This window comes from Papio anubis, chromosome 6 (assembly GCF_008728515.1).
Source record: "Papio anubis isolate 15944 chromosome 6, Panubis1.0, whole genome shotgun sequence".
In the NCBI taxonomy this organism is placed as follows: domain Eukaryota; kingdom Metazoa; phylum Chordata; class Mammalia; order Primates; family Cercopithecidae; genus Papio; species Papio anubis.
In genome coordinates, this window is record NC_044981.1 from 156,417,739 (window position 1) to 156,478,114 (window position 60,376).

The 60,376-nt window shown below is 45.8% G+C and overlaps 4 protein-coding genes and 2 non-coding genes across 13 annotated transcripts; 3 read left to right on the forward strand and 3 right to left on the reverse strand.

The window, feature by feature from the left end:
• The first annotated feature begins 952 nt into the window (after positions 1 to 952).
• On the forward strand, positions 953 to 15,500 carry ACAT2 (acetyl-CoA acetyltransferase 2). Of its 2 annotated transcripts, none has more exons than XM_003898356.3 (9): positions 953 to 1,147; positions 1,924 to 2,058; positions 5,520 to 5,701; positions 7,027 to 7,144; positions 11,275 to 11,418; positions 12,567 to 12,689; positions 13,755 to 13,909; positions 14,632 to 14,742; positions 15,110 to 15,500. In XM_003898356.3, exons 1-9 carry the CDS (start codon positions 1,093 to 1,095, stop codon positions 15,278 to 15,280), a joined length of 1,194 nt encoding a protein of 397 aa, XP_003898405.1. In that variant the 5' UTR covers positions 953 to 1,092; the 3' UTR covers positions 15,281 to 15,500. The 2 variants fall into 2 exon arrangements, with proteins under 2 accessions (XP_003898405.1, XP_021793734.1); XM_021938042.2 differs by lacking the exon at positions 953 to 1,147 and adding an exon at positions 1,628 to 1,784.
• On the reverse strand, positions 14,950 to 26,234 carry TCP1 (t-complex 1). The gene is made up of 12 exons (XM_009206345.3): positions 25,897 to 26,234; positions 24,562 to 24,647; positions 24,246 to 24,374; positions 22,425 to 22,522; positions 21,913 to 22,023; positions 21,206 to 21,387; positions 20,494 to 20,620; positions 17,411 to 17,586; positions 16,909 to 17,032; positions 16,364 to 16,556; positions 16,101 to 16,264; positions 14,950 to 15,710 (listed from the first exon to the last, which is right to left on the reverse strand). Exons 1-12 carry the CDS (start codon positions 25,958 to 25,960, stop codon positions 15,494 to 15,496), a joined length of 1,671 nt encoding a protein of 556 aa, XP_009204609.2. The 5' UTR covers positions 25,961 to 26,234; the 3' UTR covers positions 14,950 to 15,493.
• Positions 16,716 to 16,847, reverse strand: LOC116275572. The gene has a single exon (XR_004184689.1). It is a non-coding gene; the product is annotated as a small nucleolar RNA SNORA20 (small nucleolar RNA).
• Positions 22,118 to 22,257, reverse strand: LOC116275576. Its single transcript, XR_004184693.1, has one exon. It is a non-coding gene; the product is annotated as a small nucleolar RNA SNORA29 (small nucleolar RNA).
• Positions 26,235 to 26,447: 213 nt separating the features above from the next.
• Positions 26,448 to 32,144, forward strand: MRPL18 (mitochondrial ribosomal protein L18). Of its 4 annotated transcripts, none has more exons than XM_009206344.4 (5): positions 26,448 to 26,697; positions 27,018 to 27,127; positions 27,427 to 27,613; positions 30,990 to 31,221; positions 31,759 to 32,144. In XM_009206344.4, the coding sequence occupies exons 2-5, from the start codon at positions 27,079 to 27,081 to the stop codon at positions 31,828 to 31,830; spliced, it is 540 nt and encodes a 179-aa protein (XP_009204608.1). In that variant the 5' UTR covers positions 26,448 to 26,697; positions 27,018 to 27,078; the 3' UTR covers positions 31,831 to 32,144. The 4 variants fall into 4 exon arrangements, 3 of the variants coding, with proteins under 3 accessions (XP_009204608.1, XP_009204607.1, XP_017813929.1); XM_009206343.4 differs by lacking the exon at positions 26,448 to 26,697 and adding an exon at positions 26,709 to 26,825; XM_017958440.3 differs by lacking the exon at positions 26,448 to 26,697 and having other exon boundaries at positions 26,855 to 27,127; positions 30,990 to 31,252.
• Positions 32,145 to 33,101: 957 nt separating this feature from the next.
• PNLDC1 (PARN like, ribonuclease domain containing 1) lies at positions 33,102 to 57,432 on the forward strand. 4 transcript variants are annotated; one of them, XM_009206346.4, is made up of 19 exons: positions 33,104 to 34,083; positions 34,488 to 34,545; positions 34,825 to 34,898; positions 37,380 to 37,419; positions 38,076 to 38,199; positions 38,649 to 38,737; positions 40,393 to 40,463; positions 43,113 to 43,189; positions 43,387 to 43,530; positions 44,407 to 44,476; positions 46,448 to 46,533; positions 48,358 to 48,413; positions 50,708 to 50,772; positions 51,262 to 51,315; positions 51,786 to 51,828; positions 55,304 to 55,403; positions 55,695 to 55,870; positions 56,003 to 56,101; positions 57,181 to 57,432. In XM_009206346.4, exons 1-19 carry the CDS (start codon positions 34,008 to 34,010, stop codon positions 57,242 to 57,244), a joined length of 1,566 nt encoding a protein of 521 aa, XP_009204610.1. In that variant the 5' UTR covers positions 33,104 to 34,007; the 3' UTR covers positions 57,245 to 57,432. The 4 variants fall into 4 exon arrangements, with proteins under 4 accessions (XP_009204612.1, XP_009204610.1, XP_009204611.1 ...); XM_003898355.5 differs by having other exon boundaries at positions 33,105 to 34,083; positions 40,393 to 40,493; XM_009206348.4 differs by lacking the exon at positions 55,695 to 55,870 and having other exon boundaries at positions 33,102 to 34,083; positions 40,393 to 40,493.
• The last annotated feature ends 2,944 nt before the right edge of the window (positions 57,433 to 60,376 follow it).

The window sequence follows — 60,376 nt, forward strand, 5'->3', positions numbered from 1 at the left end:
TGAAAAGAAGAGACTTAAGTATGCTGCTGAGTTCTTAGCAGGGGAGGCAGCTGATTTCACCACTATTCCAGACCCTAAAGATTTCTCCTGAAATTGCACTGTTATGCAACTTTTTTCCTTCTCTATTGCCCCACCTCTGGGGCGTACACTCTAGTTTATCTTCTCTGATTTATCTGACTCATCCACATATCTCTGCAAAGTCTTAATGTAGGTTTCCAGGATTTAATGATTCTTTCAATCTACTTTAAAGTTCTTCAGGAAGATTCTCCAGGTCCGTCAACCGTTTTCCCCTTCATGACTTTGTGACCAAGTTTTCTTGTTCCACTATCCAGGTGTTCCCAACAAGTTGCTGTAACGGTGGCCCTGATAAGCTTGCCTAGAACCCTAGAAAGCTCAGAAAAATTATGAACTTTGCCCAGTAAGAGGCTGGGAAGTCAGCAAGGGTTTTAAACAAAACTGACCCCACTTGTTATATGCTCCTTTCACTGTCCAAACGTCAACCAAGGTAACTTTTCACTGTGGGACGTTAAGACGCTGCCGGCGTCCTCACCCCTTCACCGCCAGAGCTGATCTTCGAAGGCCAGAGGGCGCCAGACCCACGGGGGCTCGCACCGAGACGCTCCCAGCAAGCCCCGCACGGGCCGGGCTCTCACTCGAGATTCTCGCCCGTGGGATTCCAGTCCTGGGCTGAACGAGAGTGAGTCTTTTGTCACACCCCACTCTTTACTGTTTCGAAAAACTCTAAGGTTAAAACAAAAAAGCCCAAAACGTCAAGACGGGGGACTCCAACACTGGGGTGTCTAGAAACACTGGGGTCTTCAGAAGCTCTGCACATGCGTCCGAGGTCCCCGGTTCTGCCCGCAGCCCCAGACCCCAACCTCACTTCCGCCGCCCTGTACCCGTCGAGCCCCGGCCCGCCCCGGCTCTGGCCTTGCGCCTGCGCACAGTGGGATGCGCGAGGAGGAGGGGGGCAGGGGGCGGGGCTACCTCAGGTCCCGCCCGTGGCGCGGCCTGTGGGCTGCGAGGAGGAGCCTTGCCTAACTTGCAGGCAGCGCAGGGCAGACGGCGGCAGGAGAAGCGGTCGTGGGCAGGATGAATGCAGGCTCAGATCCCGTGGTCATCGTCTCGGCGGCGCGGACCATCATAGGTGAGCGGCCGGCGGGCCTCGCGCAGAGTCCAAGGCGCCTGCTGCTTCGGCAGGAGCGCCGAGGGCCGGACTTGTGTAGGAGAGGAGCGTATGTGGAGGAAGCCGCTCAGGCCAAGCCTGGAGGACCTGCGGGATCCTTGGAACCCCGGGCCTCCCGCGTTCCCTAACCTGGCGCGACAGCCCCACCTTCTCCTCTCCCGATGTGCGCACTCCGTCCCTCGTGCTCTGATTGGCTCCCAGGGTAGAGCCATCGCGTGGCCTGCGTCTCCCATTGGTTGGTGTAGGAAGGCGTTCTTCTGCGGGTCCCCTGATTGGCCGACTCCGGGAGGCGCCATCGGTAATGCCTGTGGCAGGGGCGGAACTGCTAGGTGGTCTGAGCCGGGCTTTGGGCTGGGGTCGGGCTGTCACACAATGGCTGGAAGTCGCGACTTCGTCTCCTTCGTGCCACATGGTTTTCAAAGCCCTTGATCCGCCGGTTCCTTTTGTTTGGGAACCATGGGGCCGCATCCAGTGCTTCGGATTTGGGGAAATAGAAGGGGTACAGCGGCGTCCCTAGGCCGTTCCGAAGGTCGCTTGTCTGGCCCTCGGCCACTGCGAGTCCTGGCACCCACCTTGACCTTTGCTCAGACCAGCAGGTGTGGGAACGTGTGGGAGGAGGGGCACTGCCTCCTCGCGGTGGCCTTGCCAAACAGCGTCATGAGGCCCTGCTGCTCCTGGGTGGTTTCTACATTACCCACAGGTTTGTGATGTCCGCGCTCTCCGCCTTTCTACTGCAGGTTCCTTCAATGGTGCCTTAGCTACTGTTCCTGTCCAGGACCTGGGCTCCACTGTCATCAAAGAAGTCTTGAAGAGGGCCACTGTGGTTCCAGAAGATGTGTCTGAGGTCATCTTTGGACACGTTTTGGCAGCAGGTAACTCTCAGTGATTCCAGGAGAAGTCAAGCTTATTAGAAACAGCCCATAAACACGCGCACACGCACACACACACACACAAACACACACACACACTCTCACTCAAGTTCTTGCCTCCATGCTTTTGCTCAGAGTTCCCTCTGTTAAGATTCCTCTTGTGGCCCCTTCTTCCAGCCCTGTCAGTAGCTTCTATCCAGTTTGAGACTCAGCTTCTTGGCCAGGCAGGGTGGCTCCCATCTGTATTCCCAGCACTTTGGGAGGCCGAGGAGGAAGGATCACTTGAGGCCAGAAGTTTGAGATCAGCCTGGGCAACAAAGCAAGACCCTGTCTCTACAAAAAATAAAATAATTAGCCAGGCATGATGGCCTGTGCCTCCCAGCTACTGGAGAGGTTGCGGTGGGAGGATCACTTGAGCCCAGGAGTTTGAAGCTGCAGTGATTGTGTCACTCACTGCATTCCATCCTGTGTGACAGACTGAGACCCTTTCTCTAAACAAACAAAAAGCTTCATTAATATGCTTTTTGTGAATGAACTTCATTAATATGCTTTTTGTGAATGAACTTAGACCACTGACCTATACTGCCTTTTCATTCTTAAGACGCAGGGCCAGCCAGGCATGGTGGCTCATGCCTGTAATCCCAGCCAAGGCGGGTGGACCATGAGGTCAGGAGATCAAGACCATCCTGGCTAACACGGTGAAACCCTGTGTCTACTAAAAATACAAAAAATTGGCCGGGCGTGGTGGCGGGTGCCTGTAGTCCCAGCTACTCGGGAGGCTGAGACAGGAGAATGGCATGAACCCGGGAGGCAGAGCTTGCACTGAGCTGAGATTGTGCCCCTGCACTCCAGTCTGGGTGACACAGTGAGACTCCGTCTCAAAAAAAAAAAGAAGCAGGGCCAGCCTGATGCATTGGAAAGTATGCCTGCTCCTCCTTATTACCTCAGAGTGTCAGTCATTCACCAAAAACTTATTCAGTTCCTCCTGTGTGCCCCCTATTGTGCTTAGTGCTGGGAGTATGGCTCCAACAATACAGGTAAGTTCCCTGCCCCTCTTAAGACTCAGTTCTGAGCTTGGAAAATAGGTGCCACATCATGCCCCTTGCAAATGGGTCATAATACTCCCTAGAGGAATATAACTGAGTCCTGAGAGTGCCCCCATCTTCTGATTCTTTGGGTTTCAACACTCCTAATTAATTAATTATTATTATTATTTAAAGAGACAGGGTCTTACTCTGTCATTCAGGCTGGAATGCAGTGGTGTAATAAATCAGAGCCCACTATAACCTCAAACTCCTGGACTCAAGGTATCCTCCCACCTGAGCCTCTGGAATAGCTGGGATTACAAGAGCAGGCCACCACACCTGGTTAATTTTTAAAATTATTTTGTAGAAGTGGAGTCTCTGTCTGTTGCCAAGGCACGCGTGCAGTGGCTATTCACAGGCACAATCATGGTGCACCATGGCCTTGAACTTCTGAGCTAACTGGGACTACCGGTGCATGTCTACTAAGTTTAAGGCTTTTAAAGCACTGTGCTAAGTGCTTTCCTTTCATTACCTCATTTCATCTTCCCCACAAGTCTGTTATATCCTATTATCTTCATTTTACAAATGAATAAATGAGAGTTTGAGAGGTTAAATGACTTACCAGGGTCACAGTTTGAAGTGGAGCTAGCACTTGAACTTAGATCAGTCTTATTCCTTAAGCCAGATACCTTCTACAATCATGTAACAAATGTTTATTGAGCACCTACTTTGTGCCAGGCATTATTTTAGCAGCTGGAGATAAGCAATGCTCATATCAGACAGAAATTCTCATTCTCATGAAGCTCATAGTATGCTAAATGCTAGCATTATTAATTATGTTAGCACCTCATTTTTTTTTTTTTTTGAGATGGAGTCACGCTCTGTCGCCTGAGCTGGTGGAGTGTAGCCGTATGATCTTAGCTCACTGCAACCTCCGTCTCTCAGGTTCAAACAATTCTCCTGCCTCAGCCTCCTGAGTAGCTGGGATTACAGGCACTTACCACCATGCCCAGCTAATTTTTGTATTTGTAGTAGAGACGGGTTTCACCATGTTGGCCAGGCTGGTCTTGAACTCCTGACCTCAAGTAATCTGCCCCGGTTGGCCTCCCAGCGTGCCGGGATTACAGGCGTGAGCCACTGCTCCCAGCCTGAGGCGCTGCGCCCGGCCTGTCTTTTTAATATGTATGTGATCCCGCATATATTTTCAGTCTCAAGTAACCTTACCTGTTTTTAGTTTCCAGCCTAATCCCAGATTGATAACATTGTGATGAATATAATCTCTAAGTTTTTGTCAGTAACTTATTTGCTAGTTCTTCCCCACAAACTCACCAAGGAAGGGTGGTAGGTATGAATATATCTGAAACTTGGAATAGAGTAATCACTGTATAGACATTTACCATTGACTCTGATAACAGACAGTGGTGATTGAGAATATTTGAAACTTTTAACTCCATTCTATTCTGTGCTACTTTAAGTAAATTATGTATTTTTTCCCAACTCAATGAAGTCCCGTAGTTGAATTATAAAAAGGTATTTGTGTTTCAGTACTCAGAATAAGAAAAAAAAGGTATTTGTGAATTCTGAGTTTGTATATATCTTGTTATATAACCATTTAAGCATAGTGTGATGGATATGAAGCAAGAACAGAACTGCTTATTGTCAAAGGTTTTCCTTTTTAAGTAACCTCTTTTCTTCTGAAGTGTCTTAAGCCATGATCTTGGGAGCAAATGGCGCTAGTTAGAAACACTGATAATGCCTAGGTTATATCCTGTGTTTATTAGACATAGGTTTGATAATGCTTATTTAAGCCCTGTCTTTCTTTTTTTTTTTTTTTCCTTTTTTAAGACGGAGTTTCACTCTTGTTGCCCAGGTTGGAGTGCAGTTGGCACAGTCTCGGCTCACCACAACCTCCGCCTACTGGGTTCAAGCAATTCTCCTGCCTCAGCCTCCCAAGTAACTGAGATTACAGGCATGCGACACCACGCCTGGCTAATTTTGTATTTTTAGTAGAAACAGAGTTTCTCCATGTTGGTCAGGCTGGTCTCGAACTCCCGACCTCAGGTGATCTGCCCTCCTTGGCCTCCCAAAGTGCTGGGATTACAGGCGTGAGCCACCGTGCCTGGCTATTTAAACCCTATCAAAAGATGAGGATGACACTTCTTTCTTAAGGTATTAATGACTTCTTTATGGAGGAGAAAGCTTATATCTATGAAATACCTACAGAGCAGCACAAGACAGTATATATTCAAGGGCTAGAGTATGACAGCTGGAGATTGTAGACAGGCCTTTTTGCCTCCAGTGGGCACTTACCTGACCTGTAGGCTTTCAGAAGTGGCAGGTAACCCAACTGATAATTTTACACACACTTTCACTATGACATTTTGTTTTTCTCCCTGATTGCTAAGAGTTCTCTGTGTTCCTCTGTGTTCCTCTTTCTAGGCTGTGGGCAGAATCCTGTTAGACAAGCCAGTGTGGGTGCAGGAATTCCCTACTCTGTGCCAGCATGGAGCTGCCAGATGATCTGTGGGTCAGGCCTAAAAGCTGTGTGCCTTGCAGCCCAGTCAATAGGGATAGGAGACTCCAGCATTGTGGTTGCCGGAGGCATGGAAAATATGAGCAAGGTAAGGCCTCTCTGATGAGATGGCTTTCACTGACCTCACACCAGGAAACTCATGTCTGTGCCAGAACAGAGTAAACTGATGCATATCAAAGCTGGAACCAGTGAACAAATGCACGGAAATGACAACCTTGATCCCTACTTGATGTGAATTATTCTTCAGTTTGGGTGGGAAATCCAGGTTGATGAAAAAGTTTATCAACCAGTGTGATTGGAATCCAATATACTTTTTCTAAACTATTAATGAAGCATATAATATTTTCTGAATTAAATTCATAATATTAGTTGCTTGAGGTCCTTGGTTTTAAATTTCTTTCCCATTGTGAGTAAAAGGCAAAAAACAAATGTTGCCACTTACCTTCCTGCACGTGACAAGGAGATCCTGGGGACCAGACTGTTTTGACCTTTTCAGGGTATAGAACATGGAAAAGAGGACCACCAAGTGGTGCCCTTCTCCAGTAGGTTTGCCAGGCACGAGTTATTTCACCAAGTTCTATACCTCAAACTGGCATAGCAGTTGAAAGAAAAAGTATATTCCCTCCGTCCTACTGAGGCAGCTCAGGGGCTGAGCAGCACATTCCCTAGATAGAAGCTGATTCAGCCCAGCCATTGCTGAGGTTCAGGAGGAGGCAGGCTAATGGTAGCAAAAATAATCGGAATGATTTTAATAGGATGACACTGACATCTGTGTAGCACTTTACCAGGTGCTCTTGTAGATGTATTCACAACATCCCCATATAGGGTAGATGATATCATTCCCAGTTTACAGGTTAGGAAACTGAGGCCCAGAGCCAGCATTCAAATACAACTCTTCCAACTGTGAGTCCCATCAATAACTCTTTCCATTCTAATATACCTGCAATTGAGTTGGTGAGAGTTAAGACTGGCCGCTACTCAGAAATCCCTCCCCATCATTTAGTTAGGCAGCCTGATTATTCTCACTGTAGATATCATATCCATTAAAACGGGTAACACATTGCCGGCTTTACTTAAGCCCTTAGAAGGTTTCTTCATTTAACAGATAATTAATTGCCTCGATGGAAAGAATAAATGGGACTTTTAAGGAAACAGGACACAGAATGGGTAGTTTTGAGGGAGAATTGGAAATGGGTAGGTAGGAGACTAATGGTTCCCAACAACAGGAAAGATGAAGTCTGCTAATTCCAGGGGTCTTTAGACCCTGGCCTGGCTGAGAACCTGGAACTGGGGAGAAGGGCTGCAAAGGGACCTAGATGAAGACTTAGGAAATATTAGATAGTTTTGAGTTGTGTTCTGGGGAAAAGACTAATTACAACTAAGCCTAAATCCATTTTTATTTCTGACTTCTAGGCTCCTCACTTGGCTCACTTGAGAACAGGAGTAAAGATAGGTGAGATGCCGCTGACTGACAGTATACTCTGTGATGGTCTTACAGATGCATTTCACAACTATCATATGGGTATTACAGGTAAGGCAGACATAGCTGAAACTATATTCACTTTAAAAAGGTTAAAAAGACCATATAATAATCTGCTTCTTAGGTGCTTTCGTCCTTATCGCCAGAGACTGTCTTAAGGATTTTTGTATCTCTTCTTTGATTAACTGAAGTGAAGTGAGTATTCTCTTCTTTGTGAACCCTTGATTATCAGAGAATGTTAGAAGTGGGAAGTACCTCAGAGTTCTTCTGGATCACCCCGTCATTTTACCAAATGAAGGAACAGGGCCCACAAATAGTGAGAGGTAGTAACAGAGATAAACCAGTTTTTGTTTTTGTTTTGTTTTGTTTTGTTTTTGATACCTAACTGTATTTTTTGTACTATACAGTTGGGTTATTGGTCATTCATGTTGAAGGGTCCTGTGGTCTAGGTTTAATGGCAAAGCAACTGGGAAATCAAAGGAACTCATTTCTTTAGTATACATGTAAAAGTTAGGAAACAGAATGGACATTTTAGAGTTAAAGAATCAAACCCTGAGGACTTAAGCACCTTGCTCCAATGCTTGCAGCGGTGGTTCTGGTTCTATGTAACATATAAATACGTGAAAAAGGTAATGGGGAAAAGTACAAGATTCCAAGAAGAGGGAACTGTGTGCATGAATGCAAGGAAGGAAGGAAGGGCTTAGAGATATGGGAAGCAGTGAGAAGCTCAAGGCATCTTGGCCACTTCTCAATTTAGAGCCACAATAGAGAAGGCTATGAGAACACAAGCAGACCGTGGAAGATACTGTGTGACCAACTGCCTCAACCATAACTAGAGGTGGTCATTAAAAATGCTGATCCCGAGCCCTTTCCAAGGTGTACTGTGGATTGAATTGTACTCTTCCAGCCTCCAGAACTGTGAGAAAATAAATTGCTCGTTTAGAGGAAAAAAAAAAAAAAAACAGCTCAGGTCATGATGGAGTAATTGACAAAGATTAGACTTCCTACTATAAACAAGCATAGAATTTGTGAAAATATATGAAGCCACTGCTTTCAGGTTTTGACTAATACTCATGTAAGACTGAGATCTTGAGAGAAAGGAAAACCCCACTGTCACTGTCTCTACCTGGGACACTTCCCAAACTTATGGAGAGGCAGAGCCTAAGCTGGGAACAGTGGTCTCAGTGATCTGAAGAGGCAGAGAATTTGAGGCTTCTGAGATGGCTGGAGTTTGTGGGGCAGAATAAGGGGGAGAAGAAAAAAAGAACCCCAGAAATCTGCAGAAGGGTCCCCTTAAGTCTTTGATCAAATACTAAACTTGTAGATAACAGCTTATAAGGCCTAGTAGAAAAGAGCTGCAAGGGAGAGGTGAACTGGAGATTTTATAGATGATAGCTTTTATAGGGTGCAGTGGCAGGTGCCTATAGTCCCAGCTACTAGGGAGGCTGTGGTGGGAAGATCACTTGAGGCCAGCAGTTTGAGGTTGTGTAGTATACTATGATTTTGCCTGTTAGTAGCTGCTACACTCCAGCCTGGTCAACATAGTGAGTCCTCATCCAAAAAAAAAAAAAAGAGGAAGAATAGCTTGGTAAGTAAAGACAAGACATGGAACGCAAAGCAATAACTTTTTTATTTTTTGGTGGAGACAGGGGTCTCGCTCTGTCACCCAGATTGAAGTGCAGTTGCTCAATGTTGGCTCACTGCAACCCCCTGAGCCACCTCAGCCTCCTGAGTAGCTGGGACCACAGGTGCACACCACCATGCCTGGCTAATTTTTTGTACTTTTTGTAGAAATAGGGTTTCACCATGTTGCCCAGGCTGGCCTCAAACTCCTGAGCTCAAGGGATCCTCCTGCCTCAGGCTCCCAAAGTGCTAGGATTACAGGTGTGACCCACCACACCTGACCAATTCTCACATTTGTAAAAGAGAGTTACAAATATGGAAAGAGAGAAGAATGTAGCTTATGGTGTGAGGTTGCATTTTGGAGAACTCAAAATGCAGTATGAACTCAAGGTGAGTGTGTGTGCATATGTAAAATTATAAATTACACATATGGAAGTTTTTACTGAAGAGACCTAGAAACAATGACAAACCATTCACAACAAGCGGTCCTGACACCCAGATCTTCTAAAAACATTTCTCCACTAAAAGGAACTAAGGTTGTTTGGAGAAATGACCAAATTTTCCAAGGCTGGGGAAAAATGCTAAAAAATTAAGGACATGCTCAGGGACATGTCGAAAGTACACAGGAGGCGGCCTACAGGGCTTCCACTTTCCTGTAGTGGAATTTTGAACAATGTGAGCATCAAAGTCAGTAATGATACTAACGGGTTATAACTGCCCAAATTTTGAACAATTTGAGCATGCAAGTAAGTAATGATACTAATGGGTTATAACTGCCCAAGTTTTGAACAATTTCAGCATCAAAGTAAGTAATGATAGTAATGAGTTATAACTTGTTCAATAAAATGAAAATGTATGAGTCCATCCTGATATAAATAACTGAATAAATGGGAGAAAAGGAACAGCTTTTTTTTATGGTAAAATGCAATTAATACCTTACCAATAGAAGGAATGTTGGAGTTAGAAAATCATGAATGAATGCTAAAACTAGTGGGTGAAAATATGATGGGGAAGAATATATTTTGATAATCTAAAAAGAGCCTCCCATAAATTATTGATTACTTATAAATGAAAAAATGGTACCTTTAAAAGCTAGAAACCTGGTGAATACCAAACTGTTTTAACCAAGTGATCAAAGATGACATCACCTGGGATAAACTGATTGTCATTTATGTCCTAATAAGATTCACTGAGAAGGCCAGGCGCGGTGGCTTAAGCCTGTAATCCCAGCACTTTGGGAGGCCGAGACGGGCAGATCTCGAGGTCAGGAGATCAAGACCATCCTGGCTAACACGGTGAAACCCTGTCTCTACTAAAAATAAAAAAATTAGCCAGGCCTGGTGGCGGGCGCCTGTAGTCCCAGCTACTCAGGAGGCTGAGGCAGGAGAATGGCGTGAACCCGGGAGGTGGAGCTTGCAGTGAGTGGAGATCGCGCCACTGCACTCCAGCCTGGGTGACAGAGCCAGACTCTGTCTCAAAAAAAAAAAAAAAAAAGATTCACTGAGAAAAAGCATACTATCATTCAGTGGTATACCTCCCTTTTGGCAGAATCTTAATCTAATCCTGAGGAAACATCAGACAAATCAAAATTGATATCCTTAACAAAAGAACTGGTCCGTGTTCTTCAAAAATATCAAGCTTAGGAAGCATAGTCTGAAGAACTGTTACAGATAAAAGCAAACTAGAGAGATTGGTAGTTGAGTACAATGCATGCTTCTTTATTGGCTCCTGGACTGAACAAATAAAGGAGCTAGAAGGACATTACTGGGATAATAGGTGAAATTTGAATGTGGACCAAAGATTAGATAATAGCGTTTGATTCATGTTAAATTTCCTGATTTTTGTTTTGTTTTGTGAGACGGGGTCACCCAGGCTGGAGTACAGAGGCGCGATCATGGCTTGCTGCAGCTTTGAACTCCTAGGCCCAAGTCATCCTCCTGCCTTAGCCTCCCAAGCAGCTAGGACTGCTAGCTACATGGCACACACACCGTGCCCAGATAAGTTTATTTTTAATGGAGACGGAGTCTCACCATGCCCAGGCTGGTCTCAAACTCCTGGGCTCAAGTGATCCTACTGCCTCAGCCTCCCAAAGTGCTGGGATTACAGGTGTGACCCACCACACTTCACCCAATTTCCTGAGTTTTATAACTGTGCTTATGTAAAAAAGTGGCCTTGTTTTGGGGAAGTATACACTAAAATTAAAATTTAAGAGTAAAAAGGCATTGTATCTCCAGCTTTCTCTCAAATGGTTCAGAAAGAAAATGTTAAAGGAAACGGAGGGGAAGTATACTTGGTGACTCTAGGTGAAGGAAATGTCTGTTAAGTTTACAATTATATAGAAAGGGAAGGAGAGAAGTATGACTCCTGAGAGTCTCTGCAACACTTCTAGACCCACTGTCGGTGGCAGGCAGGGCCACCCCACACAGAGCATTGCACAGGCCACCATGAGCCTGCTAGCATGTGTGGTCAGTCAGCGCTTGGTCAAATATGGGCAACTTGATCTATCAAATGCCAGTTCATGAAAATGTTGGTTTTTTGCTCTTTTTCTCCTTTCCCAGCTGAAAATGTAGCCAAAAAATGGCAAGTGAGTAGAGAAGATCAGGACAAGGTTGCAGTTCTGTCTCAGAATAGGACAGAGAATGCACAGAAAGCTGGCCATTTTGACAAAGAGATTGTACCAGTTTTGGTGTCATCTAGAAAAGGTGAGTATATCATAATGGTTTAATTAAACATCAACCTATTTATAGGTAAGAGTAACATCTAACAGAGTAATACGTAGGAATCTTTAGAAATGATATCTTAGTTACATTTTTCAGGTTGCAAAGATATGTCCTGGATACATGAAGGTAGGGAGGGGCTATGCTGGGCGTACAGGACACGGTAACATGGGAACTGTGTCAGCACTCAGGCACCCTTGGTTCCAGAGTGTCCATGACTGCTGTGCACATACAGCAGGTTTCATGAGACACTGGAGCACTGGCTCATGGTTGTTAGGAGGCACCAGCTGACCTGTTTCCTGCATAGGCTCAACCTCCTCAGAAGTGGACACCCATTACTTGTCGCTGCTTCTGTGTGATCTCCCTTTCCCATTTCTAAAGGGTGGATCTTGGGGTCACTTGCTATTTTCTAATACAGAGTGCTTCCATCAAGCTCCCTTATTGATAACTGACATCTCTTATGTCCAGCCAGCAGTGCAGGATTGACTTTGAGACTCCCTGATCCACTCACTTGTAACCAGTCAAGTACTATGACCCAAACCATAGCAGAATTCGGCACAAACAGGTCCCTGGTAGCTACTTTCCTCAGGAAGGCCTATGGATTTGGAAAACACAGATGTCTTATAAGGACATACTCATACATTGTTTTCATGTACAATAATTCTTGTGTGTATTTCTCTCCTGTTTTTTTTTTTTTTTTTTTTTTTTTTGAGACGGAGTCTCAGCTTCTGTCACCCAGGCTGGGAGTGCAGTGGCCGATCTCTGCTCACTGCAGTCTGGCCCTGGGCTTCGATGCCATCTCCTGGCCTTAGCTCTCCCGCAGCTGGGATCACAGGCGCCACCCTCACTTCAGCTAGTTTTTTGTACTTTTAGTAGAGACGGGGTTTCACTCCTGTTAGCCAGGGATGGTCTCTCATCTCCTGACCTTGTGATCCACCCGCCTTGGCCTCCCAAAGTGCTAGGGATTACAGGCTTGAGCCACCACGCCCGCCTCCTGTTGTAATCAAAGTGGTTATATATTAAAACTTTTCTGCTAAATATGAATCCTCATGTTTCATGTCAGAGAAACCCACCATTCCCAGCACACTTCTGTCCCTGGACTAATCTTGAGTAATTGGTTTTCCTTTGTTTAGGTCTTATTGAAGTTAAAACAGATGAGTTTCCTCGCCATGGGAGCAACATAGAAGACATGTCCAAGCTAAAGCCTTACTTTCTTACCGATGGAACGGGAACCGTCACCCCAGCCAATGCTTCAGGTTAGATTTTCTGAAGGAAATACTTCATCTGGGAGAATACTACGTTCTATAAGGTCTACCAAGTGAATATTTTTCTCTTTATTTATATACAAAAGTACTGTTTTTTTGAGACAGGGACTCACTCTGCCAGCCAGGCTGGAGTGCAGCAATATGATCTTTGCTCACTCGCAGTCTCAAACTCCTGGCTGGGCTCAAGTGAGCCCCTGCCTTAACCTCCCAAGTAGCTGGGGGACTACAGGCATGAGCCACCACACCCAACTCATATTTAAATACAAAATTATTCTTAAAACAGTTTAAGGAAACATATCATTTCTCTGTATTTGATCATTGACTTAACCTATACTGAAAGAATTAATTTGGTTTCTTGACATCCCAACTAGACTTGCAAATGAAGAAGTAAATTAGGGAACTTAAGTTTATCTACCTTTGTATTTTTCCAGTACCAGAAACTCCCAATACTTCCTTGTGAGGCCCAGGCTTATTCTTCCATTTCCTGTCAGAGATCTCTCCTCCCCAACTGCTGTAATTTTTTTTTTTATATATATATAATTTTTTTTTTCTTTTTTTTTTTGGAGAGAGTCTTGCTCTGTCGCCCAGGCTGGAGTGCAGTTGCGCAATCTTGGCTCACTGCAACATCGGCCTCCCAGGATCAAGCAATTCTCCTGTCTCAGCCTCCTGAGTGGCTGGGACTACAGGCGCACGCCACCATGCTGGCTAATTTTTCTATTTTCAGTAGAGACAGATTTCACCATATTGGCCAGGCTGGTCTCAAACTCCTGACCTCGGGTGATCCATTCTCCTCCACCTCCCAAAGTGCTGGGATAACAGGCGTGAGCCACCACGCCCAGCCCTGACTACTATAATCCTATCACTTTGTCTAGTTGGAAAGTTTTGTGGTCACTCTAATTGCCAAACATGATTTCTATGTATAAAGTCTGTTCAGTTACAGTAAATGCCTTAGCCAACAGGTAAAACCATTTAGCTCATGTCTTCAGGTGGTAAAGACACAGATATGTAACTGCAGTTAATGAGCACTGTAGAAATCAAGTCACTCATATTTTACAGGAATAAATGATGGTGCTGCAGCTGTGGTTCTTATGAAGAAGTCAGAAGCTGATAAACGTGGGCTTACACCTTTAGCACAAATAGTTTCCTGGTCCCAAGTGGGTGTGGAGCCTTCCATTATGGGAATAGGACCAATTCCAGCCATAAAGCAAGCTGTGAGTATAACCCTGTTCCCCTTTATGAAATTTGTCTTCCTGTTAGCCTTAAATGAGCTTATTCATGTAGTTACCTTTCCCTACCAGAAGAGTAACCAAGAGCATTTATTTCTATTTTTGACACAAGGTCTTGCTCTGTTGTCCAGGCTGGAGTGCAGTGGCATCATCACAGCTCACTGCAGACTCAAAACTCCTGGGCTCAAATATTCCTCCTGCCTCAGCTTCCCAAGTTACCTTGAACTATAGGTGCACCCCCATGCCTAACTTCTTAATTTTGTAGAGACAAGGTCTCACTATGTTGCCCAGGCTAGTTTTGAACTTCTCAGTTCAGGTGATCCTCTGGCCTTAGGCTCCCCAAGTGTTGAGATTTCAGGTGTGAGCCAATACCCCCAGCCACTGAAAGCATTTAGATCATATGCTTTTTAGGGGAACTGATTCTGTTACATTACCCTTAGATACATGTAACAGATGCTACTGGTTCAAAATTTAAGACAATTTAGAATTTCTAAGGGATCTTTTAGATCACATCCTTAACCTTCTGGATGGAATGGGTATCACTAAGGCAAAAATGTGTGAGAATGTCACTGTATTAACCTAAGAACAAACGAAAGTAGCAATTAAGAGATCAGTATCATGCAGCATATTTCATATTTATGTTGACAAAGGATGTTTTGGCCTTTCCACCCAAGTTTAGACATCTTTTCTATGAATCTGTCTTCTAGGTTACAAAAGCAGGTTGGTCACTGGAGGATGTTGATGTATTTGAAATCAATGAAGCCTTTGCAGCCCTCTCTGTTGCAATAGTTAAAGAACTTGGATTAAACCCACAGAAGGTAAAGATGCACAAGTAACCCTGAGTGCTTACCAGTGAATTTCACAATGCTATTTTAAGATACTATCTTCCAGGTGTTGACCATGTGGGTAATAAAGAAATACTAGTTACTAGGACTGAGTTCACGTGTTTTGTTACTTCCCATGGTTTAAAAAAAAAAAAAAAAAGCTTACTTGGCATAAAAAGAATAAGGTTACATAGGCAGGGATGAATTTTCACAAAGGTGTAAATTTATTCCTAAACAGTTAAAATGAAAATTTGAGTTTGAAAGGGTAGCATGCTGATACATTAAGAGGAAAAAGACAAGTTTAGGATTTTAAACTGTGCCCACAGAAGAATAAACAATCTAAATCTTTTCTCCCCCTTAGGTCAACATTGAAGGAGGGGCTATAGCCTTGGGCCACCCTCTTGGAGCATCTGGCTGTCGAATTCTTGTGACCCTGTTACACACACTGGAGAGAACGGGCGGAATTCGTGGTGTTGCGGCCCTGTGCATTGGGGGTGGGATGGGAATAGCAATGTGTGTTCAGAGAGGATGAATTGCTTAAACGTTTAACAACCTCAATTTCTTTTTAAACTAATAAAGCACTAGGTTGTTATATGTGAAATCAGAGGACCAAAACACAGATGGAAACCATTTCCTATATCACAAAAACCCAAGTTTACAGCTTGTTGTACTTTAATGTGTAATACTTAGGTCAAGGTACAAGACAATTGCATTTAACATTGTTATAAATAAAAGAGACATCAGATCAATCATTAAGGGCTCCAGAGTGAACAGCATCTTCATAACTTCCATGTTTATCATCTTTACTTTCTGGATGTAATTTAATAAGATCATCAATTCGAAGAATGGTAATTGCAGCTTCTGTTGCAAATTTCAAACTCTTAACTTTAACTATGGTTGGTTCAAACACCCCTGCTTGTTTGTTGTCTCGAGGTTTACCATTGCTCAAATCAAGACCAATCCTGCAATTAAGAAAGAACTATTAAAATGGCCGCTTACAACTTAATTAGGTGACCCATTAACTCCAGCATTTCATTCAAGTATTAAGCTTGATTTTTAAGTCAGACTAGAGATCTTGTAGGTTGTCTTTCTACCCAAAGCAGCAGGGAGAGATTAGCAATCAGAGTTGTTAACTAAGGCACACCAGTGCTAATAATTAGTCATTATCCCTTGAATTACAGTGACTAACAACAAATGCTTGCTGTGAAGTTTTTCATGTTAAGTAGTTGACAAGTCTGTTATTTATGTTTGCTGACATGTAACTGACTACTATCCTTTTTAATGGAAACTGTTTTGCAGAGGTTAACAAAGGGCTAAAAAGATGTCTAAAAAGAGGGAAATTGTATGCTTACCATTTTAGATTTTTACGTTCTGGGTTAACCTGAGCCTCATTATGAAAAGCTCTTAATTTTGCAACCAGATCTGTGGAGTCCTGGGCAGCATTAACTGCTAGTGTATTGGGAATAACAAGAAGTGATCTTGCAAACTCTGCAATAGCAAGCTGTTCCCGAGACCCCTAGGAAAAAAGGACAGTTAGGTGACTTCACAAAAGGGAAAAAAAAATTAAAGCCCACAGCTACTGCTCTAGGGCCTCTTAAGGAATAACTGTTCTTACCATGCTGGTTGCATAGTTTTCAAGGTATATGGAAAGGGCTGCTTCTACAGCACCTCCACCGGGAACCACGGATTTTGACTCCAAAACTCTCTTCACTACACAAAGTGCATCATGTAAAGAGCGCTCCATCTCATCACACATGAAATCATTTGCCCCACGTAAGATAATCGATGCAGATGTACGAGCCTTAGTGCTGTTCAAAAAAAAAAGTGAAATTCTTGTAACAGCATTTTTTAAATGTTTTTTTTTTTTCCAATACCATCAATTTCTCCAAAAAATGGCATTTTAATAAGTCTACATAAGTGCCCTTAAGTCCTGCCTACAGAGGATATTTAGATACACTATACAGAAACAATGTCTAGTCTATGCAGAAGAGATGAAAATGGTTACTTCATCTCAATTCACAGTGACCCAATGTTATTTTATCCCACGCGTATAACTGCTCATATCACTGTGAGACTACAAGCAGCAAATAAATGGGAAGAAAACCTACTTTTACTTAACAAAATCTGTATAACTTTACAATTTTAGAAAGTAGCTCTTACTTTTTGATTAAGATCAGCTCATCATCACAAATTCTCTCCTGTACCACTTCTTCTGCCTGTCCCAACATTGCAGCTTCAAAAGTTTCTTCACCTTCCAAATTGGCCAGGGTTGACAGAATAGTTGCTATTAAGAGTTACAAGGGATCTGTAAGTATCGCTCTTTCGTGATTTTAATATCCTTTAGACTCAGTAGCATTTGTGATAAAAGTGCTATATTACAAGTTTAGAATTTAGTTAGGCAGCACACACTAACTCCTTTTATCCTAAGATAGAACTATGTCATTTTTGAAGTGAACAAATTCAGTTCATGAATTTCCAACAACCTTAATGAATTTCTCCAGTTACATGAAAAATGGCTCTATAAATGTGTTGGCAGCACAAAGCATTAAGAGGATATAAACGTTTTTGAAGCTGTTTCTTATCAATATTCCAATGTAAAAAGACCTTTGATGGGGTCAGGTATAATGAAAGTCTTTTACGTGACAGCCAGCACAAGACATACCTCCAGAAGCTTTTGCAATGCGTTTAAGGTCCCTTTTTAAAACTCTTCTAACTGCCATAGCACCAGCCTCCACAAAATACTTCAGACACATATCATCAATTCCACCAGTGGTTAGAATAACATTGGCACCAGTCGCCAGGATCTTCTGAATTCTCTCCTTGGTGATATCTGATTCTCTGCAAAGTATTTTTGTAACCCAGAGTTACCTTCTGTGATTTTTAGAAATAATTTAGCTTTAACTTCCATTAAGTATTTATCACAAGATAATCATAGACTAAATTGTATTAACCTTTGTTATCTCTGACCAGAATTTACATTAGTCCAATTCATGGAATATTAGAAGGAATTAAAAATTACCACTTAGCTCTCCCCAACCTGAATTTGAATTACTAATCGAGAACTATGGTAAAACAGGGAACACAGGTCCTGCCTGCCTTCAAGGATCCAGTGGGGAGAGGGATTACCAATCACACTCCAGGGCAAGCGTCACTGAAGTGGTATGCAGAGACTACAAGCACATAAAAGACATAAATTTAGCCTAGGAGGCAGATAATGAAGTCAAGAGGAGTCCAGGCCGAGTGCAGTGGCTCACACCTGTAATCCCAGCACTTTGGGAGGCTGAAGTGGGCAGATCACCTGAGGTCAGGAGTTCGAGACTAGCCTGGCCAACACGATTAAACACTCTCTACTAAAAATACAAAAAATTAGTCGGGCCTGGTGGTGGGCGCCTGTAATCCCAGATACTCAGGAGACTGAGGCAGGATAATCACTTAAACCCAGGAGGCGGAGGTCGCAGTGAGCTGAGATCGTGCCACTGTACTCCAGCCTGGGCAACAAGCGCAAAACTCCTTCTCAAAAAAAAAAAAAAAAAAAAAAAAAAAAAAACACCAGGAGTCCAGAGTTGGAAGCGCAAAAGAAGATAGAACCAGAAAAGTGAAAAACCTTGTAGGTTACACCAAACAGTCTAGATACTAAGAAGCTTAACATTTTTAAGCAAGACTAGTATAATGTTATCTGCGTTTTCAAAAGGATTCCCTGGTATCAATGTGGAAATTGCACTGAATGGCTTAAGACAAGGAGATAGTAACGTGAGATATAAGCTGACAGACAACCTAAACAGAAGTCAAACTTAATGGCTTGGGTGACTCCTGGAGTAAAATAAATAGCAACAGTTTGGGGGGCAGGATGGGAAATCAGAGTTCAGTTTGGGACAATATTAAGTTTGAAGTCTCTGTTGTTACTCAGATGAAGCTCCCAGGAGGTAGTCACTTAACATCATGGAAACCACAAACTATGGGAGATACAGATTTGAAGGGACAATATGAGTGAAGCCATGTGAATAGATCATTCGAATAATTTTTAAAGTAAAATGAATTACAGATCAACCTCAAAGGCAGCTCATCTACTAAACAAGTACTGTGTGCTATACACTGTACTAAGGATGGGGCTACGATGCCTATGGAATCATTCTGTCTCTACCATTAGAGCTTACAATTCATGAGTTGGATAAACTCACAGTGAAAACTGTAGTAAGCCCCAGGAAGATAAAATACAGGAAGTTACAAAAGAATATAATTTAGATTGAAGAAGAAAAGTTTCTCTAAGAGACTAGCTTGGGTGTGTTTCTACAACAGTCTAGGCAAGAAAATGAAATGTAGGTAAATTTAATTTGGAGGTAGAAATCAAATGATGTTGGTGACAGATTTGGAGAAAAGGTGTTGGTAAAAAGGAGGAGTTAAGGACATTTCCTAGTCTTCTGCCTGTGTGGAGGAGTCCCATCACTAAAATGGTCAAGAGCAGATTTGCGGTATTATCACAAGTTCAGAGACATGTTTACTTTGAGATGCTTGAAAAGCATTCTGTTAGATAGAGGTGTGTGACTTTGGAGCTCAGAGAAACAGCTTAAACAGTCTCTGGCATAGAGAGATAATACATGAAGTCATGGGAACAAGGGGCTATTCTGGAGAATATTGTGAGATGGTGCCCCAGACAAAGCAGTATCACAAAGCATTTCAAGAAGGACGTAATCAAAGGGTTGCCAAAGGTCAAGTAAGAGGAAGGCTGAAAATGTCTTCCGAATTTCACACTAGAGACCTTAACATGCAGTCCCTCAAATGGAGAATAGGGCTGAAAAGGGATGAGAAGAAAAGCACCAGAAAAGTTTTGTGTAGTAAATCACTCATGACATCTGGCTGTAAGGATGTAGGATAGGGAGTACCTACAGCAGGAGGATGTACGAAGAAGCCTGAAGGGACAAAAGAGCCACATGAAGATTCCAGGAAAGAGCATAATTAGTAGGTACGAAAGAAGAATCAAAGACAAGGCTCTAGAGCAGAAGGAAACAGATTCTGGAACATTTACTGTAGAGCGACTGGCTTTGATGGAAGAAAGGACACTTTGTTGTATCAGGAAGGAAGGAAAAAAGAATACGCATGCAGATTGATTTAAAAGATGAGAGCACATTTCTTACCCTCGGCAAAGCTTTCCTGTAGGTTTGGTTTAACTACCGTTTAAACTATTCATTGTGGTTTTTTTGTTTGTTTTTTTAGACAAGTTCTCGCTGTTACCCAGGTTGGAGTGCAGTGGTCCAATCACAGCTCACTGCAGCCTCGACCTCCTGGGCTTCAGATTCTTACCACCTCAGCCTCTCAAAGTGTTGCGATTACAGGCATGAGCCACTGTGCCCAGCCTAAACCATTTATTGTTTTAAGTGACTATTAGGCAGTCAAATCTATAGCAGCGGTCACACTACCTCCACCATGAGCTCTTCAACCACTAATATCACCTGTACCTCCAGTATCTAGCAAACAGTAGGCTACAGTCAATACCACACTGCTGAGTTCTGTACTGCTTTGAGGAAATTAGATTCCTGTCTTTTATATCTTTAATATTAACAGACTCATACAATCAAAATTTCACAAAAAGACAATTTTCATATAGGTTGTATAACCCCAAATCCCTCTAAAAACACCACCAGGCTAATTTTTCTGGAAGTTTAAGTAAAATAGTTTGACTTGGCTAAAAATGTTAAAGTCCTCCAAGACACTCACACTTAAAAGCCCAAAAATAATCTCTCAACATACCTCTGTCTAATTTGGTCCAGTTTTTCAGGGTCTGTAATGACCACCTGTACACCAAGCTTCATTTTTGTTTTTTGCAGGCTAAAGTCAAGGCAAGCAATTTTTGCATTTACGATTCTCTTGGGCATGCCTACAATAGAACATAAGATTAATACGTCTATCCTTAAAAGCATAATAAAGAGTACCCATAATTGATTGTATGTAAATACACAAATTTAGACTGTAATTCATTACATTTTCTCTTAGAAAAACTTTATGGCATTACATGCACGTAATTTCTTTTAATTCACATTCCTTCTAACGTGTTGTATGTGCTTTAAATTACAAAAAGATGTACTGCACATAATCCACAAGTTAGTTTTTTTTTGAGACGGAGTCTCACTCTGTGGCCCAGGCTAGAGTGCAGTGGTGTGATCTTGGCTCACTGCAATCTCTGCCTCCCAGGTTCAAGTGATTTTCCTGCCTCAGTCTCTGGAGTAGCTGGGACTACAGACACGTGCCACTATGCCTAGCTGATTTTTGTATTTTTTACTAGAGATGGGGTTTCACCGCATCAGACAGGCTGGTCTCAAACTCCCAACCTCATGATCCACCTGCCTCGGCCTCCCAAAGTGCTGGGATTACAGGCACGAAGCACTGCGTCCCGCCAAAGGAAAAAAAAAGCTAGTTTTAATCTGTAGCAATCTCATCGTATAAACCAAATCCCAAACCTTACCCTGGGATCCCACCACACAGTTGAGTGCATAGCCACTGATGAGCATACTCTCCGTTTGACTTCTCCCATGGGCTTTCAAAATATTAACAGAATTGACTGGATAGCGTGGCTGGCCTCTTGTGTCTGTGTATTTAATAGCAAGTACAGCATCTACTACCATGTTAGCAAAGAAATCACCATTTCTAAGCCAAAAGTTAAGGACAGTAACAGGCTTGGAATGGACAAAGGGTACACAAGTGAAAAATCAAGGATAATTTGAAAGGACTTCCTTTTAGTAACCTAACCTATTAAAGAAGCAAGCATTACGTCACCAAAATATTACAACATTATCACTATCTGCAATTCTTATCACTTTTAGACATGCTTTTTATTACCTTTTCACCCTAAAAAAGCAGGGAAAGCAACAGACAATTTCAATACAGCATTACTCCTCCCTATTGATATCAATTTGCATAAAATTGGTATTTAAAATTTTACTGCACAAAATTGATTGCTGCTGCTACTACAGGCGCGCGCTTATGCACACACCCCCACTCCCGAGACAGGGTCTTGCTATGTTGCCCACATTAGACTGAAACTCCTGGGTTCAATTAATCCTCCTGCCTCAGCCTCCATAGTAGCTGGGACTACAGGCACACACCACCATGCCCATCTCAAAGTCTTATGTTTTAAAAAGCCTAAATTTTATCTGACAACCACAAGGATACATTCCAATGATTTTGGAAGACATGGATGTCTTAGCAGCATTAATCAGGCAATCTCTTCCCAGTTCATCTGTGTTAACAATTAGGTTTTCATTGATATAACGCACTGCTTCCCTGTTTAAAAGTGTGGGGGAGAAAAACGTTTACAAAGTCACTACTCAAACTCTTTGCAATCATCATGCTTAACACAGAGCCAAAATGTCGTAAGTAATATCTGTTCAGCCATTTCATATAGGAGGAGGACATAAAAAAACCCTCCCTCTTCAGATCATGGCAAGTTTAATCTATCCCATAAGCATAGCCACTAAAATCTATGATTAGGAGAAAATGTGGTAGTCAAATGGGAAAAAAGATACCGGTACAAATTTTTAACTTCAAATATTACTACTTAAATGCTAAAACATTTAAATGGAATGTTTTCAAATTAAAATTTAGTTATTAATCAAAACATTAAGACAACACACTTTACAACTATTACATCAAAAAAAATTTTCTCTCTATGCAAACAATCTTACTTGCAAGCAAGTCGATAGCCACTAATAACTGATGTGGGATGAATTTTCTGTTTGACTAATTCATCTGCATTTTTTAGGAGTTCTGCGGCAATAATAACCTGTTGAGAAAACATTCACTGATCTCAGTATGCCAGATATTCAACATGCGCAATACACATGAAATGACACTAAAATGGCCATCTATTAGCCAAAATGGTGGTGGTGAAATGAATTAACTGGTTATTAGAAACCTGGGGGGTGAAGGGAGAAGAACGCTACAAAACACTTCGTCCTCAATGTTACTCATAAATTCTTGGAAACTGCCACTTTAAGCAAAACAACGGACAGCAATCTCTCAAATACAGTTGTTTATTGTTAACGCTGATGGGGGGAGGAAAATTTATTTTTTTATACATCGTTTTTCCTCTTAAAGTCAGTTTCCACAAATCCATTGTGGAGTGAGGTCTTACTGTATTATAAATGCAAATGGCCAAAACTGGGTAGGAGCCAGAAAAACATTCTAAGAAACTAGTACACCCAATACAATCGTGAAAGACAACACACCTATTACCTTTAGAGGGAGTGCTCAATAGAAGCTAAACCATGTGTGACTATTCATATGACCTATATTAGGCTATTATATTATTAAAAACAGTTTTTATAAGTTGATATGAAACAGTAACAAATACTTTTAAACTAAGAAGACTTAAAATCTTGTCAGCTTCTTATGGGAAGAAAACTACACTTGTTAAGTCACATTATCATAAGTTAGACAAAGATCATATTCATATTTTAGGAGTACATTCCATTCTTTCATGGCTGAAGTTTAATCTAGAAATACATGTTCCCCACAAACTATCTCGTTTCTCCAGAATTAACATCTTTCTCACCAAACAAGTGTTTCTACAGCATGCTGGATGATCTATGAAGTTTATACTGTATATCACGTTTACTGACTCGAAAAGATCACACTGTCCTATCATGATGTATTTATTAATTTCTCACACTCCCATTTTGAATTCCTGGGATTACCTGTCAGGATTTAAAAAATAAAACAGGCTTAGTGCAGCAGCTCATGCTTGTAATCCCAGCACTACAGAGGCTGAGAAGGGAGGATCACTTGAGGCCAGGAGCTCAAGACCAGCCTGGGCAACATAGTGAGACCCTGTCTCTACCGAAAAAAAAGAAAAGAAAAAAAAAATTTTTAATTATTTGGTTGTGTGGCATATGCCGGCAATCCCAAGCACTCTGGGAGGCTAAGGCGGGAGGATTACTTGAGCCCAAGTGTTCCAGGCTGCAGTGAGATATGACAGCACTGCAGCACTTCAGCCTGTGCTACACATGGTCTCTTAAAAAAATAACACAAAAACATTGTTTCTCCCCCAAATTGGTAACATTTTGTTCTCTAAATAATTACACTTTAGAGCTTTCCAAGTCTCAAGGGGTGATGCGGGAGGAAACAAGATTTTTGAGAGACCATAAAAAAATCTGTGTGATGTCTGAACACTGCCATAAAGAGAAAAATAAGCCCTCAAAACTTGTGAATACCAACATTTAAAACAATGGGGCTATGTTAAATGAACTCAAATTCTTTCCTACTTAAACTGTACAAACAAGCTATAACTACCAACTTACAAATTGTGTTTCTGAATCTGTACCTAAGAAGCTTATTTTCCCTCTTAAATGCGTAACTTCTTTTGTTTTTTCTTTTTGCTCAATCATCCGGGCATTCAGAATATGTAACTTATTTCTGACCCAGCACAAATGACCCACTTATGGCTTCAACTTTCTCAAAGTCGGTTGTTTTTAGAAAAATGATCATTCTTTAGGCAGTCTACCTACCACTGATGTAGTTCCATCTCCAACTTCTTTGTCTTGCAGATCAGCCAGCTCACAAAGAACTTTAGCTGCAGGATGTTCAACTTCCAGTAACTTGAGGATGGTTGCACCATCGTTAGTAATGGTCACATCCTAAGAAATTAGCAGGAAAAAATATGAACCACTCATAGAAATCAACACAGCCCCATTATAATACACATTGACCTTTAATATCACCTTCCAGTACCTGGATTCTGATAAAATCAAAGAATGAACACAGCAAAACACTGAAAATAGTTTTACTTTAAGGCAACTAACACAACAGTTAACGTGTACTTACACCGATATCATCCACCAGCATTTTATCCAAGCCAACAGGACCAAGAGAACTTTTTACAATATTGGCAATCGAAGCTGCAGCCATAACTGTAGACAATTAAAAACACAAATAAAAAATAAGAATCCACAACTCTGAAAGACAGTAATTTCAACCTAAAGGTAAATGACATCCAACAGCCCCTGTATTTCCCAAGTCTACAAATCTGCGTTAATTATTTAAAAACCACTTACTAGGAACCTAAATGGGGCGGACACTGTGGCTCACATCTGTAATCCCAACACTGAGATGCTAAGGCAGGATAGCTTGATGCCAGGAGTTCGAGACCCCCTTGGGCAACATAGCGAAACCCATTTCTACAAAAAATAAAAACAAAGCCAGATGTGGTGGCGCGGGCTTGTGCTTGGAGACTGCAGTGAGCTATGCTGGCACTCCCGTCTGGGCGACAAGTGGGACCCTGTCCCTAAATAAAGCGAGCCTATTTGGCACAGCTTTGATGAGGGGGTGGAATCTGATGGCGGGAGAAAAAAAGTAATAACCACAATTTCATGCTCTGCCACTTCGTACAGCTATGCCAGCCTTTTCCTTCAGATCCTGCAAGTTTTTTGCTCATTAAAACTCTTTTTATCTGTGAGGAGAGAAATCGGTAGCCAACGGGGAAGGTACTTTCAGATTTGTTTACGAAAAAAAATTACGAATCTATCAAAAAAGAGTGCGCTCTGTAGGTATACAAACGCCCGACAGCAAACGCTCTGCTAAGTTGGCGCTGCCGTCTCCTGGGGTCAACTGCACTCCAGTGGCGTTTCCCGTGCTAACTCTACTTTAAGATGCTATCAACCGAGAGAGAGCCGGACGCCGGGCGCCCGACCCCCACTGCCGCTACGGGCGGACAGAGCACCGGGCTCATCCGCAGGGGCGCGGATGAACCTACTTTTTCCGGTAAATGGTCCTGAAACGAAACCTGGCGTTTAACATGGACGCTCAGGGAGCCGCCCTGAAACAAAAGAGGATGCGAGGCGTGGCCCGCACGTGCAAGTCCGGGAGGCCCGCTTTCCCGCGGAGGGGCGCGTTTCCAGCGCCGCCCCGGACACCACATCCACGCGGTGCCGGTCTCAAAACCCGGCTGCGCGCTCCGGGGCTCCTCCCCGTTGTGGGGAGAGGGGTCGACAGCGCCCTGCCCCAAAGAACGGCGGGTAGGCCGGGTCCGGCTGCGGGGCCTCCAGGCCCTTTCTGCAGAGGTAAAGGAGGAGAGGCACGAAGCGGTCAGCCGGGGTCCGGTCGCGATGGGACTCGGCCCTCCCAGCCCGCGAGCCCGACCCGGGCCCGGCCCTCCCTTACCGTTCTGGGAGCGGATCGCTTCCCCAGTGCTGCGGTCACCGAACACGGACAAAGGCCCCTCCATCTTCGCGGCAGCGATACACGTTGAATTCTGCTCACAACGCGGGAAACCAGTATCGCGGTCCCTCGGGTGACCGGCGACCACAGCAGTGGCTGCGACGGCGTGGAGGGTACCCGAGCGATGCCCCAGGAGCTGTTGGGTAACACCGCCCTACCCGCTTCCCGGCTGCCCCGGCCGGGCCGCGGGGCACGGCGGGAAGGAAAAAGAGGCGGGGGCAACAGGAAGAGAAACGGGAGTGTGCCGGAAGTGAGGCTCTCGGGAAGGGGCGGGATCGGCTTTTTTATCCAATTAGATAGCCGATGGGAAGGGCGCGAAAGCGGAGAACGGAAGTCGGATCTTGGACCGCTGGAAAGAGGCGGAACCTTCGCTGCAAACAACCTTGCGCAGACGCAGTGGGCCATTCTAGTGCCTTCTAGAAAGGTTGTAGGCGGGTGGAGCTTGGAGCTGGGGTGTAACTGGAGGGGCGGGCCATTCTCCAAGGTAGAGTTGAGGTTCTGAGCGGGTCTTGCGTTTTAGCTTTAATGTCTTTTCCTCGTCCCTGCTCGGGGAGCGTAAGACAAATCGGCCGGCTTTGCTCCAGGCCTCAGGAGTATAAGTTTAGGGGCGCGAACCTGGGTGGGACGGGGCAGTTTTTCCAGCGGGCCATACGGAAAAATTTTTGGTTCGAGGAAGACAACTACCCTTTTTAAGGAGAAAACTGCACCGTGCCCTGCCTCATTTCTGCGCGGTGCCCAGTAGGGGTGTGTATGGACCAGTCAATGACCGCCCAAGATCTCTTAGTAGACAACTCAAATATGGTTAGGTGAAGTTGTGGGTGCCTTTGACCCTGGACTTCAGCAAAAAGCGTGGTCGTGGGCGTAGCTACGAGGTGATTGGTGGGTTCCAGGGCCTGCGTGCCCCTCCACGTGAGCGGTGATTGGCGTTGCCGGATAACAGATCCTCCTCCTGGCCACTCAGTGGCTGAGGACTTGCTACTTCCGGGTCGGGGGCGTCTGGTGTGGGGAGTTTGGGGGTCTACAGCAACCAAAGGCTTTTCCCTGACTTCGTATAATTGCGGCAGGCGAGCGAGTGAGTCGTGCGTGAGGAAAGAGAGGCAAGGCTTTTCCGAGATCGTCTCAGCGATGGCGCTTCGGTCGCGGTTCTGGGGGTTCTCCGTTTGCAGGAACCCTGGTAATTAGTCTTGGCCCCCTTCACCCAGCTGATTGGCCAGGGTCTGCACAGTACTTTGGAACGTGCGGATTCTATTGTGTATTCGACGTGCCGGATCTAAATAGAGTTCGCGGCACTGCGAACACCTCAGTAGGAAGTTAAGGACGGGGTCAGTGCTGATTCCACCCCGTGGGCACACGTATTTTTCGTCCGCTGGGCCTGAAGACTGGGGGTGTGAAAGGGGATAGACGTTAGAGCGAGTTCGTGTGCTGTCCGTATCCGTCATTTTTAAGCCCCGTGCGGTTGTTTCCGTTGCCCAGGGTGCAGGTTCGCAGCCTTCTCAACCAGCTCCAAGCCGGCGGCGAAGCCTGAAGTGCACCCTGTGGAAAATGAAGCTGTCGCCCCAGAGTTCACCAATCGGAACCCCCGGAACCTGGAGCTTCTATCTGTAGCCAGGAAAGAGCGGGGCTGGCGGACGGTGTGGCCCTCCCGTGAGTTCTGGCACAGGTAATTAAATCTGCTTGTGATTGACAGAGAAGGACACTGCACCCTACGGACTATTTTAATTCGTTCAACGCCAGGCTCTCTCCCAGGTAGCTGCCATGCGGCGGGTAGAGGCAGGGTTCGCGGAGGGGCTGGAACAAACAGCAAATAGGTGTGATGGCGGATATTTAAAGAGGATGTTAGAGTAGCGGACAGGATACCTACTAAGGCCTGTCTGAGGAGGTGACATTTAAGAAGCTGAGATCTGAAAGGAGGAAGCCGAGTCATCTGCCAGAAAGAGCATTCCTAGTAGAGGAAACTGCTGGGGTGTTTGAGGAACTGAAGGGCTTGTGGATGTGAAGCTCAATGGGCAGAGGGTGAATGGCCTAAGATGAACATGGAGGGGTAAGGAGGCGACAGATCATTAACTTTGTAAGTCAGGATGAGCACTTTAGACTTTTTTTTCATTGTAATGGGAAACGACGAGAGGATTTAAAGCTTGACCCCGAACTAGTTTTGCAAGATCTTTCTGACTGGGCGCGGTGTCTCATGCTTGTAATCCCAGCACTTTAGGAAGCCAGCCAGGGAAGGCGAATCATCTGAGGTCAGGAGTTTGAGACCAGCCTGGCCAACATGGTGAAACCCTGTCTCTACTAAAAATACAAAAATTAGACGGGCATAGTGGTGCACGCTGTAATCCCAGCTACTCTAGTGGCTGAGGCACGAGAATCACTTGAACCCAGGAGGTGGAGGTTGCAGAGATCTGAGATTGCACCAGTGCACTCCAGCCTGGGCGACAGGGCAAGATTCTGTCTTTAAAAAATAAATAAATAAATAAAAATCATTCTGGCTGGTTTTTGGAAGACTAAATTTTTAAGGGAACGGGAATAGAAGAAAGACCAGCTAGGAATCTAGCATGACATGAGATACTTTGTTATAAAGGTGGTTGTTTAATGAACACTTATATTTGCCAGGAATTATGCTACTTGCTTTATATTTTCTCATTTAATCCTTAAAATTACATCATGAAGCAGTTATTTCCCCCATTTTACAGGAGCAAAGAAATTGAGGTTTAGGGAGACATGATTAGTAAGTGCCAGAGCTAAGATTCATGTATGTTCTGACTGACCTCAGAGCCAGGACGTTAAGTTATTACGACTATACTACAGCATGTAGGTGTTTATCAGGTTTCTCTGCTGCTGATCTCCTTGGTGAGGATTTGTTAGAATTTCTTAAGGACTTTAAGGGCTATATAAAGTTATATGAGTAAGTTGGAAATCATAACTATGTGATGTATTATTTATTTATTGACCAAACATTGTACCTATATCACTTGCTGGGCATTGTGTTAGATTCAGGAGGTACAAAGATAAAGTAGAAGTTATCCCTGTCACCAAAAGTCTTAAGTTTCATAGTGGAAAGTGGAATGGGGATAATGATGTGTTACAGTTGCTGTGATACATTTTTACTCATAGAGGAGGGAGTCTTTCAAGAAAGAGATAGGCAGTTCAATTTTTAAATAATCTGGATCTTAAGGCTAAAGATCTTTTGAAACACCCAACCTATTACTTTCTTTTTTGTTTGTTTTTGAGACAGGGTCTGGGTCTGTTGCCCAGGCTAGAATGCAGTGATATGATAACCTGCTTACTGCATCCTTGACTTCCCTGGGCTCAAGCAATCCTCCCACCTCAGCCTCCTGAGTGACTGGGACTACAGGCGCATGCCACTACTCCCAGCTAATTTGTTTTATTTTGTTTGAGACAAGGCCTGGCTGTGTCACCCAGGCTGGAGTGCAGTGGTGCAGGTATCAGCTCACTGTGACCTCCGCCTCCCAGGCTCAAGCGATTTTCCCATCTCAGCCTCCTGAGCATCTGGGACTGCAGGCACGCACCACCATGGCCGGCTAATTCATTTATTTATTTATTATTATTATTATTTTGCTATTTTTTTGTAGAGATGGGGTTTCACCACTGCCCAGGCTGGTCTCGAACTTGTGAGCTCAAGAGATCTTCGTGGCTTAGCCTCCCAAAGTGCTGTGATTACAGGCATGAACCACTGCGCCCAGGCCCAACGTATTACTTTCACTTAATATTTGGATCATTTAAATAACTAGAGATGTGTTTTCTCATTTTTTCTCTGTCTGCCCTACTCGCAATATTAAAAGCAGAGAATTTCAGAATGTTATAGTAGGAAATGACCTTTGACATAATGAATCAGGTCCTTCATTGAACAAATGGTTTAAGGTGGCTCAGCAAACTGTGGCCCATGGGCCAAAGATAGCTTGTGAGCTAAAAATAGCTTTTACTTTTTTAAGTTAAAAAAAATCAAAATAACATTTTTTAACTTGTGAAAATTAAATGAAAATCAAATTTCATTGCCCACAAGTTCTTAGAACACAGTTTCTTAGGACATAGCTGTACCCATTCTCATTTGTTTACACATCACTTGGCTGTTCTAGCACTACAGTGGCTGAGTTGAACAGTTTCAACAGAAGCTGTGTGACCTAGAAAGCCTAGAATATTTACTATTTGGCACTTTGTGGCAAAAGATCGTTGACTCCTGGTTTAAGAGATTGTGATTTTTCTCTAGCCTGAGAGACAGACCCTGTCTCAAAAAAAAGCCATATGAAACTGGACAGGACACAGTGGCTCATGCCTGTAATCTCGGTGCTTTGGGAGGTTGAGAAGGGTGGGTCGCTTGAGGCCAGGAGTTTGATACCAGCCTGGGTAACATAGTGAGACCTTGTCTCTTCAAAATAAAATAAAAATTAGCTTGGTGCAGTGGCATGCACCTGTAATCCCAACTACTTGGGAGACTAAGGCAGGAGAGTTGCTTGAGCCTAGGAGTTTGAGGCTACAGTGAGCTGTGCTCCAAACTGGGTGACAGTGAGACCCTGTCTCTGAAAAATAAAGCCATATGACATGGTTTGATGTCATATTTAAATATGCATACCTTGAGATTATAAAAAAAAATTTAACATTTTCTGTTAGTACTGTTATGATTTCAGTTTTTACATTTAAATTTTTGCTCCATCTTATATTTATTTTGGTACTAGCTGTAAAATAAAAGCAAAGAGTAAGTATATCCACATCATGCGTATGTTTAGTAACTTAGGTCTGCCTCTTCAAATCTCTTTTTGAAGTAGATCTGTAAATGAAACTCAGCTCTTCAGAAACAAATTTCTTCATGATAATTGAACTATTTAGTTTGTTATTATTGAGTATATTCTCATAAAGGCGGAGGAAAAACACTTCCCAAGCAAAATCCAAGTTAAATATGTTGAAGTAAATTAACCAAACACTGGATTGTTGAAAAATATTTAGTCATTTATTCACCTGAATTAACGTAACTTTAGGATACAGATTTTTCTGTGATTTTATTATCTTCTCACCCCATTTAGGTTGCGAGTTATAAGGACTCAGCATCATGTAGAAGCACTTGTGGAGCATCAAAATGGCAAGGTTGTGGTTTCGGCATCCACTCGCGAATGGGCTATTAAAAAGCACCTTTATAGTACCAGAAATGTGGTGGCTTGTGAGAATATAGGACGAGTACTGGCACAGAGATGCTTAGAGGCGGGAATCAACTTCATGGTCTACCAACCAACCCCATGGGAGGCAGCCTCAGACTCGGTATTTTTGTTTTCATGTACTTATTGAAAAGGTATTGTGTTAATTCTTGGCATTAGATAACTTACATAATAATAACAGTTTTTACTTAACAAATACTTTCCATATGTCAGATCCTTTGGTGAGTACTCAACAGTGTTACTTAATTTAATCCTCACATCAGTCCATCGGGTAGGGACTAGTATTCTCATTCTATACAGAAATAAACTGAGGCTTACTTGCCCAGAGTCAATGTATGGTGGATTTCAAACCCAGGGTGACTGAATCTGTAGTCCATGATGTCAGCCACTATATTTCCTGTTCATATGTTGACATCTTGTCCATATAATATTTTGAAATGCTACTGAACCTTGACATCTCTACATTTCCTTTTTACTTAATTATGTCATTATTAAGATTACTTTCTGAAAAACCATTGTAGGCTGGGAAGTTAGCAAGAATAAATCAATTTATTTCTGTCTTTTGGAAAGTGAAAGTATTTTCAGCCTACTGGTGCTGCTGACTTAATCTTTTCCTTTGTTTTCTGATCTTCAAAACCAGATGAAACGACTACAAAGTGCCATGAGAGAAGGTGGTGTGGTTCTACGGGAACCTCAGAGAATCTATGAATAAATGAATAAATGGAAGCATTAATTGTTTTGAACATGTAAATATAAAACTGTCAGCCACTACAGCCATCAAAAGAGAGCATCTGGAAGAATAGCCAGCTTGGAAGTTTTACAGCAATAATGTTGCAGTGGAATATTATTTGTAGTTAAGGTCATCCTCCTCCCCTTTCTGTTTTTTTAAATCAAGAACTACATTCTGCCCCTGTCTTGGGCTTCAGAAGCATCTAAAAAAAGCAGTCGTCAATTATAATTAACTTTCAAAGGGCAAGTCAGAAGTTGTTTATAAATTACAAAATAAAGGCATGTTATGAACTCTTATTTTCTGGTTATATAACATTTTGTGTCTGAGCTCACTGTGGCAGTGGAGCACATACGAGGTTTATGTAAAGCACTTATTACCGTGTCTAGCTCATGGCGAGTGATCTCAGTGAATGATAGTTGTTTGCTGCTCTGAGTGTGGGGTGTTTTTTAAAATAAGAAATGTCAACATCAATCTAAGCTTATTATAGAACAGTCAGTATGTGAAGATGAAAGGACCAAATGCCAACCTCACTTGGACTCTTGGTTCCCAACAGTAAGAGAGAGAAATTTGAAAGAGGAAGGAGGTGGCATGAGGAACTGAAAGCAGAGGTAGAAATGGATGGGGTTAGTGGGCACTCAATTTGCCATGAAGTGAACATTTTATTAGATAGGAGATGAAACTTGAAATGCATGCAAGTTAATCTAAACTTTGAGCTTGGGTAGATGGGAATCATGGCAGTTCTCTGAAAGGAGCTGATGAAGGTGTTAATTTTTGGCTATTTAATAAATGTGAGGAAAAAACCTGTAGGCAGTTAAGGTGGCTTCTAGAGCATTGTTTTCCGATTTTTTTAAATGTATACCCCAATTACACATTTGTTTAGAAGTGAAATATGTTACTTCTGCCAATTTGAGTATTCGTTGTGTTATTTTAAATAGAATACAAATCTCTATGAAGTAGGATTGGTTCTGAGAGGCCTTCAGAATCATGTGGCTTAATACTCCCCTTTTGCTTACTTAATGTCCTAGGGAGACATTTAAAAGTATAACTGAAGAGCAGTGCCTCACACCTGTAAACTCAGCACTTTAAGAGGCTGAGGCAGTTGAATCACTTGAGGCCAGGAGTTCGAGACCAGCCTGGCCAATATGGTTTAACCGTATCTCTACTAAAAACGAGTTGGGCGTGGTGGTGCATGCCTGTAATCCCAGATGTTCCGGAAGCTTACCTGGGAGAATCGCTTGAACTCAGGAGGTGGAGGTTGCAGTGAGCCAAGATGGCACCACTGCACTCCAGCCTGGGTGACAGAGGGAGACTGTCTCAAAAGGAAAAAATAAAGTATAATGGTAATGTTTTCTCCCCTAACCTTAAAGATTGATTTGAGTACCTCAGTTTGAGGACCATAGTTCCAAAATAATAGAAGCCTAGAATTCAAGGGAGGACACTGTAAGGAAGACCATAGACTAGTTGCACTGGAAACAGTAACAAAAGTAAAAATTAAGTTCACATGTAAGTGAAGGTGTAGGTAGGGATTTCTGCAAGGAGTGAGTGCACGAGATAATCCCTGGGGGCCAAGGATTCCTTAAATTTAATGGGCAGTTCTTGAGGCTTTGCAAAGTTTGATTGCAGGTGTCAAGACAGTGGTAAGGTGGACAGCAGAATGAGGAAAAAGATGTCCAGGGGCGTGGGAGAGGGAGTGGGGACAGACTAATATTGGAAGTGATGGAGAAGTTGGGAAGAGGTGATTTAGAAGACCGTGAGCCGCAGCAAAGAATCTGCTTGTTGCAGTTGCGTTCGGGGTTGTTCCTGCTCCGCTTTTCTGCTTTCAACCTTTCTGGGGACTCTGTCTTCCTCTCCTGCCACGCCTCTTAACATTCTAAGTCCATGTAAATGACATTTTCACGTTAAGGGCTGCAAAGAAATTGCTGAGGAGCCAGGTAAACAGGCATTGATTGCAATTGCAATCAAACCTCTGTAGCAAACCGTACAATTAAAACACCCGCAAGCAGGTGTGGGCGTCGCCAGCCGCAAACGGCGGAGCTACGCACGTGGGGCGGAGGCGCCTGCCTGGTTTCCACCCGCGCGCCCTTTAAGACCCGGCTGCGCGACGGCAGCGCGTGGGCAGCACGTGATAGCCCTGCGCGACTCGGCAGAGCTGCGCGGCCATGGACGTGGGCGCCGACGAGTTCGAGGAGAGCCTCCCTCTGCTGCAGGAGCTCGTCCAGGAGGCGGACTTCGTGGGTGAGGCGCCTGGGATTCGCGGCTGTGCAGGACAGAGCCCCTTGCCCCGGGCGAGCTTGGGGAGGGGGTGGCGGGACGGTTGCCAGGCCACAGGGGCTCAAAGAGGGCCTCAGGAAGGACGGGGGCTTCCTTCTCCAGCCCCGGGGCGGTGGGACTTTGAGCAGCAAGTACACTCCAAGCCCCACGTGCCTTTTGGCCAGAGCCCGGTGCGCACAGGTGCAACCCGGGACGGGGGTGCCTGGCTGCTCCTTGCCTCGGTTCCTCCATTTTCCCTTCCTGACCTCCCCTGGCTTCTTGAGCACAGGGGTGAGCCCAGGTGCCTCGGCCGCCTGCAGATCTACAGTGTGTGGAGTGCTGGCGATGTTCTGCACCCGAGGACTGGTATTTTTTTGCCTTCCCGGCAGGTCTGGACATAGAGTTCACGGGCCTTCGATCGAACCTGTCTGGACCCCAGCAGATCAGGTAAAACGAAAACTGTGTCCCCTCTGTATAAGATCCGCTCCAGACCAGCATGGTTTCTGGCCAGCAGCCTGTTGACATCTGGGGGGCAGGACGTTTTGTGTGGCTTGCTCCTACGTGTTGGGGAACCTTGCTTTCGTCCACTAAACGATGGTAGTGTTCCCTAGTTGTTGTAACAAGGAAAAAATCCTCCCCGGTTGAGAGTGGTGATCCTGCCGCGGAGGCCATAGTGCCGGGATGGGATGTCATTGCCCGTGGAGTGAGACGCCTGTTTGTTCACAGTCTTTTTGATTTGCCATCGGAGTGGTACCTAAAGACCCGTCAGAGCGTTCAGCAATTTACAATCTGTCAGATTGGTGAGTTTAATATCCACCTGTTAGAGTTTTTCAAGAAGGTATTTTTATTGTCTTTGTGTTTCCTACTGTAAAAACAGCTCTGAGATTTTTCAAGAATATAGAGTATTGACTTTGCGTTTCCTACTGTAATAACAGCTCTGAGATTTTTCAAGGATATTGAGTATCATTTTTGTATGCTTGTTTTGTTTTGCGCTATTTTATACATATGGAATGTTTTGGGCCATTTTATACATACGGAATCAACACTTCGGAGCAAACAAACTTTAGCGGCATTATTTCCATGCTTAAATAAGTCAGTGTTGAGGAACAATCACTGTTACTCTTTCAAGTTAAGCTGTGTGTGTGCAATTTTTATTTTATTTTATTTTGAGACAGGGTCTTGCTCTGTCACCAAGGCTGGAGTGCAGTAGCATGGTCTCAGCTCACTGAAGCCTAGACCTCCGGGCTCAAGTGATCCTAGCACATCAGCCTCCTGAGTAAACTGAGACTCACTACCACACCCAGCTAATTTTTAAATTTTTTCAGGTGGGTTTTTGCCATGTTGCCCAGGCTGGTCTTGACTTCCTGGGCTCAAGCAATCTTTCTGCCTGTGCCTGTCAAAGTGGTGGAATTATAAGCATGAGCAACCACACGTGGCCTGTGATTTTTTTCTTTTTCTTAAGAAAATTTACACACAAAAATAATTTTTTTAAGGTCATCCCAGCTTCAGAAACTTTTTTTTTCCTTGATGGGGTTTGGAGCTTTCTTTTCTTTTTCTTTTTTTTTTTTTTTTGAGACGGCGTCTCGATCTGTTGCCCAGGCTGGAGTGCAGTAGCGCAATCTCAACTTACTGCAACCTCCGCCTGCCGGGTTCACTCCATTCTCCTGCCAAGTATCTGGGACTACAGGCGCCTGCCACAATGCCCGGCTAATTTTTTGTGTTTTTGGTGGAGATGGGGTTTCACCATGTTAACCAGGATGGTCTCAATCTCTTGACCTCATGATCCGCCCGCCTCGGCCTCCCGACGTGCTGGGATTACAGGCGTGAGCCACTGCGCCTGACCAAGGGTTTGGAGATCTTTCTATATCAGCTCATACAGGTCTGTTTGTTGATTTATTTATTTATTTTCTGAGATGGAGTCTCGCTCTGTTGCCCAGGCTGGAGTGCAGTAGCGTGATGTGGGCTCACTGCAACCTCCACCTCCCAGGTTCAGGCAATTCTGCTCAGCCTCCCGAGCAGCTGGGATTACAGGCATCAGCCACCAGGCCCGGCTACTTCTTGTATTTTTAGTAGCCATGGGGTTTCACCATTGTTGGCCAGGCTGGTCAAGACAGAGCTGTTAACAGTTGCATATTGTGGTTTCTTTTACAACTATTCAATCCTGCTTTTGTAATGTGAAATTAGCTGTAGATAATACATGACCAAGTGAGCATGGCTCCATTCCAGTAAAATGTTGTTATATTTACAGAGACAGACCCTGGGCCAGATTTTACTTTTCTGGGTTTGTCTGTGCCCTGCCCCGGCACCATGGGGTTTTGCTGTGTTGCCCAGGCTGGGCTCAAACTTTTGGGCTCTGGATATCCTCCAGTCTCAGTTTCTCAAGTAGCTGGGAGTGCTGCCATGCCCAACCCCTGCTTTTACTATGAATGATGCTGAACGTGTGTGTGTTTTCCTCTCTAGCCTGATGCTTTACTACTTTCCTGTTATGGTTTTTTGTTGTTGTTCATTTGTTTTTAATTGTAAGACCTCTTTGAGAAGTATGGGAAACAGTTGTAGTTATGTTTCCATTATTGTACCCAAATTTGAAGTCCTTTTTTGGAGGGTGGGGGGAGGAGACAAGAGTCTTGCTCTGTTGCCCAGGCTGGAGTGCAGTAGCTCAATCTGGGCTCACTGCAATACCCCCACCTCCCAGGCCCAAGCGATTCTCCTGCATCAGCCTCCTGAGTAGCTGGGATTACAGGGGTGCACCAACACACCTAGCTAACTTTTGTGTTTTTAGTAGAAACAGGGTTTCACCATGTTGGTCAGGCTGGTCTCAAACTCCTGACCTCAAGTGATCCACCTGCCTAGTCTCCCAAAGTGTCGGGGTTACAGGCGTGAACCACCGTGCCCAGCCTGAAGTCTTTTTTTACTTTGCATATGGTTTTCTTTGAGGGGGGAGGAATAAACATTTTAAATGAGTTAAATATATACATCTTAATGGTTTTTGGTATTTTCTGTGGTTAGTTTTAAAACTATGAGAATGTCACTTTAATATTTACTTCTGTATTTGAAGAACAGGCCACAATTAGATTTTAGCAAATTCAGTATGAATTACAATTTGACATTTCTCATGCTTCCAGTCTGTCTGTTCTTTTTTGTTTGTCATTAAAGGTGTTATCCTGTTGTAGAGCCCACGTACTATCTGTGGGCCCAAAGTACTGTTTGAATTGTTTTGTCTTTGTAGTGAAATTCAGGACGCTTTTCCTTGGCATTCATTCCCTCTATGGTCATTCTTTCAGGATTGTCTGTGTTTTCCGCCATTGAAGGAGAAGCAAACAAGTACGTATCAAGAGCTTCTGCAAAGGATGTTGCTTGCCCACTTACATTCCACAGCTGCCCCCTTCAAATTCTGCCTCAGGTGCCCCAATCACTTTTGCCCTGGATGTTCTGTCTTCTCTCCTGGGTCTGTTCCTCCACTCGCTCTGCCCTCTGTGGATTCCATGTCGTCTTTGACGTCTCTCTGGAAGCAGTACCTTTCGCGCCAGATTCACTGTGTACCTTAAGTGCTCCTGTCCCCATTTCTATCGTTTCCAGTATGCACCTATATTAATAAAAGCACCTGACACAGTGTTGTATAATGAAAGTGATGTTTGAACTACCTGACACAGTAGGCAGAAAGGATGCCCCAACTATCAGGATGTCTGCTCACCCCTCATGAGTAGTTGAGGGTGCCAGCCTGCACGCCCTAACCTGGCATCCCTGGGCGACTTGTGGAGGGGCTGTCTCTGTGGTAGACCCTGGCCCTGAAGGCAGGCTCTCTGCCTTTTTCGTTTAGCACCCCCAGTGCCAATCATAGCTCCTGAAACACAGCAGACACTCAGGCACACTCCGATTCTTCTTACCTAAAAGAAAGCGCCCACCCTGAAGCCTGCCCTGGGAACCAGAGGTTTTTTAAATGGTTGTGACTTTTTTCCTGTATGTTTCTTTTATTATAGGTATATAGCCCATTCGTGTAACTTTTTTCTCTTCCCCACAACGTTTGGGATTTTGGACTCAGAATTCTCTTTCCAGGCTTCCAGTGTTCAGTTTTTGAATCAGTATGGCTTCAACTATAACAAGGTATGGCACTGGAGCAGGGGAACGGGAATGTCTTTTGTTTGTTTTTTGAGATAGAGTCTTGCTCTGTTGCCCAGGCTGGAGTGCAGTGGTGCAATCTTTCCCTCCCAGGTTCAAGTGATTTTCCTGCTTCGGCCTCCTGAGTAGCTGGGATTATAGGCATCCGCCACCATGCCCAGCTAATTCTTTTTGTATTTTTAGTAGAGACGGGGTTTCCCCATGTTGGTCAGGCTGGTCTTGAACTCCTAACATCAAGCAATCTACCTGCCTCGGCCTCCCAAAGTGCTGGGATTATAGGCATGAGCCACCGCACCCGGCTTGGGAGTGTCTTAAAAGTGATCTAGACTAACTGGCCTATACAGCCCGTCTCCTTTCCCCCTTCTAGCTGTCCTCGTGAGATCAGGCACAGAGGATCCCTCTGACTTGTCTCCTTGTTCTGTTTCTGTCTTAAGTTTCTCAAAAACGGAATCCCATATATGAATGAAGAACAGGAGAAGAAAATTCGACACGATATCCTGACTGGGAACTGGAGAGTTCGCAGGTATGGCCTGTTTCTCCAGGTGCCTTTTGGTTGCCTTGTTGCTGTTGTCTGCATTTCCCGTGGGCCAGCATGCTGTTTCCAGGAATGTGGCGACCTCCATCCATACCCGGCGGGGATGGCTTCAGTCGCCAGTGCGACTGGTGCTGCTCTCCATGTGGCTGAGCTGAGAATGACTTTCACCTGTCTCCATCGTGTGCCACTCCCTCATGAACCTCTTACTGCGTCGAGTGTGAGTTTCCGTGTTGAAAAAGAAACTGACTCCTAATTTGGAACTCAAAGAAACAAGAATTCCATTCCAGGCCGGGCGCGGTGGCTCACGCCTGTAATCCCAGCACTTTGGGAGGCCGAGGCGGGCGGATCACGAGGTCAGGAGATCGAGACCATCCTGGCTGGGCCATGGTGAAACCCCGCCTCTACTAAAATTTTAAAAAATTAGCCGGGCGGTATGGCAGCCTGTAGTCCCAGCTGACCGGGAGGCTGAGGCAGGAGAATGGCGTGGAACCGGGAGGCCGGAGCTTGCAGTGACAGATCACACACTGCACTCCAGCCTGGCGACGTTTGCACTCCAAGCCCCAAAAAAAAAAAAAAAAAAAAGAATTGGTCCTAGTGCTAGAGGGGAAGAAATGGCTCTGTTGGACTTGCTGTGAGATGTTATGTTGATCCCCCATGTGATCTTCTGAGGGATTTTTCAAGGATATCTCACTGGGAACCTTGACTGTACCAGTCGTACTGGGCACTGACTTCAGATGTGCACCTTAGTTAGGCTGTGTCTGCCCCACTGTGCCTGACCCTGCTGCCCTAGGCCGGAGGCCGGGAACTCTGCCTTTTTACTTTGGCTATCTGTGGCGGCCCAGTCTCCGAAACCTCGTATTCCTGTAGAGCTGGGGTCAGGAGTGACCACAGTGAGAGCAACAGCGTTGTGGGTAGACGGGCCAGGGGGCCTTGGGGCTGGCACCCTCACCTGGAGCCAAGTGCTGTCAGCTAGGTGTGGGTTTGAACAAGGCATGGAAGCTCTTTGCCTTTATCAGGAAAGGGAAGATTAAATGAACAACTGAAACGAGATGAGTGATGATCTCTTCCAGATAATTCTGTTCTGTTGGAGGAATTTTTGTCTCTTTGTATTTTTCCTGCTGGTTTTCATATAAAAATGTAGCTTTTTGTAAGGGAAAAACAAGTTGAATTTTTAACCTTCTTTTATTGTCAAGAGTTAGAGAAAGCCCTTTCCTTATCTCAAAATGATATTAGGTTCTGTGTCTGACACAAGAGACAATGTGTTTACCAAAGTCTTTGTGTTTTCCTGATTGTCCCAGATAAGGACTTTATCACCCCTGAAAGCTGAATAAAGAAGACGGTCCTGATAGCAATGCTTGGTATTGGCTGGATCCCAATAGCTTTTCCTCCACACATCCTAGTGAAGCAGGAGGGGATTGAATATATGCCTGGATCCTATGGAAGGGTGTGGGCTATTCTTCTGATTGTTTGGCTTCCTATTGCATAAGAGCCTCAGAGAAGAAACCGTCGTCTTTGGGTTCATTTTCTTTGTAGATTGCAACATGAAAACCAGAGGGCTCAGAAACTGCTCTCATGTTAACATAGTCATGCGGTTCTGATGTGTTTTTCTCTGACATTTTCACTTTTCATGCGCCCATTTTCAGCTCTCCGGATAAAGACCAAATCAAGGCGGTGATTGACAAAGTGACACGGTGGCTGGACCTGGCCAAGGAAGGTGACTGGATGACTCTTCCTGGGATCGCTGGTAGGCAGGGGCTGTTCCTCCCAGTGCAGGAGCATTGGGACAGGTCACTATCACCTGCCAGGAGTTGGGGGAAACACACCCTTTCTTGGGATCCTGGTCCCAAATGCCTCATGACTGAGTCTGATGCCAGCCAGCATTTGTTTGGGAGATACATAGTCTTTGTGGTTAAAGCTGTGACCTGCATTCACATGTTGAAGGCTTTCAACACACTTTGGGTTTCAAGACTGAGAAGGTCAAGTTCCATTCCTGAGCCATCCCTTTTATCTCAGTCCTGCATACCCTGTATTATTTTGACTTTTGTTAATCTCTAAACTTTTCCCCCACCGTGTGGTGTGGAGACACAGTGAACATGCCATAGCTTAGCAGTTCTCAGAGGCTGGTCTGTGGATCCTAGAGTCTCTGGGACCTTTTCCAATGGGTCTATGAGGTCAGAACAGTTTTCCAAGCATCCCTCAGCTGTACTTGCTATTGTCATTGTGCCATTTTGGTGCCCAAGCAATGTCGGACAAAGCTGTTGGCACCTCAGCACAAATTAAGGCAGGAGCATCATACTGTGTTCTTCGTTACCACTTACTCTCAGTTAAAAACGGAAAAGCCAATCTTACTAGCAGCCTCATTAGTGAAAAAATAATATTCTTAGTTGTATTAAATCTCAATCTTTTGATTACTCATCTTTTAAATATTATATGTCAATATAGGTATGTAAAAAATAAGTATGCATAAAACATTGCTTGGCTGTGTGCCAAAATACGGTGATTGTGTCAAGGAAAAGTGCTTGTGCATGCAGTCTTTTGAGTTGAGAGCTGAATTAGCTGCTTTTTTTTTTTGGTATGGTTTTGCTCTTGTTGCCCAGGCTGGAGTGCAATGGCATGATCTTGGCTCACTGCAACCTCCGCCTCCCAGGTTCAAGTGATTCTCCTGCCTCAGCCTCCTGAGTAGCTGGGATTACAGGTGCCCACCACCATGCCCAGCTAATTTTTTCATTTTTAGCAGAGACGGGGTTTAACCATGGTGGCCAGGTTGGTCTTGAACTCTTGACCTCAGATGATCCTCCCAAAGTGCTGGGATAACAGGCATGAGCCACTGCACCCGGCCCCATGAAATATCATTTTTACTGGAAAGAACTGATTGGTTGCTTAGACTTGAAGGTTTCACAATCATTTTCTCAATGAAAAAAGCTTGTTGGCCGGGCACAGTGGCTCATGCTTGTAATCCCAGCATTCTGGGAGGCTGAGGCAGTGAGCCGAGATGACGCCACTGCACTCCAGCCTGAGCAACACAACGAGACTCTGTTTCAAAGAAAAAAAAAAAAAAAAAAAAACCCTGTCACTTCAAGGAAGATAACTCGCAGTATTTCCTAGTGATAAAATTACAGCTTTCAATCCAAAACTGGAATTTTGAAGAATTTACATGTGCCACCATAAGCTTGACAGCTTCCCAGTGCCACAGCCTTTCTGATGAGATCAGTGATCATATTTTCCAGCGTCTTCTGTTGGTGTTGTGTAATAATAACATGTGCAAACATTCGAGAGACCTACATAACCCTGCCAACCAGTAGTTTCCAAACTACTAGCACATGATGTTACTATTGTGCACTATCTTTTCTCATGGATAAGGGATCTATTCTAGGTATGAGATAGGCCAGTGGATTGTAATGTAGCAGTACAAGAAAACTCATTAATGATGGTTTCAGATTCCACATTGCAATTAATCTTTAAGAAACTACCACTTATTGAATTTGGTACAGTTTTAAAGAATATCCAAAGTCATTTGATAAGGCTGGTAATTCTGTTCCCTTTTCCACCTACATATCTGCTTGAGGCTAGATTTTCTTTTTCTTTTTCTTTTCTTTTTTTTTTTTTTTTGAGACAGAGTCTCACTCTTGTTGCCCAAGCTGGAGTGCAGTGGCACCATCTCGGCTCACTGCAACCTCCGCCTCCCAGGTTCAAGGGATTCTCCTGCCTCAGCCTCCTGAGTGCTGGGATTACTGGCACCCGCCACCATGCCTGGCTAATTTTTGTATTTTTAGTAGAGTCAGGGTTTCACCATGTTGGCCATATTGGTCTCGAACTCCTGCCTCAGGTGATCTGTCCTCCTTAGCCTCTGAAAGTCCTGGGATTACAGGCATGAGCCACCACGCCCAGCCTTGAGGCTGGATTTTCTTCTGTTTCAACGGTCACATTCCAGCCAAATGTTAGAGATTTGCAAAAATGTAAAACTGTCACTTTTCTCTCTAAAGTTTTTGTTTTAGAAAATAGTTATTTTTTATAAGTGTTACTTTTGTTCTTGTATACTGGGTTTTTGTTATTTAAAAAACATTTTTTAAATGTAAGAGTTTTAATTTCTAACATGCTTAATAGCTGTGACTCACATAAACACAGACTCTATGGCATCCCCTACTTAAGAGTGGCCCTGAGATAAATAACTCTTAGAATGCTGCCCCAGATCCCATCATGACAGGCCAGACCCTGCCACATGGCTCGTGGGCTTAGACACCCTTCAGGCTGCCTTTCCACTTGACCTCTCGGTCTCTCAGCTTCTGCTCCTCCCGGGCTTCTCTTGTGAGGAACATGCCACAAGGTTCCAGGTACTGTGTGCCCCTGTGTCTCCCTGCTGCAGGCTTCCAGGCCTTTGAGGTCCAACTGGTGCTGAGGCAGGCCCTCCCCGACATCTGGACAGTGCTGAAAGATGAGGGGGTGAGTTTTCACCTGAGACCAGGGCATCAGTGGCTCCATCGTTGCTCTCTCATTTGGCCCAATCTGGCCTCTGAAAAGCTTTTCTCTTGCACACTGCTAGTTTTTCCCCCTTTCCTTTTGTTTTGAGATGCAGAGCCGTTTCTTTAGGCCTCATTCCCAGTAACCCAGGATTCAGGGCATTTGTCCCTGCTTTTCAGGTGGTAGTGAAGAAAGTGAGTAAACAACATCGTTGGTATCTTCAGAACACCTCTTGTGACCGAGAGAGCTGTTGGAAGGAAAAGATTCTTCTCTCTGCAAGGGGTTTTTCTGTCTTTTTCCAAATGCTGGTGAAAGCCCAGAAGGTAGGAAAACATGTCTCTCTTCTCGGCCTAAAGGCAAGTATCTTTTGTGTTTCTGGTCAGAGATGCTGAAAGCTCCTTCAACAACAAGATAAAATTCCTTAAGATAAGTGATTCCTTCTCATTAATGTTTTTCATGTTTTCCTTTCAGACAGGGTCTCACCTGTCACCCAGGCAGGAAGGAGTGCAGTGGCACGAACACGGCTCACTGCAGCCTTGACCTCCCAGGCTTAAGTGAGACTCACACCTCAGCTTCCCGAGTAGCTGGGACTACAGGCACATGCCACTATACCTGGCTAATTTTTGTTTTGTTTTTGTTTTTGTTTTTGTTTTGTAGAGACGGAACCTTGCAGTGTTGCCCAGGGTGGTCTCAAACTCCTGGGATCAAGTAATCTGCCTGCCTTGGCCTCCCAAAATGGTGGGATTACAGGCGTGAGCCACTGCACCTGGCCTTCCTTCTCATTTATAACTAGCTTCGTGGATCTAACCTTGCTTTCACCAAATCATGATAGGTTAATTTGGGGCAAGAGTATCCATAAGAAACAGTACTACTTCTTTGCTCCTTTCCGTAACGCAGGAATTTCAGTACTAACTGATCTAAAACTACTTGGGAAACTGCAAGCGCCTGCTTCACAGTATAGATTTCCAGCGCAGACCCTGCCTTACATGCCTCCTACTTGCGAATTATTTTCTTTTTTCTTTTTGTTGGCATTTAAGCGGTTGAACTACCTTTCATGGAGGCAAAGGAAGGTTAGGCTGGAACTGTCAAGTGATCAGAATTGCAGTGGGTTCTAATGCTACATCTCTTGCAAGAAACAGTCTGTAGTGTCTGTATTACATTTTTTATTTTCTCTCACTTGTTGATTTACTCCCAAGTAGCCCTTAGTGGGACATAATATGATGATGGACCTGCTGCACCTCCATGAGAAGTTCTTCAGACCCCTCCCAGGTACGGGCAAACCTGTCATTTCTCTTCCTTCATGCTAGTTTGCCATCTGGCAGAGGGACGGGTCCAGGATCGTACTCCTGAGGCAGCCCCTAAAATGCACATTCCTCCCCAGTATCTGCAGGTTTCTGGAGAGTTCGGGCAGAGGCCTGTACTCTGATCTGTTACAGCCTCCACAGAGTGGAAAACCAGGAGACTTTGTCAAGGGGAAAAAAATTAAATTTGAATTGATACCTCTCTCCCCATTAGTGAAGCTGTTCAGAGTTACTGTATAAAACTTGACAAAATCAGAAATGCGTGAAGTCAGAAGTCACCTTTAATCAGCTAGTATCCTGAATTTTTTACATATTTGATTACACTGTATGTAAATATGTAAATGTATGTAAAAATGTAAATATGTATGTAAAGATTTGATTTTTGTTTGGCTTTTTTTCCACTTACCCAAAGCATTATTTTATGTTGTTAAAAACCTAATAGGCCGGGCACGGTGGCTCAAGCCTGTAACCCCAGCACTTTGGGAGGCCGAGACGGGTGGATCACGAGGTCAGAGGATCGAGACCATCCTAGCTAACCCGGTGAAACCCCGTCTCTACTAAGAAATACAAAAAAACTAGCCGGGCGAGGTGGCGGGCGCCTGTAGTCCCAGCTACTCGGGAGGCTGAGGCAGGAGAATGGCGTAAACCCGGGAGGCGGAGCTTGCAGTGAGCTGAGATCCGGTCATTGCACTCCAGCCTGAGTGACAGAGTGAGACTCCGTCTCAAAAAAAAATAAAAAATAAAAAAATAAACCTAATAAATGCTGCTTCAGTGTCATGTGACACTGTCTTCTGGCTGTCCCCTGCTCTTCCATGGTTGATTCCATTACTGGACATGCAGTGGTGCAGCCTAGTGGGTAAAAGTGGGGACTCGAGCCTTGGTGGTCTCCTCCGTCCCACATTCATGACGTGTGTAGTCACCAGCGAGTTGACATTACCTTAATTGTAAGATTGGGATAATAGTGCCAATATCAGAGTGGTTGTGAGATTAAATGGATTAATATACAAAGAACACTAATCTAGATTAACAGGGGTAAGAAAGGTTTAGGAGACATTTCCCCAAGAAACAATAAAACACCTGAGTTTAGGCATAATGAGAGAGTTGGAGGAGAATTAGCGGTGAAATTAATAATATGCATTCACCAAAAAACTAAGTACGACAAAATAATCGCTGGAGAACAAAAGCTGTGCAAGAAAGGAGAAGTCATTGTAGCCACCACAGAGCCTTTTGTGAATGACGTGCGTGGGGGCGACAGAGATGAGCACGTGGTTGGAGGTGGAATGAGAGGGGTCATTACCCTGTCAGCTGGTGGGAGGTCAGGAGTGAGGTGTCTAACACTGCACCGCGCATGTGCTAGAGAGATGGGAATAAATACCAAAAACAGGAACAGCAAGTGGTTGCCTTTGGGGAGTAGGAAATGGGAGAGTAGCGGGAAGAGAACACAGGGTTGTGTTTTTGTTTTAGTGTGTGTTTTGCAATAACCCTCTTTAGATGCAGGTATAATTTTACCAGCTGAGTTCTTACATAAATTTTCTTTTACCAGAACACTTTGCTAGTTATAATTTTTAGTTGATTTTTTTTCTTGGATTTTCCTCTGAGCAGTTATTTACAAAGGATTTCATGTCTGCCTTTCTGATAATACTTCTGTTTTTAAGTCTTATCCCATCGGCTAGAACTTCGCAAACTACGTTAAGGTTGGCAGTAGAACGCATCCTGAATTTAAAAGAAAACCATTCGGCCTCTACTATTAAAAGTGGTGATGGCAGGTTGATCTGAGTTTAGAAATCCTTAGTGGCTAGGATTAATGGTGTTTTCAATTCCTGTTTTGTTTCAGTTTGCTTTATTAATCAGTGCCAGTGGCAAGCTAGATTCAAGACGTTCCTTCCCATTTTTGCCAACAAACAAATTCACTGTTGACTACCTGGGTTTTTCCCCTCAGAAAGCTACGATCAATTTAAGCAGAATATCCACAGCCTATTTCCTGTTCTCATTGATACCAAGAATGTAACAAAGGATATCTGGAAGGTAATGAATAGAATTGCTTCGGGTTAAGGACTGTTTTTTCCATACCAGTAACACTTGGCTTTCTCTTGTGGGGTTTTTTTTCTTGTTTTTGTTTTATTTTGTTTCCTGTTTTTTTTGTGTTTTTTGTGTTTTTTGTGTTTTTTTTTTTTTTTTGAGAGGGAGTCTTTCTCTGTCACCCAGGCTGGAGTGTAATGGTGCGATCTTGGCTCACTGCAACCTCCGCCTCCCTTGTTCAAGCGATTCTCCTGCCTCAGCCTCCTGAGTAGCTGGGATTACAGGTGCGCAACACCATGCCCTGCTTATTTTTTGTATTTTTAGTAAAGACGGGGTTTCACCGTGTTAGCCGGGATGGTCTCGATCTCCTGGCCTCATGATCCACCCGCCTTGGCCTCCCACAGTGCGGGGATTACAGGGGTGAGCCACCGCGCCCGGCCAGCCACTTGTGTTTTTTAAAGTTGTTCCTGGATACTTTTCTGTCTTCAAACCAGTATCAGTTGCCTTTTGTATTTTGGCACCTGTGGGTTATTGTATTACCTTATGTATGACTTTTATTCCCTTCCTCTCATTCCAGTTTCCACATTTTGACTGATTTGTATAGAGTTTCTGTGTTTAGATCAGACAACAGAACAACTTATTTTAGAACTTAATGCATGCCTTGGGAATATTTGCAAGATGTGTACAGAGCACAGGGGGAGGAGGTTCCCTCCTGAAGAATCTTGAGAAAACCTCTTCTTTCTTGAGCCCCCCAGTCATGGGTTCTCAGCCCCAACGACATGTTAGAATCACGTGGGAAGTTGAAAATGCTGATAGCCAGGCTGCACTGGCAGCTTCTTGTCTGACCTAGAGTGAGGCCACATGGTATTTCTAAAGCTCCCCCGGTGATTCTGTTGTGGGGTCGAGGCTATGCACCATGTATAGACAAGAGAGACCCAGCTGGTTTACATGCTGCTTAGAAATGAAACAGAATAGCCAGGCACAGTGGCTCACACCTGTAATCCCAGCATTTTGGGAGGCTGAAGTGGGTGAGTGGCTTGAGCCCAGGAGTTTGAGACCAGTCTGAGCTATGTGGGTGAAACTCCATCTCTACAAAAAGTACAAACATTAGCGGGGCATGTCGGTGCATGCCTGTAGTCCTGGCTACTTGGGAGGCGTAAGTGGGAGGATCGCTTAAAGCCCGGGAGGCAGAGGTTGCAGTGAGCTGAGATTGCACCACTGTCCTCCAGCCTGGGCAACAGGGAGACCCTGTTTCAAGGGAAAAAAAACAACAACTGAGGAACAGAGAAGGGGGCATCAGATCAATGTTGTGAAGCCTTAGGGTGATCCCTTAGAGTGAATTATCCAGGAAGGGAGCCACACAGATGGGAGTGGGGTATGTGGTCTGTGTCTGCCCAGAGGCTGTTATTATTTGTACTTGGCATATTTCCAGCTACTATGAACTTTTAGGGTTTAGTAACTAGGCATTGCCCCTCGGCCCTCGAGGCCTTAGAATGACTGTATTCTACATGTATGTCCCTGGCCTTTGTCCTAGTGCCTTGCTTTCCTTTGTTTATAGATAATCTCTTGAACACATCTTCTGAGGGAGATGGTGTGTGTAGAGTTTTTTCCTAGCCTGGGTTTTTGGGAGCCCTTCTAGGAAACCCAGGGATACTGGGGTACCCTGACCTCTTAACTAAGGAATAAGGATAGTTGCACTATTTGAAGAGAAAGAGGAGGTTGTAGGAGCGAGCATTTTCCAGGCCGTTTTAATGACCATTTGGTCCTGCCTGAGATAGAGAATAACAAAAGCGCAAATGTTTTCCTCTGGTTTGTTTTCCATCATCGTAGGAGATGAATTTCCCGAGGGTGTCGAATCTTTCCGAAGTCTATGAAGTCCTGAACAGGTGAGGATGGCCATTCCTGGAGCTGCTGCTGGAGCAGGGTCTGCAGCTGTGGCGGCCTCCCTGTGCCCCGCAGGGCTTTGGGCTCTCTAGGCGCGCTCACCCTTCACAGTGATGCCTGCTTGGGACTTGGTCTCCTCCAGCTCCTCCTGCTTCATGGCCCTCTTCCTCCGATGACCCTCTTGCCTCAGTTTCCAAAGAGAGAGAAGCCAGAGACAGGAAATCTCTCAACCCCTGCCTCTCAAACAGTTGTACGCGCCCCTTTTTCATTGTCTCGCCCCTGTCACCAGCAAATGGGGCACCTTCCCTGTGTGAGGCCAGGCGGGAGAAGCTGCCACCTACTCGTCACCTTCACCCTTGCTGGGTGGCTCCCCACCCCTACCTGCCCCTTCCTGGGGTGTCTCCACCTCTTTTTGTCTCCCTCTCATTTCCTTCCACATCAACAAGTGTTCTCCTAACTTAACAACAAAACGTCTTGAACTCTCCGTGCTCTTCTTCCCCACAGCCTGTGGCAGGCAGGGCCTTGTCTCCTTCACTTCTGCTCTCTGCAGGGGCACCCAGAGCCACCGGTCTGTCCCTACTCAGCAGGACGAGGCACGAGAGGCATTTGGAACAGGGGTGGCACCCTGTTCTGGATGTGCGTGTGCGATTTTTTAAAACCCATTCCTTGTGGTTCGTGTTCTCTACCTGTCTCCTAAGTTTTCCCTCAAGGGCCCCTCCTCAGCCCTCTTCCTGCTCATTCCCAGGCTCCCATGTGGCCTCGTCCACCCACTGGGCTTCAACTCCCAGCACCTGTATGTGGCTGCAGTCCAGACCTCAGCATCTAGGACGCTGCATTTACAGTGTCTTCTTGATGTTCCCACCCCGCATGACTTACGGGCACCTTCAACCTGACACTCCTGTCTGTCCCTCAAGCACACTCCAGTGCCTGGAAACTTGGAAGTCTTGATGGTACCAGGCGTGGTACTGGGGGCCGTGTGTGCATGAGAGGGTGAAGGGCAGAGGGAGTTTCGTTGTAAATGCACAGGCTCTGATTCCAGACTTCTGGGTTTAAATCACAGCTTTGCCACTCACTGGTTTTGTGAGTGACCTTGAGAGAATTTCTCAATCTCTCTGCGCCTCAGTTTAACCATCTGTGAGATGAGAAAATCGTGTGTCACTCCAAGGTTGTCGTGAGGATTAAATGAGTTCGTAGATGTGGAAGGACTTAGCCCCTGGCATGGAGTCCAGGTCTGTTGAATCTTAGCTACCGCTGTTGACAACTATCCCGATCCTAACGGACAGCTCAGGCCACACCCACGGCGACAATGCCTGTTTGACAGATGGGGACATTAGGGCTCAGGGAGGCTAAGCACATGAGGTTCCAGAACATCTTATTGAAAACCAGTGAAATGAAGGTTTCCTTGTCATACGCCATCTCCATTCACCCAGGTCCCGGAGCCAAGACCTAGAAGGGGTCACAGAGCTGAGTTGCTCACGTCTATTGAGTCAAGTTTTATGGACTGGACCCTGTAAATCTCTCAAACCTCTCCTTTCTCTGCATTCTCAGGATTATTATCTTTTCATTCCAACCATGGAACTGTGGTAGTAGCCCCGGAGTGGTGTCCCAGCCTTGTGGCCTGCCCTCTTCATACCCCACACCACCCTTGAATGATGATCTAGAATGTGAATTTGAATGAGCTGTTTTTTCTGGTCAGAGTCTTTCTGTGGCTTCTGAAGTCCCTGTCTGTGGTAGCGGCTCTTCCCCAGCCTCTGGCCCTCCCTTCACACGGAAGCTTCAGCCCCACTTCTCACCTCACAGCTCCTGGGGTCAGACGTCCTTCTTTTCCTCACTGCCTTTGCCTGCTCGAAATGCCTGCCATCTTCCCATTCCTTGAACCCCGTTGGTTCCTGTGGTTTGGGACTCTCCATGAGTGCTGTCTGCTTCCAGAAGCCTGCAGGGTCCTGGCATGGCTGTCATACCTCAGGCCTTGCGTTTACAAGAGACAGGCGTAATTGTCTCTGTAGTTGTCACTGGACAGGCCACTGGACAGCTCCGGAGGACAGAGACAGTGTCTTGTCTGTCTTGGTGCCTGGGCTCAAGGGAAGCATTTGATAAATGCCCCTCCTGCACCATTGTTCTTTTCCCTGTCCTGTTGCCCAGTTACCAAGACGTTACCTGTCCATGCCTAGATTCGCACCTTGAAGATATGTCCCCAGTACATTTAAAAAAATTTATATTAACTTAAGGGACTGAGGAGAAAACAAGGGATTACTTTCAGCAAATTGTTTTTTATTCTATTTTTCTTTTCTAATAGTGACTTGAATCCCACCAAGAATTCTGGACCAGAGATTGTTCACGCAAGCAGGTGTGAGAAATACGGTACGTTCCCAGGAGCCACACTCCTTGCACGGTCGGCAGAGTGCTGAGGTGCTCAGCTGAGCTTGTCCTTGACCCTGGTTCCCCCGCCCCACCCTCCCCCTCGCCCCCCACCCCCACCCCCACCCCCACCCCATCCCCGCCCCATCCCCGCCCCAGACAGCAATGGAGCGGGAGGTTTGTGTGGGGTTTTCCTTTGCTTACTCCACGTAACTCCTGCCCCAAATGAGCGAGCCCAGAACGCATCCAAGAGCCCTGGGAGTTGTCCGTTTCCTCCTTAACATGGTCTTTAGTCTACAAGGCAACTCTGAGCTTGGGGCTTTCTCCACCATGGGGAGGACCAAGGTGAAGTTGGTGTGTGGGCCCACGGAAGGGTATGCAGGACCATGGGGAGGTTGTATGAGCTGCCGCTGCCGTGGATAGTGAGCTAGGATGGGGGCGGGTTTCTCATGACTGCTCAACTCTCTCTCCTCCTGGTGGAAAATGCCTCAGTTAAGACAAAGTGCCCCCACGAAGCTGCGTATGATGCCTTCCTCTGTGGGTCAGGTAAGGATTGTGGTTCCTTTAAAAGGAAACTGTCTGTCTTTTTTTTTTTTTTTTTTTTTTTTTTGAGACGGTCTCACTTTGTTGCCCAGGCCAGAGTTCTGTGATGAGGATCTCGGCTCACTGCAGCCTCTACCTCCTGGGCTCAAGCGATCCTCCCGAGTAGCTGGGACTACAGGTGCATGCCACTACACCTGGCTAATTTTTGTATTTTTTGTAGAGATGGTTTCACCATGCTGCCCAGGCTGGTCTCAGACTCCCTGGTTCGAGCAATCTGCCTGCCTCGGCCTCCCAATGTCCTGGGGTTACAGGCATGAGCCACCACACCCAGCTGGAAACTTACTTTTTGTTGGCACTATGCCCCTGCTGTCCCTAGATTCTGCATTTATTTCAGATTGGCTTGCACATAATGAGAGAAAGCATGAGCATGCACATTTTGATAAGCTCTGTTGCACTTCTTTTTTCCGTCCTAGTTCTTTTGAAAGTGGCACACTTGCTTCTACAGAAGATACATGGGTAAGTGTTCTTTCTTTTCATCCTGCTATTCAATCAGTGGTCAGGATTTATTGAGCCTTTGCTGGAAGCCAGCACCTCCCCAGTCCCAGGGTCCTACCAAAGAATGGAGAACGTGAAGTGTCGCTGGTATAGAAATCTTGTTCCTGACTGGGCAACAGCCCACAAATGGCCCTGTGCCACAGGAGTAGCCCTTCCTACCACCCCTGCACCTGCCTGTATGAGTCGTGGCCCCTCATCCCCACAGATGTCAGGAGGCCAAGGCAGTGGGGTTAGGCTTAGGTTCTGACACCTGTCTCAGTCCTTCCCAGCCTGGTGTGTGTGCTTGATCTGTTTCTCACTTGTTTTCTTATAGCCACGTAAGCAACAATGAGGTACGAGGAGAAAGTGTTCAGGTCAATGAATGACATATCCATTGTTGGGGGGGCACATAGGTGGGGAGAAATGAATGGAACCCCACATTGGAATCTTCTGTGCATTTCCCCATGGCAATACCATCCTTGATGCCTGCAGCCCTGGGCACATAGGCACCAGAAACACATTTGCAGTGTACACGCTACAGCACCGTCCTTGGCATGCACATTTGTTATGTAGGACTTAGCCGGCCAGGTGAAGGGAAATTTGGCTTTAGTTCTCTTTGTGAAATTGTTTCTAGCTAATTCATTATGCAAAAGGTACAGGGGTTAGTCCTTGCTACTTTGTGCTTGGATGGTTTTCTATCTTTCCCGCCGCGCCTGTCTTTGATTCCTAGTACATGCCATTGTTGATCGCACCTACGTTCAATATTCCAGTCCCCCGCAACCATCATTAAGGTGTTATTTAATTCATGCTTGTAGGACATAACAATAACCAACTTCGCAACCTCCTCCACCACGCCACAAAACCACAACAAAAATAAAATTCTATCCAAACCCCCCCACCCCCATCTCTGACCTTTACCTAAACCCACTTTTGCCAAACCCCAAAAACAAAAGCCTCAGTTTACCCAGCCAGAGCTCGTATTTTCATCTTTTAGGTATGCACGACCTCAACTGCCACTCCCTCAACTAATATAAATTTACTTCACCAAACACTCTTGACACCAACTCACGACCCTCCGCCCATTATCAAACCCACCCCTTCCCCTCACAACCCTAAAGAAATTGCCCCACAATCACACTCACACTGACGTTTATGTAGCTTAAACCCACCTAAAGCAAGGCACTGAAAATGCCTAGATGGGTTCGCACACCCCATAGACAAATAGGTTTGGTCCTGGCCTTTCTATTGACTCTTAGCAAGATTACACATGCAAGCATCCCCGCTCCGGTGAAGACGCCCCCCAAATCACCATGACCAAGAGGAGCAAGTATCAAGCACGCACATGCAGCTCAAAACACTTTGCCTAGCCACACCCCCACGGGAGACAGCAGTGACAAATCTTTAGCAATGAACGAAAGTTTAACTAAGCTATGCTATGTTAAGGGTTGGTTAATTTCGTGCCAGCCACCGCGGTCATACGATTAACCCTAGCCAATAGAAATCGGCGTAGAGGGTGTTTTAGATCTAATACAATAAAGCTAAACCCCATCTAAACTGTAAAACTCTAGCTAACGTAAAATAAACTACGAAAGTGGCTTTATAATTTCTGAACACACAACAGCCAAGGCCCAAACTGGGATTAGACACCCCACTATGCTTGGCCTTAAACCTCAGTAGTTAAAACAACAAAACTATTCGCCAGAATACTACAAGCAACAGCTTAAAACTCAAAGGACTTGGCGGTGCTTCACATCCCCCTAGAGGAGCCTGTTCTGTAATCGATAAACCCCGATCCACCCCACCCTCTCTTGCTTAGTCTATATACCGCCATCTTCAGCAAACCCTGATGAAGGTTACGAAGTGAGCGTAAACGCCCTTCCCCGCAAAAACGTTAGGTCAAGGTGTAACCTATGAGACGGTAAAAAATGGGCTACATTTTCTACTTCAGAAAACCCCACGATAGCTCTTATGAAATCTAAGAGCCCAAGGAGGATTTAGCAGTAAATTAAGAATAGAGTGCTTAATTGAACTAGGCCATAAAGCACGCACACACCGCCCGTCACTCCCCTCAAATATACTTAAGGAATATCTTAACTAAATGCCCTAATATTTATATAGAGGGGATAAGTCGTAACACGGTAAGTGTACTGGAAGGTGCACTTGGATAAATCAAGGTATAGCTTAACATAAAGCATCTGATTTACACTCAGAAGATCTCAACGTCGCTTGATGACCTTGAGCTAACACTAGCTCCAAGTATAATCAACACTAATATCAGACCCACATATACACCAAACCATTCACCCGCATAAAGTATAGGCGATAGAAATTTTAACCTGGCGCTATAGATACAGTACCGTAAGGGAAATGTGTGCTGTGGGATTCTAATGTGTGCTGTGGGATTGATGTAGAAACATCTTTTTGGATTATAATCTATTAACTTGGGTCTTGCCTATATTTGTCCATTTTGGCAGTGGATGTTATAAATACAAATGTTCTGTGACACATGGATGGGAAGCTTATTTCTTAAATAAGAAATGCACCAGCCTCACCCTCATTCTTGTGGTTTGGCTGTTTATGGGCCCCTGGTGAGTATGTGTGTGCTGGACAGGGAAGGCGCTGGCAGTAGTGGAGCACCTCAGTGCCCCGGGTCACACATCTTCTATTTCTTTTAATCCCCGTGGCCTAAAAGCCCTCCCTGCCTGTCTGTGTGGCCCGTGGTTTTGCTGGGGCCTGTGCTCGGGTGTGTGTGCTCCCTGGACACTGCGTGGCCCGTGGTTTTGCTGGGGCCTGTGCTCGGGTGTGTGTGCTCCCTGGACACTGCGTGGCCCGTGGTTTTGCTGGGGCCTGTGCTAGGGTGTGTGTGCTCCCTGGACACTGCGTGGCCCGTGGTTTTGCTAGGGCCTGTGCTCGGCTGTGTGTGCTCCCTGGACACTGCGTGGCCCGTGGTTTTGCTGGGGCCTGGGCTCGGGTGTGTGTGCTCCCTGGACACTGCGTGGCCCGTGGTTTTGCTGGGGCCTGGGCTCGGGTGTGTGTGCTGCCTGGACAGAGGGGGCGCTGGCAGTGGGAGGAGGCTGTGGGATGAGGGATGCCCTTTTGAAATCAAGGTTGATGTCATGCCAAGTGGGGACAGCATGGGGCTTTCTCTGAATCGTGGTCTCGCGCTGATTCTCTGAGCCTGTTGCTCTTTGTCAGCAGTGGGACCCTCACCAAGCCATCACCAGCAGATGGTGACTGTCCGGAAGCTCTGTTTCCGTGTGGGCCACTGAGAATGCTTTAAGGTCGGCCGGCTGGGGAAGCACCCAACCAGAGCCCCAAGACTTGTGAGGGCGGGAGGGGGAGAGAGCCGTCCGAGGCAGTGTCCTTCTCCTGTTCTGTCACCGGATTCTTGGCTGTGACCGAGGAAATGGATGAACTTCCGTGTGCCCGACAGCTTTGGGGTTTTCTGTCCTTGCAGCATCGACCCCGTGCCCGAGTCGTCCTTTCCTCAGTACCTCGACGTGCTGGCTCCTTACGTGAACCAAGTGAACCTCATCCGCGCGGGGGTCCCAAAGATCGTGAGTTGGTCTCATTTAGCCCCCTTGCCCTGTTCAGAGTTCAGAGCCTTTGCTGGGAAGCGGCCAGTGCTCTCTGGTACTCGTGAGAGGGATTTCAGTGGTTGAAGAAATAAGAGCTGGCTTTTCCTTTCCTCTCATGTTTCTCCACCAAGGCCAATATGGACTCATCCTTCCTTCTCTTCCCCTCCCCACCCCAAGCAGAGCCTTTCCTAGTTTCTCTTGAGATCTTCGGACTGGATAAGAAGTCAGGAAGCACTGTGGAAAATCTCTTGTGTTCTGCATGTTTTCTAGAATTTTTCTGGTCCAGATTATCCCAGTATCCGACCTCCCATCCTCATCCTCAGCATCAAAAGGTGGCCCGGGGTCAGCGAGCAGCAAGTCTATCATAAGTTTCAGAATCTCTGCAAGTTTGATGTCAGGCGACTCACAAGAAGCCAGTTCTTACTCCTGACCAATAAGTTTAAGGAGTAGGTGCCTCTAAGTCCGCGTCCCCCACGCCTCCTGCATTCATCCCTGTATGTCTCTGACTCCACCCGCCTGATCACAGCAGGCGGCGCGATCCTGTTGCCTGGCTGACCATAGCAAACTTGTTTTGGCAGCGCGCGGAACGTCCTGAAGGAGTACCGGGGCCACCCAACCCTGTGCATCTCCCTGTACCGCTACTGGAGGCACTCCCCAGACGTCAACTGCGTGCTCCAGTAAGTGCTGGGCTGAGGCCGCCCGCCTGTCCCGGGGTCCCAGCATCCCAGCGTGGTCTGACTCGAGCACAGCTCGCTCACTGGTGTGTGTTGCCAAGGGGGTTGTTGACGAGTGTGGTGTCCTGAACATCATTCAGTGATACTCACCGCTTGTCTGTGGAGTGCCTGGTGTGCTGGGCACCGTCGTCGTTCTGGGGCCTCGTCAGTGAAGCAGAAAATTCCCGCTCTCATGGAGTTTACGTGCTGGGGGACTACAGGATAAACAAGTGTACCCTATAACGTATTGGATGACAAGTGTTTATTAAAAATGAGAGAAGGGTCAGGGGTGGATGGCAGGCTGCAGTTCAGAGGAGCTGATGGGGGTCCTCATTAGAGACTTGGAGTGAGCCAGACAGAGGGGACAGCAGGGCGGGGCCTTCCAGTCAGGAGGCGCCACGAGAGTCACAGGGAGAGGCTGCTGTGAGCAGAACAGCAAGGAGGGGACACGGGAGAAGGAACCGGGGGCCCCCAGGTGGGGGCCACCCAGGGAGGACCGGGCTTCTCTCAGGAGAGAGGGAATCGCGGAAGTTACGGCAAGAAGGTCGATGACCCGACTCAGGTTGTCTTCCATGTGGGGTAGACCATAGAGGCAGCGCTGTGAGAGCGGTCAGGAAGGAGATGCTTCAGCTGGGTCACAGTTCAGTGCAGCCGGGGGCAGCGGGGTGGAGTCAGCGACAGACCAGAGAAGGATCAAGTGGGAATCCAGGGTTCGGGTCCTGAACAACTGGAAAGGCAGAGTTGCTGTCAGTTGAACTTGGTGAGGTTCTGGCTTGTGGGTTAGGGGCCACATCCGTTAGAAAACAACATTGCTGAAGAAACACACTGAGCTCTGCTGCAAACCCTTTTTCTTTCAACCTGCGGTTTGCATCCCAGAGCCAGCCTAACCTCGAGAGGCAGAAGTTCAGCGTTGGCACCGGGAGAGTGACGAAGAGGAAGAACATCTGAGTGCACAGGGCTGGGAAGGAAGAGGGGCGAGCCTGCGTCGGTGCCTCTCGCCCTGCTGGGTGCCCAGGCCACTGATACATGTCATTGTCTTGCAGAGTCTGTGGCATAGTGACTGCCTGGGCCCTTCTCGCGTTCATCTTCGGAAGATCTGGTCCCTGAGCGCAGCGAGGCCTCCTGCGGCCACCCTCAGGTCCCCGTGCTCTCTGGAAGGTGTGCTGGGTGTGTTTGTGTAAATCAGATTCTGTTTGCAGATGGATCTGTTTGGTCGTTTCTAGAAATTCTGTTCTGTCCTGAACACGAAATTCTGTCAGCACTCTCAATGATAAATCAGCCGTTGGGTATCATAACCTGTATGTGTGGCCAGAACTTTTCTTTCTGTAAATGCAGGCAGAGCAGTCAGCACCTTGGGATTTAAGCTCATGTCTCACAAGCAGGTCATTGTGCTAGGAGCTGGACACCAGATGAAGAAAAGGCGACGTTATTTCTGGGAGAAAAACTAATGGCTTATTACTGGCTGTTGTTGACTTAGTTCTGAGAAATGGCCTTCCTAAGTTTAGTAAAGGAAGGAGGTGAAGCTCGGAAGAGGGAAAGTCGTGTGCAGTGGGGACATTTTTGATAAGCGTTGTAAACTGTAAAACGTTCACGTGCATTTAGAAACAGTGACCCGCAGGCAGCCCCAGTGTGCGCCTTCGATGCCGGCACCGCCGGACGCTGCGTCTCCTCCGCAGCGGTCTGCACTGCACTCGGCTTTCTCGGTAGCTTTTCTCTGTGGGGATCTACACTCGGCTGGGCTCTTTGCTCAACCTGGAGCTTCACTTTTGAGGGCTCTGCAAAGCTGATTTAAATTCAGCCTGGGAGACATTTTTCCTCTAGAAAAACAAGCATTCGTGGTAGTAGCTGTCCACAGGAGGGCGTGGGAACTGCTTTTCCAGAGGTCACACCACTTTCCTGAGGGATGAAGGGCCCAGTGGCCCCACAGGATCCTCTGCAGCTCATGGTCCAACCAGCCATGCCACACCCCAAACAGCAGCTGCTTCCTCACCTGCTCAACCCGCATCGTCGGGGCAGTGTCAGGGTGTTGGTGTTTTTGTTTTTTGGGTTTTTTTTTTCACTGAATGTGACTTGTTTTGAGACAGGGTCTCTGTCACCCAGGTTGCAGTGCAGTGGCACGATTGTGGCTCACTGCAGCTTCTACCTCCAGGGCTCAAGCAGTCCTCCCACCTCAGCCTCCCGAGTAGCTGGGACCACAGGTACATGCCACCACACATGACTCATCTAAAACAATTGTTTTCATAGTGATGGGGTCTCCCTATGTTGCCCGGGCTGATCTTGAACTCTTGGCTTCAAGCCATCCTCCCGCCTCAGCCTCCCAAAGTGCTGGGATTACAGGCGCGAGCCACCACGCCAGGCTGATTGATTGTGGCTTTGCTGAAGATAATTCCACTTTTCTTTCATGGACTTTGGGCTTGACTGTTTGGGTAAGCCCTGCATTAAGTAATCTTGCAAGTCCCTCTTAGAGGCCTGGCTTGAGGGCTGTTTGGCATCCCAGCGGTGGAGCAGGGTCGGGCACGTTAAGCTTTTCCATTGAGCTCTGGAGTTGGAGGCACTCAGCACTTTTGTAAGGCCTTGTTCATTCACCTCTTCTCTGTCCAGCGTGTCTTCACTGGACACCTGCTGTATGTTCTTCTGTGCACCACGCTGTGGGCAGGGTCCTCATGTCTGTGGTGACCTGGCTGACCCCACAGCCCTGCATTGCACCTGCTGCTCCCTAGGACACCCCTGAGCTGGAAGAGCCGGAAGCTGTGCCACAGCCAGGCTTTGTTGATCAAGTTTACTTTCTGAGTTTACTGCTGACCAGGGCACTGCTCAGAATTGCTGAGTGGTTTGGGGCCTCCTGCCCTTAGCAGCTCTTGCCTTGCCTAGGTGGTGGTAGGGGGACAAGGCAGGCTCTGAATCTCTCCCAAGGTGTTCTCCCCGCTCCCGTAGCTCTTCAAGGCTGCGTTTTACCTGTAGGTCTCTCTCCCATCATTAAATGAATAAAACCGAAACAAGGCAAAAAGCCAGCCGTTCTTCTCTCCTTCCCTAACTCTGTCCCCTCTCCCTGTGGCCCATCTGCTCTTCCCTTTCCGTTCAGGCTTTCGAGCGTGTGCTTTCCATCTTTCCCGCCCCTACGTGCCCGGGGGCCCATGCCAGTCATTAGGACCCCCTGGCTTCCTTCTCACTCCTCTACGGCCCTGGATGGTGCAGCTGCTCTGGACGTTCTCCCCGAGTCTCTGGTCACTCTCTTCTCGGTTGCCCTCAGCTCTTCCCCGGCCCTTTAGATGTTGATATCAAGGAACTGGCACCGTCTGCCGTGACAGTGCCAGGCCCTAGCATGACTCTGAAGTTTGTTCTCAGCTAACGTCTGTCTCCTGGGTCCCAGTTCACCTACTGAGCCTCTGGATTTTCCCAGACATGCCAAGCTCCACACAGGCAGGATGGATCACTGTCCTTCCAAGTCACCTGCCTTGATGGAGGTTGTGAGCATCTCCCCAGCTGTAGCCTCCGGCTCCTAAATTCTCCCCACCTCCCTGCCCCGCTTCTGAGCAGCCACCCACCTGTAGCTCCTAGACTCTCCCCCCATCCCCGCCCCTCCTCTAAGCAGCCACTCACTGGCAGCTTCTGTCTTCCTGCAGTCCTCCTGGCTGTCCAGACCCCCTTCACATTACCTAGACAGTTTCAGGGCTCTCCTCTCTGGGAGAGCCCTGCCTGCCTCCTTGTCTCCCTTTCCCGCTGTGGCCCTCACGGACATAAGTGGGCTCTGGAAGGCAAATCTGGTCATCTCTCCTGCCCAAGGTCCTTCTGTGGATTCTGCACCAAGTCCACAAGCCTTTTCTCTCTGCATTTGGGGTCCTGCCACGGGTGTCTGTCCTTGGGCTCACTGTTTATTTCTCTTTCTCTTCCCTGAGTCACCCACTGCTCAAGACCCAGCTCAGCGGACATCTCCTCTAGGTTCTAGGCCACTGTCACCTGCTGTACCTGTCAGGTATCGGGGGCTCACCCTGCCTCTGAGCACCTCTTGCCTGTCCCTGCTGGAGCACTTGGTGCTGTGTGGCAATGTCCCCTGGCCTGGCCCTGCACAGGCGGGCACTGGAGTCCTGGAACCTGCAGGGGCTCTCAGTATCCTCACAAAACAGTGCTCCCCGTGGCTGGAGCCTCTGCTGCGTTTTTTGACAGGGATTTGAGTTTGTTGCTGCTGCTCAGGTGAGGTGCTTTGAAAATGGCATTGAGTAACTGATGTGCTTCTGCTTC

Coding starts and splice junctions, on each gene's coding strand:
- PNLDC1 (XM_003898355.5), top strand. CDS start 34,008: ATGGACGTGGGCGCCGACGAGTTCGAGGAGAGCCTCCCTCTGCTGCAG. Junction 37,420..38,075: donor ATTGAAGGAGAAGCAAACAA/GTACGTATCAAG, acceptor CTTTTATTATAG/GTATATAGCCCATTCGTGTA. Junction 46,534..48,357: donor TAACAAAGGATATCTGGAAG/GTAATGAATAGA, acceptor CCATCATCGTAG/GAGATGAATTTCCCGAGGGT.
- TCP1 (XM_009206345.3), bottom strand. CDS start 25,960: ATGGAGGGGCCTTTGTCCGTGTTCGGTGACCGCAGCACTGGGGAAGCG. Junction 22,523..24,245: donor GAGATGGAACTACATCAGTG/GTAGGTAGACTG, acceptor TTTTCTCAACAG/GTTATTATTGCCGCAGAACT. Junction 15,711..16,100: donor GAACGTAAAAATCTAAAATG/GTAAGCATACAA, acceptor TCTTAATTGCAG/GATTGGTCTTGATTTGAGCA.
- MRPL18 (XM_009206344.4), top strand. CDS start 27,079: ATGGCGCTTCGGTCGCGGTTCTGGGGGTTCTCCGTTTGCAGGAACCCT. Junction 27,128..27,426: donor CTCCGTTTGCAGGAACCCTG/GTAATTAGTCTT, acceptor TCCGTTGCCCAG/GGTGCAGGTTCGCAGCCTTC. Junction 31,222..31,758: donor GGGAGGCAGCCTCAGACTCG/GTATTTTTGTTT, acceptor CTTCAAAACCAG/ATGAAACGACTACAAAGTGC.
- ACAT2 (XM_021938042.2), top strand. CDS start 1,643: ATGGGGCCGCATCCAGTGCTTCGGATTTGGGGAAATAGAAGGGGTACA. Junction 1,785..1,923: donor CTTTGCTCAGACCAGCAGGT/GTGGGAACGTGT, acceptor TTTCTACTGCAG/GTTCCTTCAATGGTGCCTTA. Junction 5,702..7,026: donor GCATGGAAAATATGAGCAAG/GTAAGGCCTCTC, acceptor TCTGACTTCTAG/GCTCCTCACTTGGCTCACTT.